The sequence below is a fragment of the Amblyraja radiata genome, chromosome 1 (genome assembly GCF_010909765.2).
Source record: "Amblyraja radiata isolate CabotCenter1 chromosome 1, sAmbRad1.1.pri, whole genome shotgun sequence".
Classification (NCBI taxonomy): domain Eukaryota; kingdom Metazoa; phylum Chordata; class Chondrichthyes; order Rajiformes; family Rajidae; genus Amblyraja; species Amblyraja radiata.
In genome coordinates this window covers 161066373-161138461 of record NC_045956.1, presented here as the reverse complement: position 1 = coordinate 161138461, position 72089 = coordinate 161066373, and the positions used below count along the sequence as shown (strand labels likewise).

General features: G+C 45.3%; 1 long non-coding RNA gene across 1 annotated transcript; it reads left to right on the top strand.

Moving 5' to 3' along the window:
* The first annotated feature begins 36299 nt into the window (after window positions 1-36299).
* On the top strand, window positions 36300-55790 carry LOC116981138. Its single transcript, XR_004414175.1, has 3 exons — window positions 36300-36541; window positions 39249-39254; window positions 55749-55790. It is a non-coding gene; the product is annotated as an uncharacterized LOC116981138 (long non-coding RNA).
* Window positions 55791-72089: the final 16299 nt, after the last annotated feature.

Below are 72089 nucleotides of genomic sequence, written 5' to 3'. Positions count from 1 at the left end.
GGTACTAAAATGGTGGAAACATAACATTAGGCATTGTTCCAATCCAAACATTAACAGCTACCCGTCTATGGAACCACATACTGATGGGCACTTGGATTGGGATGCTACTTATTCCATCTCCAGCTGTGGGGGAGATGGAATGCACAGGAGGCATCATTACAAACGCTGGGCATAAATACCTGGGAAAGTGAGTGCATGCCATGGCTTTAAGTCATATTGTTCTGGGTTATATCACCAGTATGTTAGACTACAAATTGACTACACCACCGTGGTAGCATATGTCAACCATATGGGTGGAAACTTATCGACATCATGTGACTATCTGGCCAACACTATTTGGCAATAGTGTATCCAGATAGGTATTTGGATATCAGCTACCAACTTACCAGGTAAACTGAATTTAGTGACAGACAACAGGTCACGCTAAGTCTAGAAACACTGTATGGATGTTGGATAAAAAATGTATTGCTGGAACAGCACAGTATGGAACACCAGATAACGACCTATTCACATCCATGCTCTTACCAGTTATCGAATTATGTTCTTGGGAACCAGAACCTGGGGCAGTGGTTCAGATGCATCTTCGCTGCTTTGGGGGATCATTTATGCATTCCCTCCTTCTGCCTCATCAGTCGGGTATTTAGGAATAAACAATAGACTCCGCGTCTGGTATTTTGATAGTACCTGATTGGCCTACTCAACCATGGGACCCGGTGATATCGACATGGTTTTAGAACCATGCATCACCATCCATCATAGACCTAACTTACTGGTTCTTCCCGCTACAAGGGGAGTTACCCATGTCATAATTATATATAACCTATTAATTTATAGAGTTGAAAGCACCTCTTCTACACCTGGGACTGACGGACCGAATGTGGAATTATTTCAGTGGGCCACAGACAGTCCACCAAAACATCAGTACTTGGTGTCATCAAGAAATGGGAAGTACTGTCACAACAATAAACATCACCCACAGATCTAAGAACATCCCGTCTGTTCTGGAATTCATGGCAAGCCTCCATTACGATGAGAGGCTCAGTCATAGTGCCATCAACTGCACCAGAAGTGCTCTGTCAACATACCTGTCGCAAGGAACGGAGCGGCATTCTGTTGGGACACACTCTGGTAACCAAATTCATGAGGGGCATTTTAATATTAATTCCCCAAGAACCAGGTACTCCCAAATATGGGATGTGAGCATTGTACTGACCATGTTAAGAAACTGGTCTTCAGCTACAGCTCTGTCCCTACAGAAACTGACTATGAAAACAGTCATGCTGATGGCCTTGGTCACGGCACAAAGGGTCCAGTCACAACAGAAACATAGGTTGGACAACATAATTATTCATCTGGAAATTTAACTTTTCACATCTATGAAATAGTCAAACAGAACAGACGGGTCAGCAGGCCTAAAAACAGAATTCAGGGCCTACCCGACAGATGGTCGTCTCTGTATTGTAACACACTTACTATTATATATGGAGTATACAAAGATCATCAGAGGGAAGATATGTCACTTTAATCAGCTACAAACAGCCACTCAAAACAGTGACAGTCCAGACCATCTCTAGATGGCTTAAACATGTATAAAGGCTGGAGTAGACACTAGCATTTTTTAACTCTCACTCCACCAGGGCTGCTGCTACATCGGCAGCTATGAAGGTGGACGTTCCTATGGACCAAATCCTCAAGACAGCAGGATGGTCAACGGAGGAATCTTTCCAACGACTTTATAACAAACCAGTCATTGAACCTGGAACATTTGCAGAAACAAATTTAAGTTCTGTAATATCATTTACCCCATAAATAGGGGCAATAATTGGTGTTAATATTTTTATCGTTGGGTTCTCAATATCGTATTGATGTCTAATGATGTTAACTCTATTCTCCCCATAATCAAGGCAGATGTGATGCATGGACTCGTTTCCACGGCATGAAATCACAGAGCTTTAAAATCTTCACGTAGTCACTCACGTGACTCCGAAGTAAAATAGTAAGATTAAACGAGAACTTACCAGTTTGAAGTTTGATCGTTATTTTATGAGGAGTAACGTTGAGGGAATACGTGCCCTCCGCTCCCACCCTTGATCATATACTCAACTGGTATCTCTTCTCTAATCTTACTATGTTTAGTCATTACAGTTATCTGTGATTTCACACCGCTGCTTTGAAGAATGACACGCATGCGTCCTGGCGGGGTTCTTCACGTATTCCCTCAACGTTACTCCTCATAAAATAACGATCAAACTTCAAACTGGTAAGTTCTCGTTTAATCTTACTATTTTTTGGTCATTTCAAGAGTTGATCCAATTCCTTTCTGAAAGTTATTAGTAAATAGGTTTCCATCACTTTTCAGAGAGTGCATTCCAGATCACAGGAACTCATTGCATAACAGCGGTTCTGTATGTCATATTTTGGTAACTCAATCAAAAGCCACAAAAGCAGTTTCATTGTATTTACAATTAAAGATTTCGATTTTATGCCAACCGCGTTGCTTTAGTCTCTCTCTTACCATGTTATAGTATTCTTTTCATTGTGGTAAAACACATTGGCTGACTGACACTTGACATGGAAAGGAAAGGATTTGAGCGACATAGGCCAAGCATGGGCAAATGGGACTAGCTTAGATGGGGCATCTTGGTCAGCATGGACGAGTTTCCATGCTGTATGGGTTTATGATTCTTTGATTAAACAGACAATCAAAGTTTGATGTCCTGAATTATCTGCATTACATCCACACGCTTACTCTTCCTCACACCACCTCTCTTAGATTCCCCATCTCAGTTTTACTCTTGTTTTCTGTCTCCATCAACCCACTGCACTGTTGGATTGTTGCAGTACCGAAATGAGGTTAAAAAGGTGAATATGAAATTCTGTACAATGAAGACCTTTGTAATAATGGCGGCAAAATATTGTCTGTTTTGCTGCGGCATCGTGAAATGTAGATGGAGCCATTGGTGGGGCGTCCAGTCTGTGTGATGGACTACATCACAACCACAACACAATTTCTTGCAGTCTTGGTTAGACCTGTTCCCAAACCAAGTTATGATGCAACACATACACCAGACTTTCTACGGTGCATCGAAACATAGAAAATAGGTGCAGGAGGAGGCCATTCGGCCCTTCGAACCAGCACTGCCATTCAATATGATCATGGCTAATCATCCAAAATCAGTACCCTGTTCCTGCTTTCTCCCCCATATCCCTTGATTCCGTTAGCCCTAAGAGCCCCCATCTCCATAAGAACTCCCCGGCCATAGGACAATCCCCCCACCCCCCCCCCCCCCCATCCCCAACGCCCCGGACTGGAGGGAGGGACTGGGGGACATTGCCCGCTTCTGCAACCAACGTGCAAACCCCGGCACACTCCCCGGAATGTTAAACTAAATACATCTGTGAGCAAAACACAAACACGCACATCTTTCACCCCTCTTCTCTCTCCCCCACCTCTCACCGTCTCTCCCTGTCGCCCACTCGCATCTGCCCCCTCTCTCTCGCTGTTACACCCCGCTCTCCCGCTACCTGGCACCCACGTTCACTTTTTTTTTCTCGAATGACCTTTGACAAATCCCATGATTCCTTGCGTTTTTCAGAATACCGAACTCTATTATTGTAAAAACTTGTAATTAATATACCACTTTTCATGAACTTAGAATATCTCATCACAGTCATCATACTACAACAGTGGAGTCACTACCTGAAAACAAATTTGTCAATTGCTCTGCAAAACAGCCTGTTGTCAAAGCAAGGTACTTCGACAGTTCATATTTGTGATTAACATAGAACACAGAACATTAACCAGTACAGCATAGGAACAGGCCCTTCGGTCCACAATGTCTGTGCCAGACTTGGTACAAAGATTAACTCTTTTCTGCCTCCACCACCACCACCTATGTAAACAATTTAAACTTTGACCCTTAAAGCTATGCCCTCTAGTATTTGATATTTCCATACTAGAAAAAGATTTCCATTCTGGAAATCATGTATGAGAGATTGGAAAGGGGATTTATATTCTTAGAAACATAGAAAATAGGTGCAGGAGTAGGCCATTCGGCTCTTCGAGCCTGCACCACCATTCAATATGATCATGGCTGATCATCCAACCCAGTATCCTGTACCTGCCTTCTCTCCATACCCCCTGATCCCTTTAGCCACAAGGGCCACATCTAACTCCCTCTTAAATATAGCCAATGAACTGGCCTCAACTACCTTCTGTACCTTCATCTTATGAGAGACACAAAATGCTGGAATAAATCAGCGGGACAGGCGGCATCTCTGGATTGAAGGAATGGCTGATGTTTCGGGTCAAAACACTTTTTCAGGCAGTTTATGATTGAACCCCCCCACCTCTCCATTAGCATAAACACCCCCCCCCCACAAATTATTCAGATTAAAACTGGAGGTAGACAAAATGCTGGAGAAACTCAGCGGGTGAGGCAGCATCTATGGAGCAAAGGAAATATATGTTGAGGGAAAAATAGATGCTACCTCACCCGCTGAGTTTCTCCAGCATTTTTGCCTACCTTCAATTTTCCAGCGTCTGCAGTTCCTTCTTAAACAGATTTAAAACTGAAATCTTTCTATCCTGAACCTAACGTTGTAAATTTGTGGAATTCTCTGCGTCACAAGGCGGTGGAGGCCGATTCACTGGATGCATTCAAAATAGGGTTAGATAACTCTCTTAGGGCTAGCGGAATCAAGGGGTATGGGGAGACGGCAGGAACGGAGGTACTGATTATGGATGATCAGCCATGATTATTAATACTGACCAAATTAAAGACTCCATGAAATTGAGGATCTCTGCACTTTCCAGAATTGCTTAACCCTTGTCTGCTGAAATTTACAGGCTTTGAATGGCGCCAGTCAGTCTAGGCTTAGATTAATGTGCAGGATGGTAAAGGTCCAGGTGTTCCCCTTGTTTCTTCCAATTTGATAAAATATATAGCAGTTTTGCAAGCGAACCTTAAATGCATCATTTTGATTGGACCGCTGCAAGGGTATTATAAATAGTGTATTATATTGTTGCAAAATGGTTATCTGGTTGACTATTGATTGGTTGAAATGTTGGGCCTTGGAGGAACTGTTTGAATCACTGGGCACATGTTGCAGTGTTTGCTTCCTTCAAGAAGCTTCGTTCAAATACAATGTATTCAAGATTGTATTATTGGATTAGAAAACTGTCAATTATGTACTGTTATAATGAATGTGTTTAATTGGTTTATGGTTCGCCCCCCCCCCACGAGGTTTGGGGATAGAAACATAGAAACATAGAAAATAAATGCAGGAGTAGGCCATTCGGCCCTTCGAGCCTGCACCGCCATTCAATATGATCATGGCTGATCATCCAACTCAGTATCCTGTACCTGCATTCTCTCCATACCCCCTGATCCCTTTAGCCACAAGGGCCACATCTAACTCCCTCTTAAATATAGCCAATGAACTGGCCTCAACTACCTTCTGTGGCAGAGAATTCCAGAGATTCACCACTCTCTGTGTGAAAAATGTTTTCCTCATCTCGATCTTAAAAGATTTCCCCCTTATCCTTAAACTGTGACCCCTTGTTCTGGACTTCCCCAGCATCGGGAACAATCTTCCTGCATCTAGCCTGTCCAACCTATTAAGAATTATGTAAGTTTCTATAAGATCCCTCCTCAATCTTCTAAATTCTAGCGAGTCCAAGCTGAGTCTATCCAGTCTTTCTTCATATGAAAGCCCTGACATCCCAGGAATCAGTCTGGTGAACCTTCTCTGTACTCCCTCAAGAATGTCTTTCCTCAGATTAGGAGACCAAAACTGTACGCAATACTCCAGGTGTGGTCTCACCAAGACCCTGTACAACTGCAGTAGAACCTCCCTGCTCCTATACTCAAATCCTTTTGCTATGAATGCTAACATACCATTCACTTTCTTCACTGCCTGCTGCACCTGCATGCCTACTTTTAATGACTGGTGTACGACACCCAGGTCTCGTTGCATCTCCCCTTTTCGTAATCGGCCACCATTCAGATAATAGTCTACTTTCCTGTTTTTGCCACCAATATAAAAGTTCTATAAAAGTTTACCCCCACGGGGTCCGGTGTCGGTCTTCTGGGAGAGCGCCTGTAACGGCGTGACCTTTTGTAGTGTCTCTGCTTGCACGAGTGCTAGAAGGGCTTGGCCAAGCAGATACAAGGATCGAACCCGCTGTGGGTTAGGTAGTGTACAGGGGAACTGTTCTGGGTTAGGTATTGTACAGGGGAACTGTTCTGTATTTTCCAAAATAAAGTTTGGTTGCTCAAGTGCTTGATTCAGTTTTATTAACTGAAACTAGACTGGGGGGGCATAGAACGAGCTATTTACATTAACACATTGAATGGCGGTGCTGGCACGAAGGGCTGAATGGCCTACTCCTGCAGCTATTGTCTATGTATCCGTGTATCTATGTAACAGTAGATTATGATTTTTGCTCAATTCTCCAGCATGAACCAGCACGCTACCTGCAGTATTTTAAAAGTTGGTGTCAGCGTGGAAACATCCTTCTACTGGGCACTGCCAGCATCACAAAACAGCCAGAGCTCCAGTTGCACTCTACTGCTGAGAACAGTACCCATATGTTCCCACAGTATGATCTTCAGTCAATACAATTTGTTACAACACCTCACATATTGGGTAGCTTACAACCCAACAGTATTAACATTGAATTCTCCAACTTTTGGTAACTGCATAATCCACCCCCTCTCTGTTCTTGCTCCATGTAAGCTCCAAGCACTTCTTACCCCCCTCCCTGTGCAACTGTTTCTCCCCCTTCCTCGACGTACATTCCTTCCTATTGCTCAAATTTCACTGTACCTTAACTGGTACATGTGACAATAAACTAACCTTGAAACCTTGCCCTGGAAACAATTTGCAACTATTTGTGTGCAACCTGGGTGAGGTGGGTATGATTTTACTGGATTGTAGGCGAATAAAGAATTTTCTGTACCCAGGTACATGTGATAATAAAGTATCATTGATTCATTGATTCAATCCCTCTGTCTCACACCTTCTGCCTTTTCATCCCTCGGCTTTGTCAACCCATCAAATAACCCTCCTCATCTGTGTCGGTCTGTAACCTGCCAGGCTTTGTCCAGCCCCTCCTCTCTTCCATCTTTCCCCCACCCACCCTACAATCAGCCTGAAGCAAGGTCTCGACCTGAAACATCATCTACCCATGTTCTCCTGAGATGCTGCCTGACCTGCTGAGTTACTCCAGCACTTTGTATCTTCTTTGGTAAACCAGCATCTGCAGTCCCTTGAAAGTGAAAGTGATTAAACTTAACCATATCATGTTAACGAGAAATAGAAAATAAAAACAAAAATGTGTATTAACAAATAGGGTCTGGGCAAGAAATAAATGGCAATTGGTCCATGGTACAAAATAAAAATGTTAAAGTTCCTAAAAATCTTTAAAATTTCCAACCTGAGAAAAAGATTCTGACTGTCTACCCTATCTAGGCCTCTTCTTCGTTTGCTTGTGTGTCAGACGATGATCTGCCATCGTTTTGCCACAACCAGTGTCACATCTGTGCCTCTGCAGAGATCGTCCGCAGTGCATGCCTCTCCGCCTCTTATAATTGTATATACCTCTATCAGGTCTTCACTCGACCTCCTGCATTCCAGGAAAAACAATTAAAGTTTGTCCAGCCTCTTCCTATAGCTAATAACCCCTAATCCAGACAGCATTCTGGTAAACAGAAACATTCTGGGTGGAGAGAAGATGCGCCAAGGTGTGGAAGTCATTTGTGGAAGGGATCTATGGAACAGTAAACAGTAGTAGCAATGCAAGGGATAGCATTAAACTGGGTATCAAAGATGCATGCAGCAAAGTTGCTGCAGAGATCACGGGTGACTACATGTAGACTAGTCAAAGCAAATCAGCAGTAATATTGTAGAGGAAGAATTCCTGGAGTGGATTTGTAGTGCTGTACATGGCTGACCAGGGAAGCGACTAACTGGGACTCCTGTGGAAAGCAAGGAGTTTGTTAATAATCTTATCAAATGGGCTCAATTGGGGAAGAAAGATAGAATACTTCATTAAGGTGGAAAATTAATTGGATCAATCTGATATCAGGGACCAACATCCAAACAAAGGAAATTATTAAAATTCATGGAGGGAATTGTATATTGTGGATTAGAGATTTACATTAAAAGCATAAAGATGGATAGGGAATGATGAATATTTGAGGAACAAATTCAGGAATTGCAACTGTTGCACATTAGAATACAGAAGTTCATAAGTGATCGGAGCATTCGGTCCATCAAGTCTACTCCACCATTCAATCATGCTTGATCTATCTCTCCCTTCTAACCCCATTCTCCTGCCTTCTCCCCATAACCTCTGACACCGGTACCAATACAGACCAGTGGATGCAGTTTGTTGTGTCATGATGTCTGTGCCAGTGGTGACGTCAATCTAAACTGTATGTCTACCAGATTATATTTGAGAATCTAACTGGGCAGAATGGATAAGGGAATACTTGCAATATCATTATTACATGGATAATTATTACATGCGATATCAAAAAAATGTCACTTCATAAAAAGAGTAACATCATAACAACACTTCTGGAACATCAGCACACTTTTGCCGGGCATAGCCTTGCACACTCAACTCACTAACTCTATTGTAGATTTTGACCAAGCGCCCTTGTAACCTTTTTTTTTAAGGTGAGGGGGGAAAGATTTAATAGAAACCTGAGGGGAAACATTTTTTTACAAAAGATAGGGTATATGGAACAAGCTGCAGCGGGAGGTAGTTGAGGCAGGTACCATTATAACGTTTAAGAGACTATTGGCAGGTACATGGATAGTATTTATTTAGAGGGTTATGGGCGAAGCACAGGCAGGTGGGACTAGTATGTTTGGGGCAGGTTGGTCAGCGTGGGCAACTAGGGCCAAAGGGCCTGTTTCCACACTCTGTGACCATGACCTTTTGCAAACTGGGCTAATTATTCAGCTTCTTGGAGACATAAGACATTGCAGGTGCTGGAATCTTGATCAAAGCACAAAGAGCTGGAGTTACGCAGTGGGTCAGGCGAGTCTAAGGAGGGAATGGACAGGCAACATTGTGGGTCAGGACCCCTCTTTGCGCTGATTGGAGCAGGAGGGTGGAAAACTGGAAAAGGGAAGAGGGGGCAGGACAAAGCCTGGTGAGTGATAAGGGAGAGGTGGATACAGGTAAGGCGTTGGGTTGATTAGCAGATGGGTGGAGTAACTGACAAAGGCTAGAAGTGAAAATGGTGTCAGATAAGGAGAGAAGTTGAGCGATGAAATGTACAGCCAGAGGGAGGGGTACGTCAAAGGGGAGGATAGGAGGTGAATGAGGAGAAGATTGAGGACGAGATGGGAGCTGTGCACACGAAGGAGGGGAAAGGAGCAGGGTGACAGAGATGGGTGTTGCGGGAGAAATGTGTGTGTACCCGGGTGTGGGTACGGGAAAGAGAGAGATTGTATGGGAGGTATTACTTGAAAGTGGAGAGTTCAATGGTCATACCTTAGGCTTCTAAGCAACCAAAGTTGCATATGAGGACCTGTTCCTCCAGTTTGCATGTGACTCCCAATGTGCTCGACTTGAAACGTCACCTATTCCTTCGCTCCATAGATGCTGCCTCACCCGCTGCGTTTCTCCAGCATTTTTGTCTACACCCAATGTGACCTCCGTTACTTTGGTGAGACCAAGCATAGATGAGGCGACCGTTTTGCCAAAATCAGTCTTCGGTCTTTCTGTCAAGGCCTTTCTGCCGAGGCCTCCTGGATCTCCTGTTTATTCACCATTTTAACTCCCCTCCCCATCCCCACATGACCTTTCTGTCTTAGGCCTTCTCTGAGGGCAGGGTGAGACTACACGCAAACTGAAGGAATGACACCTCATATTCAACTTGGGTAACCTACAGCGCTACAGTACAAACATTGAATTCTTCAATTTCATGTAATATCTCTTCTACTCCACCCATGTCTCTCACCATATGACACGATACGATAAAACGTTATTCATCCCTGGATTGAAATTGGTCTGCTGACAGTCGCAACACACAAGGTACACAACAACTTGAAAATTAAAAGTGAACGGGAAAAAGAAAAAAGTCAAGCGACTGTTGGCTGGCTGCCGTGTGCACATCTCCCTGGCCCCTAGTCACACTGCTCATCCCCCTCCTTCCCACACTCATCTCCCTGGCCCCTAGTCACACTGCTCATCCCCCTCCTTCCTACACTCATCTCCCTGGCCCCTAGTCACACTGCTCATCCCCTCCTTCCCACACTCATCTCCCTGGCCCCTAGTCACACTGCTCACCCCCCTCCTTCCCACACTCATCTCCCATCCTTGATCAACCGTTTTCCTTTTATCGCCTCTCTTTTCCCTGCCCTGTCCCCTTTCACCTATAACCCCCGTCTCTGACTTTACATTTCACTCTTCCTCGTTCCCGAAACATCGCCTGCCCATTCCTTCCACAGATGCCGCGTTCCACCAGCACGTTGTGTTTTGCTCATTATTCAGCCTCCCCCACTGTGTCATCATCGCCTCCACTTTCACGCTGCCTCCAGTCCTCACCCTCTGTTGTCATTTCACTCTCCCCCGCTTTCCACCCTCGCTCTTTCCACGCTGTTCTTTCCTCTGGTTTCTCTGTGTCTTTTAAAAACTTGACAACTTTTTTCCCCCTCAGTTCAGATCCAAGGCCAGTGCCCTTCAAAACGTTACCCCCGACTCTCTCACTCTCTCTCTCTCCACAGACAGCTTCTTAAATCCATAGTACTTTCTGCCTTTGTGGCAGGCGGCCTGCATTCGCCATCGGTCATTTGCAGCGGGGTCTGAGAAGTTTTCAGCAAGGAAGCGTTTTTAAGCAACTAATTCCCGGCGTTTGATCAACGAACACAGAAGATTGAGACAGAAGGCAACCACGCCGACCCGCGACTCACTGCCATCAATTACCTCGCCCCCACATCATCATTAAAACATATATATTACTATAACCACAAAGCAACCAGGTCTCACCGATGCATGAACATTCACATAAAAAGTGTTAAAAGTCTTTAAAAAAACGTTCAAACGCCCCGAGTGCCCGCGGACGTGTCGCGGGGTAAGGACATGCCGGGGTGATTTGAGGGCAGAGAGAGCTGTGAATGGGGGCGACTGGACTGGAGACGGCGGGGGTGCCCCGGCTGTGGCGCTCACCTGTGGTCCTGCCCCTTGTGTCCAGGCCGGCGTCTGTTTGTGAACTGAACATACAAGCGTCTGTTTGTGAACTGTCCACCCACCCGATGTATTTTGATGAACCACCGGCCGAGCCCGACTCTTCCTCGCATCTTCCTCGTTTTGCTGTCGCCGTCAACACCTTACCCGGGATATTTACCAGCGAGGTCGCTCTTTTTCTTTCTTGTTTTAAATCTCCCCGCATCGGTTTCACGCCAACTCTCGCACCGTGTGCATTGCAATGTAAAACACACCACACCCGCCCTGGAGCCGGGACCGAGGGCGCTGCCTGCTTCCACAATCTGGTAACACAACACTCTCAGGGGAGCTGGAGGGAGCGATGCAAAGCATCCGAGCCGTGACTCCTGGTTGACCGGCGCAGCGAGCAGAGCAGAGCAGAGACCTCACCATTCCCATCTCACTGGGACCCTTCACCCTGATCTATCTCACTGCCACCCGAGCCCGGTGTAAACGCGCCGGAGCCCACACCGCTCCCACTGGCTCCAACTCTGCTCTCAGTCTTCCTCGCCAGAGCAAGATCAAGATCAAGGAACGTGAATGTGTCCAGACTCGGGCTGAAGGGGCATCCGCTGCAGGAACTCAGCGGGCCAGGCAGCATCTGTGGAGGCTTCTGAAGACCATGTTTCGGGTCTGGGCCTTTCTTCAGATTTCGGGCTGAATGGGATTGAGACTTGGCCAAGAGACTGGGGGGGGGGGGGGGTGTCGGGTACTTAAACATATCAGATCGCACGAGTTACCCTACGAACCCATAAAGGATTAAACAGCGCTGTGCTGTTTAATTATTTATTATGGGGAACAAGGAAATGGCAGATGAGTTGAGCAGGTACTTTGGATCCGTCTTCACTAAGGAGGACACAAACAATCTTCCTGATATAGTAGTGGCCAGAGGATCTGGGGTGACAGAGGAACTGAAGGAAATCCACATTAGGCAGGAAATTGTGTTGGATAGACTGAAGGCTGATAAATCCCCAGGGCCTGATGGTCTGCATCCCAGGGTACTTAAGGAACTGGCTCTAGAAATCGTGGATGCATTGGTGATAATTTTCCAATGTTCTATAGACTCAGGATCAGTTCCTGTGGATTGGAGGGTAGCTAATGTTATCCCACTTTTTAAGAACGGCGGGAGAGAAAAAACGTGGAATTATAGACCATTTAGCCTGACATCGGTGGTGGGGAAGATGCTGGAGTCAATTATAAAAGATGAAATAACCGCACATTTGGATAGCAGTCACAGGATCGGTCTGAGTCAGCATGGATTTACGAAGGGGAAATCATGCTTGACTAATCTTCTGGAATTTTTTGAGGATGTAACTAGGAAAATGGACAAGGGAGAGCCAGTGGATGTAGTGTACCTGGACTTTCAGAAAGCATTTGATAAGGTCCCACATAGGAGATTGGTGGGCAAAATTAGGGCACATGGTATTGGGGGTAGAGTGCTGACATGGATAGAAAATTGGTTGGCAGACAGGAAACAAAGAGTAGGTATTAACGGGTCCCTTTCAGAATGGCAGGCAGTGACTAGTGGGGTACCGCAAGGCTCGGTGCTGGGACCACAGCTATTTACAATATACATCAATGATTTAGAGGAAGGGATTCAAAATAACATTAGCAAATATGCAGATGACACAAAGCTGGGTGGCAGTGTGAACTGTGAGGAGGATGCTATGAGAATGCAGGGTGACTTGAACAGGTTGGGTGAATGGGCAGATGCATGGCAGATGCAATTTAATGTGGATAAATGTGAGGTTATCCTATTTGATAGCAAAAACAGGAAGGCAGATTATTATGTAAATCGTGTCAAGTTGGGAAATGGGGAAGTACAACGGAATCTGGGGTCCTTGTTCATCAGTCAATGAAAGTAAGCATGCAGATACAGCAGGCAGTGAAGAAAGCGAATGGCCTTCATAAAAAGAGGAGTTGAGTATAGGAGCAAAGAGGTCCTTCTGCTGTTGTATAGGGCCCTAGTTAGACCACACCTGGAGTATTGTGTGCAGTTTTGGTCCCCTAATTTGAGGAAGGACATTCTTGCTATTGAGTTAGTGCAGGTTAGGTTTACAAGGTTAATCCCAGTATGGCGAGACTGTCATATGCTGAGAAAATGGAGCGGCTGGGCTTGTAATTTGGAATTTAGAAGGATAAGAGGAAATCTTTTTTGAAACATATAAGATTATTAATGGTTTGGACAAGCAAGAGGCAGGAAACATGTTCCCGATGTTGGGGGAGTCCAGAACCAGGGGCCACAGTTTAAGAATAAGGGGTAAGCCATTTAGAACGGAGATGAGGAAACATTTTTTCGCACAGAGAGTTGTGAGTCTGTGGAATTCTCTGCCTCAGAGGGTGGTGGAGGCCGGTTCTCTGGATACTTTCAAGAGAGTGCTAGATAGGGCTCTTAAAGATAGCGGAGTCAGGGGATATGGGGAGAAGGCAGGAACGGGGTACTGATTGGGGATGATCAGCCATGATCACATTGAATGGCGGTGCTGGCTTGAAGTGCCGAATGGCCTACTCCTGCACCTATTGTCTATTGTCTATTGTCTAATATGCAATTATAATTCTGGAGGAAGGTCCAGACACAAAACATTAGCTATCCATGTTCTCCAGAAATGCTCCCTGACCCACTGAGTTACTTTGTGTGGGTTTTTCTTTTGGTAACCTAGCATCTGTCGTTCCTTGAATCTCCATGAAATATTGTTGGTTATGTTATAGATTGATAAATGGTTTATTTTGCTTATGATTTCAAAACTAAAGTACAATATAGCAATGGGGAAGATTTGGTGTGCAGAATATCCTCAGCATAGTGGTGCATCATTTGGAGCACTTTGTAGAAACACCAATGGTGGTATTTGCCCAGTGCTCTGAAGTGCTGCTGTATGTATTCAAAGGAACGATGCAGAAAGGCAGGAATCACTGTTGTCCAGTAGATGTTTAAGAAAGAACTGCAGATGCTGGAAAAATCGAAGGTAGACAAAAATGCTGGAGAAACACAGCGGGTGAGGCAGCATTTATGGAGAGAAGGAATAGGCGACGTTTTGGGTCGAGACCCGAAACGTCGCCTATTCCTTCTCTCCATAGATGCTGCCTCACCCGCTGAGTTTCTCCAGCGTTGTCCAGTAAATCATCATTGTACCAGGACTGAGATCTTGATCTTCAAACACCCCTTTTCGTCAAATTACAACAAAGTGGCTAACAAACTCGGCAGGTTAGGTTGTATTCTGTGGAGAGAGAAAAATAGCGGTAACATTTCAGGTCAATGACTCTTCACTGGAACTCTTTAGAATCCTTCAGTTCTTGATTAGTGCAGGTGTCACATGTTATGGGGATCAGGCAGGAGAATGGGGTTAGGAGGGAGAGATAGATCAGCCATAATTGAATGGTGGAGTAGACTTGATGGGCCAAATGGCCTAATTCTACTCCTATTCCTTATGACCTTATGACCAATGAAGAATCGTTGACGAGGTTTTTACTCTTCGTTTTGCCACAGATTGATGTCCTTGCTTCTGAGTCTTTCCAGAACTTTGTTTTATTCCAGAATTCCAACTCCAAAAAACTGCTTGCCCTTTTCCTCAGTCAGCCAAGGGTGCTGGTGTAGTGAAGGTGATGATAAATCTCATCACTGTTTTTACTGAGCAGTATATTACGGGTTTGTGAATGGTCTATGTTTTCCATGATCTGGTTCTGAATGTTCATTCATTCATGTTTGTCCCCCAGTCTTTAAAATCTTCACACTGAGAAGAAGGTCTACCTATTATGAAGCAACAGGCTGGAAATCAGAAAAGCAGAAAATGTGATAACATGGCAGGTCAGACTGCATCTATGGAGGTTCATCTACAAATGTTGCATCACCTGCTGAGTATCTCCTGCATTTTTGCATTTTATTTCTTATTAAGTGCTGTGAAAACCTCCATTGGTCATATCCATTTGCAAATCTACCAACCCCATCCTGATGTCTTCCTGTATTTCATTGATGACTATGTTGGGTTGCCCTTGGTCTGATATTGGGAAGTAACTGCGCTTGCAATTCTCAATCATAGTTTTCATTCATGTGGTTTTTGACTTGTATCTTTCCTGTTTGGATTGATGTATCGTAATCTTTATAATGGGCTTCACGCATCCATTAGGCTCACTGACTGCAGAACTAATTGGATTACATTTCGTCCCATTTCCTGTAAATACTTCACTTCTTTCTTTTAGTTTCTGTCACAGTTATTAGGATGAGTTCATTATTCATATCAGACCCTGTATATTTGTTTCTGTCAGGAAGGTTCTCCTTTCATAGTTTTCACTGGGAGCCACTTGGTACCGATTCTAATTGCCTGGAAGTCTGGCTTCTTACCTTGAGCTGCATCAGCCTCTACTAACCCCAATGGTCTGGGTTTTTTTCAGCATCTTGAACATAATTCCTTCAATTCCAACTCCACCTTTTATCTTTGTGGAAAAACAGTCGTCCAGGGTGATCCCTGTCACATTTTTTACTGTATCCTTGTTCGTGCTGCCCTATCCCTATAATGAGTTACACACACCCATTAAGTTCACTGACTGCACAACTACAGTAATTGCTTCCCATTTCCTGTAAACAGTTCACTTCTTTATTTCTTGCACACCGCCAGCTTCAGGAACAGCTCCTACAACTATTAGATTCTTGTCTGAAGAAGGGTCTCGACCCGAAATGTCACTCATTCCTTCTCTTCTGAGATGTTGCCCGTCCCGCTGAGTTACTCCAGCATTTTGTGTCTATCTTCAGTTTAAATCAGCATCTGCAGTTCCTTCACATATTAGGTTCTCGAACCGGCCCAAACAACCCTAATTTTGGACTTTATTTTTCTAATTGAGTTTTGCATTATTGTCTTTTTTTCTTTTTCACCGTCCTGCATTTATGCGCAATTTATGTAAAATTAATATATTTGTGTGTTGTCTGTTAATGTGTCAGTGATGCTTTGTCATTTTGATGCAAGATTTTCTTTGTACTTGTACCTCACTGCACCTGTGCCTATGATTACAAACTCGGCTTGACTCGACTTGACATATTTTGTACAACAGACAGTTGTATCTGTCAAAGATAGACACAAAATGCTGGAGTAACTCAGTGGGACAGGCAGCATCTCTGAAGAGAAGGAATGGGCGACGTTTCGGGTCGAGACCCTTCTTCAGACTGATTTGTATCTGTCAATGACTGGTAGTTTGCTTTTTCCCATGACATTATCCAAGTCCCCAAATAAATCTTTTCTCTTTGGTCATACTGCCTGTGTTGATGTTAAGAAATTCCAAAATGATGAATCACTCTTCATGAAGGAATATGGGAAAATAATTGTGTACCGTATTAATTGTATTCTCATATCGAATATGGGAAAATAACTGTCCTGAGTATGTGGAGATGATATTGTGGTGGGGTTTGAGGTAGTGCATATTTGATGTCATAAGGTCATGTGATAGGAGTAGAAAAAATTATCTGATAAATAAGCTTGCTTTACAATCAACTTGAATATATAATGTTCATAGTTCAGATATCTATAGGGTTGTAAAGAGTGAGTAATAGATGGCATAAGATCATAAGGAATAGGAGTTGAATTAGGCCATTTGGCCCTTCTAGTCTACTCCGCCATTCAATCATGGCTGATCTATCTCTCCATCCTAACCCCATTCTCCTGGCTTCTCCCCATAACCTCTGACACCTGTACTAACCAAGAATCTATCTATCTCTGCCTTCAAAATATCCACTGACTTGGCCTCAACAGCCTTCTGTGGCAAAGAATTCCACAGATTCACCAACATCTGACTAAATAAATGTCTCCTCAATCTTCCTAAAAGAACATCCTTTAATTCTAAGGCTATGACCTCTAGTCCTAGATTCTTCCTCTAGTGGAAACATCCTCTCCACATCCACTCTATCCAAGCCTTTTACTCTTCTGTATGTTTCAATGAGATGCCCCTCATTCTTCTAAACTCCAGCGAGTACAGGCCCAGTGCCGACAAACGCCCATCAAAGGTTAACCTACTCATTCCTGGGATCATTCTTGCAAACCTCCTCTGCACCCTCTCCAGAGCCAGCACATCCTCCCTCAGATATGGTGCCCAAAATTGCTCACAATATTCCAAATGCAGCCTTACCAGCACTTTATAGAGCCTCAGCATTACATCCCTGTTTTTGTATACAAGCCCTCTTGATATAAATGCTAGCATTGAGTTTGCTTTCTTTACCATCGATTCAACTTGCAGATTACCCATTTGGGAATCCTGCACCAGCACTCCCAAGTCCCTTTGCGCCTCTGATTTCTGAATTCTATTCCCATTGTGAAAATAGTCTGCGCCTTTAATCCTACTACCAAAATGCATGACTCCACACTTTGCTACACTATATTCCATCTGCCACTCCTCTGCCTACTCTCCCAACCTGTCCAAGTCCTTCTGCAGAGTCCCTGCTTTCTCTACACTACCTGTTCCTCCACCTATTTTCATATCATCTACAAACTTGGCCACAAAGCCTTCAACCCTCTTGTCCAAATCATGAATATACAAATGATTAATGTTCATAATGTATCATTAACATTCATTCTGTTGACCCTACACTACTGGCTGGTGGAGATAATAGATATCTGATGAAGAACAGGGGAAACTGAGGAAATAGACTCCCGCTAAATCATCGTGACTTTCATAATTTTGTGGAACTTTGTCCATTCTAGAGGAATTCCATCACATTTCTGACTTGAATCTTGTAAATTTGGCTAAATTGGAGATAAATTTGTGTCCTGTACTTGTAGTTATTTTATTGATATGGCACAATTATGTTTCTGGTTGTTGATAGCCTCTAGTGTATTTATGGTGAAATGCTCATCGGTAATGGTCCCATTGTAGATAGTGTGAAGGTAGTGAGGTTGTTCTTTTAAAGAGGTGGTCTCTGTCTGGTAAAAATATTATCTGCAGTATGTTAGCCATTGCACAGAAACTGGCAAGAATATGCCATATTAGTGAGCGAGCTGTAATTGTAGCTAAACACTGCAGAATCATCAATGAATAATCCTGTTCTTGACCTTGAAATGTAACAAAAGGCCATTGATGATCCAACTGAAACCAATCCGGCCAAATATTGTTCCCTGAGGTAACCTTTCAGTGATATCTCGAGACTCTAAACGATAGTCTCAAACAGCCACAGCACCATGTGATTTCATTCTGCAAAGAGCTTTCTTTTTGGAAAGTGAACCTTTCATGTCAAAGAATTACCCGAAACATTAATTCTGTTTCTTTTTCCACAGACACTGCCAGACCTGGAGAGTATTTTTTTTTTAGCATTTTCTGTTTAAATTTCAGACTTCTAGCAACTACAATTTTTCTTTTGATTTTCATGGTTCTTTTCGTCCTTGTCCTCTCGATTTCTTGGGGCCACACTGTCTATGTTGCTTCCCTAATGTTGTGGACAAATTATTTGTTTATATTATGTATTGTCATCTGGATTGAGGCAGTGACAATTGCCCAAGGTATTAGCACTTTGTATTTATTAAGAGGGCATCGTACAAATGCCACATAGAGAGCAAGTTGAGGATTTCCCCCCCCCTTACTCTGAGTGTGATATGCCTGCTTTAATCTATCCCTTTTTTAATAACATTTAGAAACAAAGAGAATGGATGGAGGATGAGAGGTGGCTGGGGAGCAAGTGATTAAAGACAGTGATCCATTTTGGAGCACTTCATAGTTTGCGTGTGACTACTCCTCAGACGACCAGTTAATTTTTGTCCCTGATTCATCAAAAAAATCATATCTATAATCAAAAACCCTCATGTTTTGATGTAATAGTTTAGTACAATTTGGGATCACTTTACAGCCCCTTCTCGGAAGAATAGTGGATAAATTACAGATGATGATGATGAGTCAGAGTGTAGATGTGAGATGATCGACTGACCAAATAATGGTGCCAGCTTGACTCTCAATGTCAGCAGGACCAAGGAACTGAGTGTGGACTTTGGAAGAAGAAGGATAAGGACCCACAAATGTGTCTATATCGATGGGACAATGGAGAGAGTCAAATTCCTGGGCGTGCATATTTCTGAAGATCTGTCCTGGGCCCAGCACACTGAGGCAATCGTAAAGAAAGCCCTTCAACGCCTCCCCTTCCTGAGAAAATTGCGGCGATTCAGTACGTCAGAGACGACTCTCTTGAACCCCTACAGGTGTAGAGTAGAGAGCATATTGACTGGCTGCATCACGGCCTGGTTTGGCAACTCAAGCACCCAGGAGTGAAGAAGACTGCAAAAACTGGTGAACACTGCTCAGTCTATCACAGGTTCCGACCTCCCCACCATCAAGGGGTTTTTCAAGAGTTGCTTTCTCGAAAAGGCAGCCAGCATCATCAGAGACCCACACCATCCTGGTCACACACTCATTTTACGCCTGCCATCGGGAAAAAGATACAGGAGCTTGAAAACTGTAATGTCCAGATTCAGGAGCAGCTTATTCCCTGCGGCCACCAGGCTATTAAACACTACAACCTCCAAATAAGCTGTGAACTAAATAGACTTGAGGGCATTGGTTTTGTCTTTTTACACTATTATTGTTTGTTTGTTTGTTTTTATGTGTATGCATATGTATGTATGTATGTTTGTATGCATATAAACGTTTTTTTTTCTCGTTTAAAATATCGTTTACATATTCTGCTGTGCTGCTGCAAGTAAGAATTTCATTGTTCTGTCTGGAACATATGACAATAAAACACTCTTGACTCTTATGTGAGGTTGGAGGGGGTGGTTGTAACAAACTGACATTTACATAGTCATCATTACTGTTATTTTGTATTACAGATTATTTAAATTTTTGTATTCCCAGTGGATGTGGTGCTGTCCCGGCAAAATTAGTCCAGTACTCTGGGTCGGCAGTCCAATGATGTAACTATAGGACCATTCCCTTGTGCTAGTGAATTATCCAATTTCATCACAAGTTTCCAACACTAAATACCAGGGACAGAGTAAGTTGCTTACTTACTGTTCTATCAAAAGCAGGCCTCGCTCTTTCAAAGTGTTGGCACAGGCACAAATAATCAAAAGACCTACTTCTACTGTGCATTGTTCTGTGATTCCTGGTTCCTAAGAGGCAAACACATCAGAAAGTACAAGGCTATAATTACATGATAGAATAATATTGATTTAGCTTAATGTACCATACAATGTGTGTTTCACGGTAAAGACAAATGTGCATCAGTTATCCTTCTGTGAGCAACCCTGTGATTTATTTATTCATTTCTTGCAGTCTGGGGGTCTCTGCCAAGGCCAGCATTTATTGCCCATCCCTGATTACCCGTGAGAAGGTGAGTTGTTGCCTTAAACTAACGCTGCCCTGCTGGTGAAGGTGCTACGACAGTCCTATTTAGTGGTTGTGGCAGGATTCAGATCCAGCGACGATGAAGAACCAGTGATATATTTGTAAATCAGGATGTTGTGTAACTTGGAGATGAACACGCAGGTGGTGGTGCTCACGTGCCTCCTGTCCTTGCTTTTCCTGGCAGTAGAAATTATGGGTTTGGGAGATATGGGTTAGGGTAGCTTGGGCAATTGGTGTAGCCATCATGAGCCTTGAGGTGGATGTATATGTTTAAGGTAGTGGAATAGGTCCCATCATGCAGACTGTCATAGAGACATACATCTCAGAAACAGAACCTTCAGCCCAGCTTGCCCATGCCGATCGTGATGCCCCATCAAAGGGCGGCGTAGTGGTGTAGCTGTTCAGTTGCTGCCTTATAGCGCCCTATACAAGGAGAGATAGCTGAATGAATAGAAGAAGAATAGAATAGAATATAGAATAGAATTACCTTTATTGTCATTTCGAAATTTCGTGCCTGCAGTCATACATACAATAATACAATAATAAACAACACTAAACACAAATTAACATCCACCACAGTGAGTCCTCCAAGCACCTCCTCACTGTGGTGGAGGCAAAAATCTTAGGGCTGCAGTCTCTTCCCTCCTCTTCTCCCTCTGCGCTGAGGCGATTCCCCACCAGGCGATGGCACAAACAGTCCCGCGGCTCACCGAACCCCGCAAACGGGCCGGCTCAAACACCGCGGCCCCGGATGGTCGAAGCTGCCGCCCTCCAGTCCAGCGTACGCAGCCGCTGGCCCGCGGCTGAACCCCGGACTCAGGTCACCGCCGCCAGAACGCCGTCCAGCCACGGAGCACCGTCAGCCCTAGCGGATCGCCCTCACGATGAGGCGCGGTACCTCCCTCGAGCTGGGCCGCTCCGACGGGAGCGCCATACCACCCTCGAGCTGGGCCGCTCCGACGGGAGCGCCGTACCTCCCTCGAGCTGGGCCGCTCCGACGGGAGCACCATTCCACCCCCGGGCTGGGCCGCCCCGACGGGAGCGCCACAGCCCCTCACGGGAGAGTCTCAGCCCCTCGCCAGGCCGCCCTCACGGGAGCGTCACAGCCCCTCACGGGAGCTCCGTTCCAACCCCGAGCCGGACCGCCCTCACGGGAGCGAGCCCAGGGCAAGTCCTGACTGGCTCTGCCTCCGGAGTCTCGAGGTCGCCAGCTCCGCTATTAGGCCTCAGCGCAGACGGAGGCAGAGAAGGGGGATACGACAAAAAAGTCGCATTCCCCCGAAGGGAGAGACAGCAAGCCCCGTTTCAACCCCCCCCCCCCCCACATAAACACAACCTAAAAACCAAAAACTTAACTAGACAAAACGAAAAAAAACAACACAAAAAAGTAAAAACAAACGGACTGCAGGCGAGCCGCTGCTGCCAGGGCAGCGCCGCCATTTCCGGACAGAAATTTGACTTCATGGAAGGAAGCAGAAGGTGATGGAGGAAGGTTGCTTCTCGGACTGGAGGCCTGTGATTAGTTGTGTGCCACAGGGTTCAGATGATTGTGAAAAATTGCGGCAGGATCTTGATCAATTGGTCAAGTGGGCTGAGGAATGGTTGATGGAATTTAATGCAGAAAAAATGTGAGGTGTTGCATTTTGGGAAGTTTAACATGGGCAGGACCTACACAGGAATGGCAGGATTCTGGGCAGAGTTGTAGACCAGAAGGATCTAGGAGTGCAGGTGCATAGTTCGGTGAAGGTGGAGTCGCAGGTAGATCGGGTGGTCAAAAAGGCTTTTGGCACATTGGCCTTCACTCAGAGTATTGAGTATAGAAGTTGGGAGGTCATGTTGCAGTTGTATAGGACATTGGGGAGACCGCATTTACAGTATTGTGTTCAGTTCTGGGCTCCGTGTTATAGGAATGATGTCCTCAAGCTGGAAAGGGTACAGAGAAGATTTTCAAGGATGTTGTCAGGGCTAGAGGGTCTGAGCTATAGCGAGAGGTTGAGTAGGCTGGGACCCTATTCCTTGGAGTGCAGGAGGATGACCACACCTGGAGTATTGCGTACAGTTTTGGTCTCCAAATCTGAGAAAAAACATTCTTGCCATGGAGGGAGTACAGAGTAGGTTCACCAGACTGATTCCTGGGATGTCAGGACTTTCATATGAAGAAAGACTGGATAGACTCGGATTGTACTCGCTAGAATTTAGAAGATTGAGGGGAGATCTTATAGAAACTTACAACATTCTTAAGGGGTTGGACGGGCTAGATGCAGGAAGATTGTTCCCGATGTTGGGGAAGTCCAGGACAAGGGGTCACAGTTTAAGGATAAAGGGGAAATCCTTTAGGACCGAGATGAGAAAAACATTTTTCACACAGAGAGTGGTGAATCTCTGGAACTCTCTGCCACAGAAGGTAGTTGAGGCCAGTTCATTGGCTATATTTAAGAGGGAGTTAGATGTGGCCCTTGTGGCTAAAGGGATCAGGGGGTATGGAGAGAAGGATACTCAGTTGGATGATCAGCCGTGATCATATTGAATGGCGGTGCAGGCTCGAAGGGCCGAATGGCCTACTCCTGCACCTATTTTCTATGTTTCTATGTTTCTATGAGGGGTGATCTTATTGAGGTGTATAAGATCATGAGAGGAATAGATTGGGTGGATGCACAGATTCACTTGCCCAGAGTAGGTGAATTGAGGACCAGAGGACATAGGTTTAAGGTGAAGGAATGTGAGGGATAGCTTTTTCACACAAAGGATGATGGATGTTTGGAACAAGCTGCCAGAGAAGGTAGTTGAGGCAGGATCTTTCTCAACATTTAAGAAGCAGTTAGACAGGTACATGGATAGGACAGGTTTGGAGGGATATGGACCAAATGCTGGCAGGTGGGACTAGTGTAGCTGGGACATGTTAGCTTGTATGGGCAAGTTGGGCCAAAGGGCCTGTTTCCACATCAGTCTATGACTCTATACCCGGTTTGATCCTAACCGCGTGTGCTGACTACGGAGTTTGTACATTCTCCCCGCGACCTGCATGCGTTTCCTCCCAGAGCTCCCGTTTCCTCCCACACTCCAATGAGGTACAGGTTTGTAAGTTAATCGGTTTGGGTAAAAATTGTAAATTGTCCCTAGTGTGTAGGATGGTGCTAATGTACGGGGATCATTGGTTAGATCGGACTCGGTGGGCTGAAGGGCTTGCCTCCGTGCTGTATCTCTAAACTAAACTACATACTGTATCACTCTAAATCTTTCCTGTCCATGTACCTGTCCAAATATCTTTGTTCCAATGGCAGTGGAGTCACGCAGAAAGGCAACAAACCATTTGGTCCATTAGGTCCAAGCACTAATCCCATTTTAATTCTATGAGTCCTGATGCAGGATCTCGACCTGAAATGTCAACGCCCAATTATAGGAAGGATGTCAACAAAATAGAGAGAGTACAGAGGAGATTTACTAGAATGTTGCCTGGGTTTCAACAACTAAGTTACAGAGATAGGTTGAATAAGTTAGGTCTTTATTCTCTGGAGCGCAGAAGGTTAAGGGGGGACTTGATAGAGGTCTTTAAAATGATGAGAGGGATAGACAGAGTTGATGTGAGCAAGCTTTTCCCTTTGAGAATAGGGAAGATTCAAACAAGAGGACATGACTTCAGAATTAAGGGACAGAAGTTTAGGGGTAACATGAGGGGGAACTTCTTTACTCAGAGAGTGGTAGCGGTGTGGAATGAGCTTCCAGTGGAAGTGGTGGCGGCAGGTTCGTTGGTATCATTTAAGAATAAATTGGATAGGCATATGGATGAGAAGGGAATGGAGGGTTATGGTATGAGTGCAGGCAGGTGGGACTAAGGGAAAAAAAATTGTTCGGCGCGGACTTGTAGGGCCGAGATGGCCTGTTTCCGTGCTGTAATTGTTATATGGTTATATGGTTATATGATTCCTTTTCCCCCACAGATACTGTTCCACCCACTGAGTTCCTCCGGCAGCTTGATTTTTTCTCCTGATTCCAGATCTTCAGTCTCTTGTATCTCAATTAGACAACAAGGCAAAGGACTTCACATTCCTGATCACATACGTTACACCTGCTTACCATTTGACATGACATTACCAGCAAATCATAACCTCAGTGCATTTAAAACCAATCAAGCACATTTTTATTTGAAGAGTTGTAAGAAAAGCAGCAACCGAATCGTACACTACTCCCCTTTGAGAAGATGGCGATGGTATTTCTACTTCAGTTTCTGTGGTGAAGGAGCTCTGTCAAGGCTGCTAGTAGGGCAACAATGAAAGGAACAATGATTTTGTAATTCCTTTCAGCTAAAAATGCTGAGCAGACAATCCCCTTCGCCTTCCTGCTGCGATTAGTTTAGTTTAGATATACAGCGCGGAAACATGGCCTATGGCCCACCGAGTCTGCGTCGACCAGCGGTTCCCATACACAAGCACTATCCTACACAGGAGGGAACCTTACAAATCTAACTGAAGACAATTAACCTCCAAACCTGCACGTCTGTGGGATATGGGAGGAATCCGGAACACCCGGAGAAAACCCACGTGGTCACCGGGAGAACGTACAAACTCCATGCAGACAGTCAGGATCGAACCCGGGTCTTTGATTTCATGAAGGAGGTGCACTGGCAAAATGGTTCTCGAGTCACAGCATGGAGAGCTCCAGCAACCAAGTCACTGCAATCACTTGGATTCCTTGTTCCTACTTTCTTTCTTCATCTCCACAGAACATCTTGAAGCATTAAAGATAAGATGAGGTGCGATATAATTGAAATATGATTTTTATGCTCGCTGTCTCTAGCTTGTTGTCACGTATACCAAGGTGCGGTAAAAAGCCTTTGTTGCATGCTAACCAGTCAATGGAAAGACTATACATGATTACAACTGCGTCATCCACAGTGTACAGATAAAGGGAATAAAGTTTAGTGCAAGATAAACATAGAAACATAGAAAATAGGTGCAGGAGTAGGCCAGTCGACCCTTCGAGCCTGCACCGCCATTCAATATGATTATGGCTGATCATCCAACTCAGTATCCTGTACCTATCTTCTCTCCATACCCCCTGATCCCTTTATCCACAAGGGCCACATCTAACTCCCTCTTAAATATAGCCAATGAACTGGCCTCAACTACCTTCTGTGGCAGAGAATTCCAGAGATTCACCACTCTGTGTGAAAAATGTTTTTCTCATCTCGGTCCTAAAAAACTTCCCCCTTACCCTTAATCTGGACTTCCCCAACATCGGGAAGAATCTTCCTGCATCCAGCATGATGAAAGTCCAATTAAAGATAGACTGATGGTCTTCATTCTTGTATATAGTTGCTCAGGACTGCTCTCTAGTTGTTGATATCTGTTGATATATCAATATCAGATATATTGTTGTCTGTGAATGTACAATTGTGAGTGTGTTACTAACAGAATGTGTTATGGTGGGCAGTGAGCTATCGTAACATTTACGAGTACAAGTCTGGTTATAACTCACTTATGATCTTGCTGTGCACAATGGATACAGTCAGCATCTCTCGCTGAGGTGGTCATTTCAGCTTTTGTGAGTAATTGCCAGCTCTTCTGCATACCCTCTGCATAAAGTCAAAATATACAATTTCTAATGACTCATCTGTGAATACTCTCACTCTAAAAGCCGCATTGATCTAGTGGTGGGGAGGGAAGGGTCATGTGGTCCATGCTTCTCCTGGGGATGCTGTTGCTGTTTTAAGTGCACATTGTAACTACTAGCACTAGCCTCCAAACAGGTTTTAATGGGGCTATTAGTGTAAAAGAACAGGAAACATTCAAAAGCATCCTTAAAATATTCATGAAAATGTTTAATCTGTTGCTTAATCACCATTCTTTGCACATATACTGTGAGAGGATAGCTGACAGCATTTATTTTCTATTACTGACGGACAGGGCACTAATAAACTCTTTTTAAGTCCGTGATTAATGGCAGCCAAATGAACTAACTCTCTTAAAGTAAGTCTCCAAATCAAGATTACCTTACACTTACAAGATGCCAATATTTTGCTTTGAAGTATTTTATTTTCATCCTTCTTTCACATTTTCCAGAAGTTAAGGGTGTTAAAGATTTCAGACATGACTGCAATCTAGTGGAAGAGAAATTTCAGCACTTTTTAATGACATTGATTTATACTTTGGATGTAATTGTCATACTTTCTATATCAATGTTCTCATTAATCCACAGCATATAATCTGTATAGAAATAATACGTATGCTGTTTAACCATGTTGTTAAAACTAATGTGTGGGAAGGAATTGCAGATGCATGTTTACACCGAAGATAGACACAAAATGCTGGAGTAACTCAGCTGGTCAGGCAGCATCTCTGGAGGAAAGGAATAGGTGGCGTTTTGGGTCGAGACCCTTCAGGGGATGAGGATAACCTCCACCTGTCGAGTTTGGGAAGGTATGTCTTTTATTGCGACACAAAGCGATAATTGGATTTGCGCATTTCTCTTGATTGTACAGTCCAAGTGCCCCCCAGGTCTATGTAGTTCTGAGCTTATTTGGAGGTTGTGATGTTTAATAGCCTGATGGTTGTAGTCATTGGGTCATTTTCTGTTATTATTTCAGATCTCCAATATTTGCAATTTGCTTATTCTTTCTTGTTCTTCCTTATTTTGACCTGCACAAGTCTTATCGAATTATACAACACAGAAACAGGCTCCTCAGTTCAACTCGTCCATGCTGACCTACTGTAGATGTTCTATCTAAGCCCAGTCTTTTTTGCCTGTCTTTGGCCAGAATCTCTCTAAACCTTTTCTATCAATGTACCTGTCCAAGCTTCTTTCATGTTTGAACCTGTGCATGAACCTGATCTAGTCATAGTCATAGAGTCATAGAGTGAATCAGTGTGGAAACAGGCCCTTCGGCCCAACTTGCCCACAGTGGCACACATGGTCCAACTACACTAGTCCCACCTGCTTGCACTTTGTCCATACCCCTCCAAACTTGACCTATGCTACCTGTCTAACTGTTTCTTAAATCTCAGGATAGTCCCAACCTCATCTACATACTCTGGCAGCTTGTTCCAAACACCCACCACCCTTTGTGTGAAAAAATTACCCCTTAGATTCCTATTACATTTTCCCCCTTCACCTTGAACAAGTCCTTGATTCCCCTACTCTGGCAAGAGATTCTGTGCATCTATCCAATCTATTCCTCTCATGATTTTATACACACTTTATATAGTCTCCTCATGATTTTATACATTTCTATAAATTCATCCCTCAGCCTACTGCACTTCAAGGAATAATGTCCTAGCCCACCCAACATCCCCCTATAGTTGAGGTCCTTGAATCCTGGTAACATCCTTCTCTCTGCATTCCTTCCAGCTTAATGGCATATTTTCTCTTGATTTATGCTCTTCTGGCACCAGATAATAACTGATTTTCTTGTCACAAAGGAAACTGGGATTGGGAAAAACGACAAGTTTTGCAGTTTTGCCTGAAAGCTACAAATTTGCCATTTTTAGTCCCTTTTAATTTACTGTTGGGCCTCTCATATTCTCTGTCGAAGGTATAAGACCTTCACTGAGTCTATGGCTGCCCCACTATCTGGATGCCCATTATAACTGTTTGTAGCTGGATATAGCTGTAAAAATAAAGCTGGGAACACCCATTGCTCTTAGTTTACAATGGCCTCACTTCCAACTCCCATGAGAACCCTATGAATCAGCTGCCATTGTGTCCGGCAGTGCCGTGTCTGAATGTACATGTACATCCATCAGGTTTGTATTTTCTGGATTAGAAACCACGACAAGTTGTGAGGTTTTACAATTTAAAGAACCTATAGGTTAAATGGAAATATTCCCTCTGATGGAGGCGAAGAGGATAAAGAGGTATAAAATTGATAATACTGGGGTGGGAGATTGCAACCTTCACGTGGTCCATCCTGTTTCGACTAATGCAATCAACCCGGCGTGCACAAACAAAAGATCAAATAGAACAAGTTGTCCTACAACTTTAGGCTGTGCATGCCATACGCAAGAAGAAGAAGATTGAAAATACTGTAGATCATTCAGAAGAGAAGATAGGAAACATCTTTTAAGGCAGTAGTTGATATGAATGTCTTTATCTCGCCCCACAAAAAACAATAGATGCTCACTTTATTAATAATTTTGTATCTATGAACCATGACTATGTCCTTGAGATAGGGTACAGTGGATATGAGTCAAGGGAGTTGGTTGGAGTTAACTTAGTGATCAGTAAGGAACTTAGCGCAGGGTCTACCCCTTCCAATGAATAAGTCCAGGATATCAAAATAATTATTCTTTGTGCAGAAATATTGACACCAGGTGTGAAACATAATGGGTATAACATCGTGTGCAAGAAGGAACTGCAGATGCTGGTTTGCATTGAAGATAGACACAAAATGCTGGAGTAACTCAAAGGGCCAGGCAGCATCTCTGGAGAGAAGGAATAGGTGATGTTTCAGGTCAAGGCCCTTCATCAGACTATGGGTACGGCACCTCTGTTTGGAGATGTAGTCTTCTCAGAAGGTCATTGCCCAGGATGTGTGGGTGATTTGGAAAGCTTTGGGGGCAACGATGTGCTCCAGTTCAGATGCAGAAGGTTGTTAAGCAATCGAGGAAATTTGATGCTAGTAACAGTGAAGGCGCCTACCTATTTCTGGAAGTTTGTTCAGGCACTTCACTTACTTACACCTTGCCCAGTTGCAATCTTACATATAACTTATAATCTCAAGAAGCTCAAACCTTGATCGTACTTTGCTGGCTTAACCTTGCACTAAATGTTATTCCCATATCATGCATCCATACACTGCAAGTGGCTTGATTGTAATGATGTATTGTCTTTCTGCTGACTGAATAGCATGCAACAAAAGCTTTTCACTGTACCTCGGTACATGTGCAAATAAACAAAACTGAAACTGATTTTTTTCCTATCCAAGCCAGATTAGCAACCTTGATTGAGACCATATCTCCACTCAAAATATTCATTCTTTCCATCATAGGTGCACACTGGCTGCATTATGCAAAATGCTTAGAAGTTACTTGACAAAGTCGCTTTGATAGACTCCCCCATCATCCCCCCCAACAAAAAAAAATCCTGCACCATCTGCCAGCAGGAAGTAGAGGATGGCAGGTTGATGAGAGCACCTCTGCACCGCAGTGCTTCGACGGGCGTACGCAGCATTCCGTAAGTGGCGGCGCTGTTAACAGCTGCGGCTCGCCTGCAGTCCGTCTGTCTTTACTTTTTGTTGTTGTTTTTTTTGTCTTGTTTTGTCTAAGTTTTAGTTTGTTGGGTTGTGTTATGGGGGTGGGGGGGGGGGGGTTAAACATGTTTTTTTGTCTCTTCCTTCGGGGGAATGCGACTTTTTCTTGTCGTATCCCCCTTCTCTGCCTCCGTCTGCGCTGAGGCCTAATGGCGGAGCTGGCGGTCTCCAACCTGCGACCGACCTCGAGGCTCCGAAGGCAGAGCCAGCCAGGACTTACCAACGCGAGGCTGGCCGTCTTCGGGGCCGAGGCAGCGGTGGCCCGACTCGCTGATTTCCAGCTTTCGGCAGCGGCCCGGAGCTGAGACTGCGGGACTCGGAGCTGATGCAGCGGGACTTGGAGCTGATGCAGCGGGACTCGGAGCTGATGCAGCTGGACTCGGAGCTGATGCAGCGGGACTCGGTGCTGAGGCTGTGGCGGGCCGACTCGGAGCGGAGCGGTGACGGCGTTCCGGCTTTCGGCAGCGCGACATCACCACGGAGGTCCACTGGACTGAAGAGCGGCATCTCCGGCCTGGATCGATCGCCTCAGCGCAGAGGGAGAACAAGGAGGGAAAAGGGGAGATGCAGCGAGACCTGGGTGTCATGGTACACCAGTCATTGAAAGTGGGCATGCAGGTGCAGCAGGCAGTGAAGAAAGCGAATGGTATGTTAGCTTTCATAGCAAAAGGATTTGAGTATAGGAGCTGGGAGGTTCTACTGCAGTTATACAGGGTCTTGGTGAGACCACACCTGGAGTATTGCGTACAGTTTTGGTCTCCAAATCTGAGGAAGGACATTATTGCCATAGAGGGAGTGCAGAGAAGGTTCACCAGACTGATTCCTGGGATGTCAGGACTGTCTTATGAAGAAAGACTGGATAGACTTGGTTTATACTCTCTAGAATTTAGGAGATTGAGAGGGGATCTTATAGAAACTTATAAAATTCTTAAGGGGTTGGACAGGCTAGATGCAGGAAGATTGCTCCCAATGTTGGGGAAGTCCAGGACAAGGGGTCACAGCTTAAGGATAAGGGGGAAATCCTTTAAAACCGAGATGAGAAGAACTTTTTTCACACAGAGAGTGGTGAATCTCTGGAACTCACTGCCACAGAGGGTAGTCGAGGCCAGTTCATTGGCTATATTTAAGAGGGAGTTAGATGTGGCCCTTGTGGCTAAGGGGATCAGAGGGTATGGAGAGAAGGCAGGTACAGGATACTGAGTTGGATGATCAGCCATGATCATATTGAATGGCGGTGCAGGCTCGAAGGGCCGAATGGCCTCCTCCTGCACCTAATTTCTATGTTTCTATGTTTCTATATTTCTAAGAGACAGAGACTAAGACTTTTGCCTCCATCACAGTGAGGAGGTGAACTCACTGTGGTGGATGTTAATTTGTGTTTATTGTATGTTTTGTTATTTGTTGTTACTGTGTATGACTGCAGGCAACGTAATTTCGTTCAGACCGAAAGGTCTGAATGACAATAAAGGAAACAAATCAAATCAAAATCAAATCAAGCGTCTCGACACCGCAGGCAGCGTCTTGACGGCGTACGCAGCGTCTTGACGGCGTAGCCTAGTGCGTGGCGTTGCGCGATGACGTCACCGCCCGACACCGTGCGACGTTCAAATTCAATCGTCCCGCCTCCTGCCCAGCTGATTGGTGAGTATGATGTCGGGACCAGACCCGCACAACTCCAGACGGCTCCGCAGTTGGAAGTGGGACCGGCCCCGCGAGGCCGTACGCCTCAAGCGACCACGTTTGGTCGTGCTAGATGCATGCAATCGCACGCTGGTGGGACAGGCCCTTTACTCTCAGACTACACACAGTCCTGAGTTGGTGAAATGGAGCTGCTTCTTCATTGTCATCGGGTTTAAACAATGAGATTCCCCATTCAACAGCATTGTGGACATACTTTCACTAGAAGAACTGCAATGGTTCAACAAGGTGTCTCATCAGCTATGCAGAGGCAATTAGGATGATCAATGAATTTTGGCTTTGCCAGAAATATGCAAATCTAAAAAAATGAACCCAAAAACTCTTCACCATTTCCTTAGCAGGGGAGCACCATGTGTTTTGCTGAAAGGGCCAGATTTACAATCCAAACCACTTCCAAGGGACATTTATGAAAAGCACAATTTATTTTAAATGTGCTTAATTAGATCATAATTAGGGGTGGGTTTGAGTACTTAAGTACTCTGATTAATTAGCTTACTTGGGCATTAGCATATTGGAGCACTTCCACATTGTAATACAATTGAATTTTCAATATAGTTTTAAACTATTCACACAGTCAGCCTCAATATGATCTCCATCTTAATGTGCATTCCACCATAATGATAGGAATGGTTTCTGGTTTGCAAACAGTTTTCTATGGCCCTTGCAGAAAGTGAAAATGAGTGATTTTTTGTTGCAGGCATCAAGCCCTTTGGGCTCTAGTTTAAAACCCAGTGAACATAATAAGGAGAAGGCAGGCCAGACTTAGGCATGGAGACACAAGAGACAGTGTATTCACAAGAGGCGGGATGGGAGGAGGTGCAGTCCAGAAAACTGCAGGAGGTGGTGGATTTATAATAGACATCAGTTGACAGTTTGTCAACTGTGATGAAGACAGAGAGATCAAGAAAGGGAATAGAGATGTCAGTTTCTCATTTAGTTTAGTTTAGTTTATTGTCACGTGTACCGAGGTACAGTGTCAAGTTCTTTTTTTGTTGCATGCTAACCAGTCAACAGAAACTATACATGATTACAATTGAGCAGTATAATGTGTATGGGTACATGATAAAAGGAGTAATGTTTAGTGCAAGGTAAAGTCCAGTTAAAGGCAGTCTGAGGGTCTTCAATGAAGTGGGTAGTAGCTCAGGACTGCACTCTGGTTATTGGCAGGATGGTTCAGTTGCCTGATGATCACTGGGAAGAAACCGTCTCTGAATCTGGAGGTTATGCATTTTCACACTTCTCTACCTCTTGCCTGAGGGGAGAGTCAAGAGTCAAGAGAGTTTTATTGTCATGTGTCCCAGATAGGACAATGACATTCTTGCTTGCTGTAACACAACAGAATATGTAAACATAATACAGAACAGGAGATAAAAGTTAGAGGGAGTGACCAGGGTGAGACTTGTCCTTGATTATGCTGGTGGCCATGCCAAGGCAGTGTGAAGTGTAGATGGAATCAATAGAAGGGAGGTTGGTTTGTGTGATGGCCTGGGCTGTGTCCACAATTGTCTGCAATTCTTCATGGTCTTGGATGGAGCTGTTCCCAAACCATGCTGTGATGCATCCTGATAAAACGTTTTCTACGGCGCATCTGTAGAGGCTGGCAAGAGTTGTTGGGGATATGCTGAACTTCCTAAACCTTCTAAGGAAATAGAGGCGTTGATGTGCATTCTTGGCCATTGTTTCAATGTGGGGGGGTCCAGCACAAATTGCTGGTAATATTTACTTTTAAGAACGAGAAGCTTTCAATCAACTCTACTTCGGCACCATTAATGTACCGGTTTGTGTAACACTTCATTTCTGCTTTTTTTCTTACCGCTTCTTTTTAATACTAACACTTTTTCAGAAGGGTCTTTAACCTGAAACACTAACTCTGTTTCTCTCTCCACCGAACTGCTGAGTGCTTCCAGCATTTTTCCTGTTTGCTCCAAAGACACTGAAGAGTTGGTCTTGATTGGCAACGGAATTACCCAAACATCTTCAAGTTTCTGTGAATATTATTACCACTATTTGGTGCCATTCCAAACAGTCCAATATATTACCTATTGATCTTCAAAACCTATTTGCATATGAATGATTTGTTCCATTTGGTTTATCATTTTCACAGGATAACTGGAATGCTCCTCTAACATTACCAAGGTTTTTTTAATAGGTCTATTTTGTTAGAACTAATGTACCTTAGATCACCTAAAATTAGTGCACTAATCTGCCCAAAGGTTTACCTGATGCTCTAAAAAGTGGCACATTGCAATGAATAATGATGGATTTTAACGTAAGCCATGATTGGTGGTGTACTTTATTGCAGGACCGGATTGCCTTGTCATCGCATAAACGTTATGTAAATTATTATACTGGTGGAAGTTAGAATTGTTCAGGATTTGGATGATGCCGGGTTTGGAAGGTGATTTGCTGCTGAATGGTTCTACTGCCCCGATTTTAAAATCAGAGGTAATCTGAGTGAAATGTGTGAGATTTTGAGGGGGCTCATAGAGTGAGTGAGATGAAGGGTGGGTCTAGAGCTGGAGAACATAATCATAGGATAAGGGGCCCATCACTTTATTCTTGGGAGGAATTGTTCTCCCAGAGTGTTGTGAAATTTTGGGATGCTCCACCCAAGGAGCTGTGGGGCGGTTATTCGATGGACGTAAACCTGAGTCAAGGAAATCCATAGATACAAGGATCAAGCAGGAAAATAGGTTTCAAAGGTATTTTATTGTCACATGTACCAATTAAGGTACAGTGATAAGTGAATTACCATACAGCCATACGAAAAAAAAGCAACAAGACACACAACTACATAAAAGTTAACATAAACATCCACCACAGCGGATTCCCCACATTCCCCATCTTCTTCCTCTTTATTCTCCCGCGGTCGGGGCAGTCGAACCATCTGTCGCGGCGATCATGCAAACCAACCTCCCTTCCATGGATTCCATCTACTCTTCATGCACGTACACTAAAATGCTGGAGAAACTCAGCGGGTGCAGCAGCATCTATGGAGCGAAGCATCTCCTTCGCTCCATAGATGCTGCTGCACCCGCTGAGTTTCTCCAGCATTTTTGTCTACCTTCGATTTTCCAGCATCTGCAGTTCCTTCTTAAATACTCTTCATGCAGTCTTGGCAAGACCACCAGCAAAATCTAGGACCAGCTGCATCCTGATCACTCTCTCTTCTCCACTCTCCCACCAGGCAAGTGGTACAGAAGTGTGAAAAATCAATTCGTTGAGATTTAGGGACAGTTTCTTCCCAGCTGTTATCAGGCAACTGAACCATCCTCTCACCAGCTAGAGAGCAGTCCTGACATTCCATCTATTTCGAACCATTTTTTAACAGTCTTTATCGGACTTTATCTTGCACTAACAATTGTACTCTTTATCCTTTATCTGTACACAGTGGACAGCTGATTGTAATCATGTGTCGTCTTTTGTTTGACTGGACAACATGCAACAAAAGCTTTTCACTGTACCTTGGTACACGTGATAATTATAAATTAAAGTTAAATGTGCATTTTTAGGCATTTAAAGATTTTCAACCAACCACAGCTACATTGACACCACAGAACCTCCACAGGGAATGGAACGGCTTCTATGCTGAATAAACTTCTTTGTAAAGTAATCTCATCTACTCAGCATCGATAACATTATGTGTCAGTTTTAAAATTGGTGATGCCTTATTACCAATTCCCCTAGCCAGAAATGAATCTGAATGCCCTATGATACATGTGTTTTAAATATCGGAGGATCTTGGTGGACTTTTCTTGGCTTGTGTTCAGGAATTAAGAGCCTTGCCTCATAGGTGTCAGGACAACAACCTACTGTAACCCTTAATGTCATCAGGACATAGTTGTTCACTTAAGGAAATGAAGGGGTGAACACAACCCTGCCCACATCATCTGAATTGCTGCAGAGATGATCAACACCATCAAGTTCCTAGGGGTTCTTATCACCTGCAACGCAACTGGTCCTTTACACTGCTGCAGAGATCACAAAGGCATGTCAGCATATTTGCTTGACCAGGTGTCTAAGAGGATTTAGCATGTCCACGAGGATTCTCTCAAACTTCTACAGATACGTATGTGGAAAGCTTTCTGACGGGATCCATCTCTGTCTTGTTTGGCAGCTGCTCTGGTCTTGACCACTTGACCACCTGAACGTGCAGAGAGTGATGATCACAGCCCAGTCCATCACAGGTTCGTCACTTCCTTCCATTCAATCCATCTTTATAATGAATTGTAGTCGGAAGGCTGGAAATATCATCAAGGATGCCTTTCCCTTTTCTCTCTTCTCCCATCTGGGAGAATATGGAGGAGATTCAATGCCCAGACTTAAGGCACTGCTGGCAGAGAAACTGCTGCACAACGCTAGAGTCCCACCTCAATCCTGACCTCGGGCGCTGTCTGCATGAAGTTTGCACGTTCTCCATGTGACCACATGTGATTCCTCTGGGTTCATCTGGTTTCTTTCCACATCCCAAAGACATGCAGGATTTCAGGTTAATTGGCCTCAGAAAATTGCCCCCCAGAATGTAGAGATTGGATGAGAAAGTGGATCAATACACTAATCTGGCACAATTCTGCACTTGCCAGATTTATCATTGTATTTGTCTTTACTATATAGTGTCATAGCATGAAAACAGGCACTTCGGCCCAACTTGCCCACTCCGGCCAACATGTCCCATCTGCCCTAGTCCTACCTACCTGCATTTGGCCCATATCCCTCGAAACCTGTCCTATCCACGTAACTGTCTAAATGTTTCTTAAATGTTGTGATAGTACCGACCACAACTACCTCCTCTGGCAGCTCGTTCCATACACCCACCACACTTTGCATGAAAAGATTAGCCCTCAGATTTGATTTGCCCTTAAATCTTCACTCCCTCCCCCCCCTCACCTTAAACCTATTTCTTCTGGTTCTTGATTCCCCTACTCGTGGCAAGATACTATGTGTGTCTACCCGACTTATTTCTCTCATGATTTTGTACACCTCTAAATGATCACCTCTCATCCTCCTGCACTCCAAGGAATAGAGTCCTAGCGTGCTCAAACTCTCTCTATAGCTAAGGCTCTTGAGTCCTGCCAACATCCCCATACAATGTATGCAGTTTTCATGCGAACAAGGAACCTTGATGTGTATGACAATAAGCATTTGAGCCTGAATCTGAATGGTCTCCTCAAAGTTCTTGGAACGCATTCTCTTTTCTCTATTAGCAGCTTTTAGGAATTTTGGCATGGCTACCAAGCACTCTCACTGCCTGACACATGGTACAGGATGTAATTCTCTTTCCTTCATTTACTAATTTATTTTCCATTTACCTCTGCAACCTGCTGACTTTCCCCAACAAACAGTGAGGGACTTTTTCTTACAGTTTTCTGGGTCAGATGGAAAGTTACTGTCCATGCCAGAGGAGAATCCCCTGTGTTTATTGAAGTGCATTAGATTAGTCAGTCACTGGCTCTTTCCCAGAGAAGTCTTTTCAATTGCAATCGACAGGTTTGAGCTAATGGAAATGTAATCTAAGATTATTTTTATTTAATAGTAAGTCCTTCAAGATGAACATCACTCAGTGACTCTCATCTTCTTAATGAACCTCTCTGGACACAATGTACACTGTATATTGACCATCGTGCAAACAAACCTCCCTTGTATTGACTCCATTTATACCTCCCGCTGCCTCGGCAAAGCCAGCAGCATAGTCAAGGACGAGCCGCTCCCTGGCCATTCCTCCTTCTCCCCTCTCCCATCAGGCAAAAGGTATAGAAGTGTGAAAACGAACACCACCAGATTCAGCAACAGATTCTTCCCAGCTGTTATCAGGCAACTGAATCATCCTACCGCAACTAGAGAGCAGTCCTGAACTACTACCGACCTCTTTGGTCACCCTTGGACCACCCTTGATTGGACTTTGCTGGCTTTACCTTGCACTAAGCGTTATTCCATTATCATGTATCTATACATTGTAAATTGCTCGATTGTAATCATGTATTGTCTTTCTGCTGACTGGTCAGCACGCAACAAAAGCTGTTCACTGTACCTCGGTACACGTGACATTAAACTAAACTGAACTGAACTAAATTTTGTACCCCTTCAGACAGATTATACCTAGTGGATATAAGAGTGGACAGGACGTGAATCTCATGCCTACTATGTGCTTTTGTGCTGAAGCAAAGCAAGAATTTCATTGTCCTATCAGGGACACATGACAATAAACTCTCTTGAATCCTGAATCTTGAATTTGTAAAACAACATTGTATTAATGTGGAGCAAAGTGATTTTGTGTTCATGTTTGAATGTCTTTGTGCCAGTGACTAACAGTGGCTCATAGCTGGATGAGTGTTGTATGTTCACCAGCATTGCTTTCATGGCATTCAGTATTCGAAACATAGAAACATAGAAAATAGGTGCAGGAGTAAGTCATTCAATATTATCATGGCTGTTCATCCAGTTCCTGCATTTTCCCCATAACCCTTGATTCCTTTAGCCCTAAGAGCTAAATCTAACTCTCTCGAACAGTCATAATAATAATAATAATATATCTTTTATTGTCATTGCACGTCAGTGCAACGAGATTTAGTTATGCAAGATCCAACAGCAGTCATTAGTGGGACTTTCAACTGCTTTGATCTAAAACGATAGTCATGGGTGACTGAAACTGTTAGATTTTACAATCAATATTATTGTAACTAAAACATACTGGAAACACCCAGCAGGTCAGGCAGCATCTGTGTAGAGAGAATCAGAGTTCGTCATTTTTGATTAAGGCATTTTTGACTGAAATGTTAAGAGTCTTTGACCCGAAGCAATGTTTTGTTTTCATTATATAAAATCAAAGTTGACTTTGTCATAGAAGACAGAGTTTAGTTTAGTTAGGCTAAGAGATACATCGTGGAAAGAGGCCCTTCGGCCCACCGAGTCCACATGGACCAGCGATCCCCACACATAAACACTATCCTACACATGAGGGGCAATTTACATTTATACAAAGCCAATTGTAGATCAGTGACTCATGTTATGAGTCATACTTTGTAGTTACGCCCACAAGTTTAACAGAAAGCTTCTCTGCCCTTTCTCATTTTGGAGTTACGTGCTAACATGTAGATACCTATGCAGTAACGTTAATAAAGTCTGTGGATCTTAATCACTGTGCGTGACTTAAGTTACTCTTGCAGCAGAAGCTCAACGTGGTGCCTGGGATGTCCTGATTCCTGGGATGTCAGGACTTTCATATGAAGAAAGACTGGATAGACTCGGCTTGTACTCGCTAGAATTTAGAAGATTGAGGGGGGATCTTATAGAAACGTACAAAATTCTTAAGGGGTTGGACAGGCTAGATGCAGGAAGATTGTTCCCGATGTTGGGGAAGTCCAGGACAAGGGGTCACAGTTTAAGGATAAGGGGGAAATCTTTTAGGACCGAGATGAGGAAAACTTTTTTCACACAGAGTGGTGAATCTCTGGAATTCTCTCCCGCAGAAGGTAGTTGAGGCCAGTTCATTGGCCATATTTAAGAGGGAGTTAGATGTGGCCCTTGTGGCTAAAGGGATCAGGGGGTATGGAGAGAAGGCAGGTACAGGATACTGAGTTGGATGATCAGCCATGATCATATTGAATGGCGGTGCAGGCTCGAAGGGCCGAATGGCCTACTCCTGCACCTATTTTCTATGTTTCTATGGTGTCAGAGTGTACGGACTCACTCCATGCTTAATTATATTGCATATATGTTAGTTTGTTGTTTTCTCCGGTATATATTGCTATGGCTTCTGCTTTCAGAAAATCAGAGATCCTGGTGTTTGACGAGGACCTCGCAGAACGGTGGTGCGTATTTGAAGAGGATTTCTCAATTTACATTGAAGCAGCTCACCCTACTGTTGTTCCCAGTGTTCGAGTGTCAATTCTTCTTAAGCTGGCAGGCACAGAAGCAGCTCGACATGCCAGAAGATTTCATTATGAACCCGCTAGATTTGACCCGGCTGGTGTCCAGATTGCTCCTGCTGAATCTATCCGAGACCCTGACTGCCTACTACGCAAATTCCGACAGTTATGTGATTACATACTAACTTGGTCATGGAGAGGCATTTGTTCTTTTCCCGAAGCCAGAGACAGGGAGAACCTGTGGAGATGTATGTCAGTGCCTTGAAGCACATTGCTAAACGATACGATTTCAGGGATATATATGACAGCCTAGTCCGTGACCGTTTGGTCTATGGTGTCCGCAATGATAAATTACACGGCAAGTTACTGCGGGATGCTGAGCTTACTCTAGAGACTGCTGAAAACTGCTGTCACATTGCTGAAATGGCTGACGCTCATACAAATGTTTTGGGGCACTCTGCTGAAATTAATGTTGCCGCATGTCTTATCAAATCTCTCGCCGTTCATCTCAAGTGCCCGACAACTCTATCATGAGACTAATAGACAATTGTCTTAACTGTGGGGGTTCGCATGCCGCTGCTCGTGACCATTGCCCTGCGTATGGAAAATTATGTTGATTTTGTAACAAACGGAATCACTTCTTCAGATGCTGTCGTTCGTGTAGCAACAGATTTCAAACAAGGCAATCTGTAAATTCACTTGGCATTGAGAACCTGCTCTCAGAATGCTCTCAACCAGCTCCCACAGATTTGCAGGCTGATAGCGAAGGTTTTGACTTTGATGTGCATTCCTTGTCTGATTTAAAGCAAAAACAACTAGACCCCAAGATCGCTTTGCTTGTTAACGGCAAGAACTTTTATCTGAAAGTTGACACAAGGGCCCGATGTAACGTGATCTGTCTCGCTGTGTTGAAAAAGTTACGAAAAACGGAGACTGTCACTCCTACGGCTGCCTCCCTTCTCCCATTTGCAGGAAGTCAAGTACACCCTAGCGGTCAAGTCGAGCTACGCTGCTGTCCACAACCTGAGTTTCTATGTTGTTCGTGAGGATGTGCCGTCTCTACTGGATGCCAACGCATGTCAACACCTGGGACTTGTCTCTTTCAGCCCTTCTGTTTGTCATCTGACTCCAACCTGTGACTTTAGCCAACAAATCCTGACACAATACAATACATTGTTTGACGACAAGCTGGGTAGGTTGCCTGTTAAGTACACAATTATCATTAACCCTGAGGTAATTCCAGTTGTCCGTCCAGCTCACAAGATTCCCCCATGCTATGTGGGACCGTGTTCAAAGTGAACTCAACAGAATGGTGTCTCTAGGTGTGATTGCTCCCGTCGCTGACCCCTCGGATTGGGTCTCCACCATGGTTGTGGCAATGAAGAAGAATAAGGATGAAATACGGATTTGTATCAATCCTAAGGACATAAACACAGCCATTAAACAACCTCACTATCCCATGCGCACTGTGGACGAGATTGCAGCGCAGATGGCTGAGGCAACTGTATTCACTGTTCTAGATGCCAAGAGTTCATTCTGGCAGATTTTGCTGGAACACAACTCCTCCAAGTTAACCACCTTCAGCACACAGTTCGGGCGTTACAGATTTCTTCACATGCCTTTTGGCATAAGCTCTGCTAGTGAAGCTATGGAGCAGTTGTTTGCAGGTTACCCATGCTCCATTGTAGTGGATGACATCCTCGTTGCTGGACGAACTGTCGAAGAACACGATGCTAATCTGACAAAGGTCCTGGATCGCGCCAAGGCCATTAACATCAAGCTAAACCCTCAAAAATGCAAATTCAGGGTCAGTGAGGTGAAATACATAGGCCATGTGTTCACTAAGGATGGCCTAAAAACGGATCCAGCGAAAACCAGTGCCATCAACGAGCTCCCAGCACCCACAGACATGCTCGGTCTGCAGAGATTCCTTGGCATGGTTAACTACTTGAGCAAATTTATTCCAGACTTTAGTGAAATATCAGTCCCGTTGCACCAGCTTACACACAAATACACTGCTTGGACCTGGCATGAGCAACAGCAGAGGGCGTTCGACACTCTTAAGCAGCAGATGCTCCTACTCTTGTTTACTTTGATCCTAAACGACCCGTCACACTGACTTGTGACGCTTCACAACACGGACTGGGTGCAGCATGTCTTCAAAATGACGGTAGCGGCAATAAGCCTGTTGCCTAAGCCTTGCGCACTATGACTGACACAGAACAACGATATGCCCAAATTGAGAAAGAGCTGCTGGCTGTTGTTTTTGCCTGTAAGAAATTTAACGACTTTATCTTCAGACATACGATAACGATTGAAACTGACCATCAACCTCTGATCAGTGTCTTTAACAAACCGATTTATGCCTCTCCAGGGGGCCTACAGCGGATGTTGCTGCAGCTTCAAAAATATGACATTGTTCTGATCTACAAACGTGGTAAGGATATGCACCTGGTTGACATTCACTCGCGTGCCCCTGCGAGGGTCCGTCCTCGCCGGATGATGACTTTATCGTAATGACTGTGTTTTTTATTCCCTCGTCCAGTGTGGAGGACTTGGTTGCCCACACTGCTGCTGACAATACTCTATGGTCGCTCGCCTCCGTCATGAAGGCCAGACAAGCACTAGAGCGTTCCGCTGCCTGTTCGGCCTTTCTTTGCCATCCGCGATGAGCTAGTGCTGCAGGATGGCATTATTGTAAAATGACATAAGACTGTGGTCCCTGCTTCGCTGCACAGCAAGTATTTTAACGCTGTCCACGCAGGGCACCCAGGCGCTGAAGCCACCGTCCTACGGGCAAGAAACATGTTCTACTGGCCTAGAATGGCCGAATACATCACCGAGAATGTGGCGTCCTGTGCAGTGTGTAACAGCTGGGCACCTCATCAACAAAAACGACGACTTCTTTCACATCCAGCTCCTGCCCTCCCATGGTCTACAGTGGCAACTGACATATTTGAATGGCACACAAGCATTACCTGGTACTTGTCGATTCGTATTCAGGATGGTTTGGCATTGATTTTATTAGGAGCCCCACTTCTCGCGGGGTAGTTTCGAAGCTTGCTCGCCATTTCGCAGTACACGGAGCTCCGGGCATACTGTTATCTGATAACAGCAGTCAATTTACCAGCCAACACTTCAAGGAATTTGCTGCACCCTGCGGTTTTTGCCACATCATCAGCAGCCCTGAATATCCACATTCGAATGGGCTAGCTGAGCGGGCTGTCAAGAGTGCCAAACAGCTCATGGAACATTCCTACAGAGCTAATTCTGACGTGTTCCTGGATCTACTCAACACGCAACATCTCCTGCGACCCCATTTTAGGTTCACCTGCTCAACGTTTATTGTCGAGGCAGACCCGAGCCATGGTGCCTGTGGCAGATCAGGCATTGATCCCACAGGTGGTTCCACCATCGGAAGTCCAGTCCAGGTTACAACAAAAGCATGACATTCAAAAACAGTGGTATGACAGAACAAGTAGGCCGCTTCCACCATTAACCAAGGGGCAGGTGGTTCGTTTGCAAACTGACAAAGGCCTTGACCGTATCGGTGTTATTTCTGGAACTGCTTCTGAGCCACACTCATATCTGGTCAGTGCTGATGGCGGCACCTACAGGCGTAACAGACAACTATCCTGCCTGTGAATGAGCCAGCTCCACCTCTGTATTATCCAGACCGTACAAGTGTACTTCCGTCCGTGCCCAGCGGCATTGATCCGCCTACACCAGCACAACAACCACTTCTGGAGCGGCTGCTTTGCCAGTGGCGACGCCCCCTCCGCCTGTGCCACAGTCCCCTGTTTCATCACCGGGAATGCTGGTTCAGTCTCCGTCACCTGTGAAGCCACCAGCCCTAGGTGGGGAAAAACGGAGATGGTCTTTATGGCACATGTGCTGGTCGTGTTTGCAAGCCCATCGTGAAGTACCCGGGCTATGTTTGACTTTCCTCCAGCTAATTATGAACTGCTATACATGCCTTATTTAGTCAATGGTTTTGTACTGACATTTAATTCTTTACGAGGGAGGATGTAGATCAGTGTCACTCATGTTATGAGTCAACAGGTTAGTACAGGTCTCAGAGGCTATGGGGAGAAGGCAGGAGAATGGGGTTAGGAGGGAGAGGTAGACGATTGAATGGCGGAGTAGACTTGATAGGCCGAATGGCCTAATTCTACTCCTATTCCTTATGACCTTATGATCCGGAGAAAACCCACGCAGATCACAGGGAGAATGTACAAACTCCGTACAGACAGCACCCATAGTCGGGGTCATAATCAGTAATCCCTGGTGCTGTAAGGCAGCAACTCTGTCGCTGCAGCACTGTGCCTCCCACACCAGAGGATAGTGGTGGAGTGATGTTACTCTGACTGGAGGTCTGTGACCAATGGTATCTGCAGAGAATGGTGGGCACCTTGAACATACTGGCTGGGTGGAGTGGAGGGAAGGGAGGGGAGGGGGTTGGGGGGTGGGGGGGTTGGTGAGGCAGCCATGATGGTGAGATTTAAGAGATACTTGGACAGGGACATGAACAAGGAATTATGATAATGGATTAAGTGTAGGCAGCAGAGGTTGGTTTAATTTGGCATCATGGTCAGCAGGGATTGCGGGCCGAAGGGCCATGTACCTGTGCTGTACTTTCCTATGTTCTACATTCTATGCGGATGTTGACCTGATGAGGGTGTCCAGATTTTCAGTTTCAATTTCAGAATCCCAGCAATTGCAGTTTGATTTTTTTTACCCCGTTAATGACACTATTGGTGTTGTTATGTGATCAGATCAAGTGACAGATTTGTTCTGTAGTATTTGAGCGTAGAAAATCATGTTATCAGAAACCACTTAGATGCCTGGCTATTGAAGTTAATAAACCTAGAACTGGCAGCATGGGTTTACAATGCTGAGTTTAGTTTAAAGATACAACATGGAAATGGGCCCTTTGACCCACCTGGTCTGCTCTGACCAGCGATCCCCATACACTAACATTATCCCACACACTAGGGACAATTTACAATTTTACCAAAGACAATTAACCTTGTATTTGGAGAGTGGGAGGAAACCTGAGCTCCCGGAGAAACCCCATGTGGACACAGGGAGAACGTACAAACTCCGTACAGACAGCACCAGTAGTCAGGATCGAACCCGGGTCTCCGGCTCTGTAAGGCAGCAACTCTACCGCTGCGCCACCGTGCCGCCCTGCTCTCACCATGTTTGCCACTGTGCATTCTGCCTCTGTCGAAGCAGGACATGTGGTCTGCTGGGGCTGGGGTGTGGCGGTGGGGTTTGGATGAGGGGGAGGGCATGCGGTGACATCTGCCAACAGGATGCATAGTTGCTGGCTCTATTGATATATTCTTGGACATATATATCATATCCACTAGCTGAGATCTGGCGAACCCGGGGCTGTAAAGCCTTATCACACAACCTTGCATTACAGTATTGAGGGCTTTATGGTTCATCTCTTTTTAAACTTTGTTTAACTTTAGCTGTTAGGATTTTGCATTTAACATTTTTTGACATTAAATTGTAGTTTCCTTTGCATTGTTAGTCAGTGATAAAACAACTTCCCACTGTGGGAGTTACAGTATATAGTTTATTATATGGCTAGCCAAAACTGCTCATCAGGAAATTACAGTCAGCAGGAGCTGATTCAGTTTTAGCCAGTTTAAACAGAGGACTGTTGACCTGAAACATTGACCATTCCTTTGCTTCCACTGTTGGGCGGCACAGTGGTGCAACGGTAGAGCTGTTGCCTTACAGCGGCAGAGACCCAGGTCTGATCCTGACTACGGGTGCTGTCTGTACGGAGTTTGTACGTTATCCCTGTGACTATGTGGGTTTCTCCGGGTGCTCCGATTTCCTCACAAACTCCAAAGATGTACAGGTTTGTAGGTTAATTGGCTTCGGTAAAATTGTAAATTGTCCCTCGTGTGTAGGGTCGGGCTAATGTACGAGGTGATCACTGGTCGGCACAGGCTTGGTGGGCCAAAGGGCCTGTTTCCGTGCTGTATCTCTAAAGTTTAAAGTCTAAAATCTAAAGATGCTGCCCGACATGCTGTGTTCCTCCAGCAGCTAACTTGTTACTCCAGTTTTCTGCAGCTGCAGTCTCTTATGTCTCTGTACATAAAGGAGGATTTTGCGAATACACAGAGCCCAGTTCCATTGGTACAAAAGTCAAGTCAAGTTAAGCCAGGTATGGTGGAGTACAGGCACAATTAAAACCATGCTTGCAGCAGCATTGCAGGCACATAGAATATTACAACACACTGAACATATATTATACAAAACAGTGAAAGATAAAACAAGACATTAGTGCCAAGTCCATGGAAGTGCAAGAGGTTGCCTGCAGTGTACTGTCACTGAGGTAGGAATTGGGTTGTGCGGGAAGGGAAGGGAAGGGCAGGGGGAACGGGAAGGGCGGGGAAGGGAAGGGCGGGGCAGGGGGGGGGAAGGGGGGGGGGGAAGGGGGGGGGGGAAGGGGGGGGAAGGGGGGGGGAAGGGGGGGGGAAGGGGGGGGGGAAGGGGGGGGGGAAGGGGGGGGGGGAAGGGGGGGGGGAAGGGGGGGGGAAGGGGGGAAGGGGGGGAAGGGGGGGGAGGGGGGAGGGGAGGGAGGGAGGGAGGGAGGGAGGGAGGGAGGGAGGGAGGGAGGAAAGGAGGGAGGGAGGGAGGGAGGGAGGGAGGGAGGGAAGGAAGGAAGGGAATCCTTGATGCTGACTTTGTTGGTGCTGTCAACTGTGGAACTTGCCAGGTTGGAGGGTGCTTGGATTTCGAAGTTAGCCGACTACAGCTGGAGCACATGAAGCCTGCACAATTAGCCTGGGCAAGTGGGAGGAAGCAATGGACCAGAGTACCCAGTGCAGGATGCTCCTGGCAGCCTTCAGCCCTGTGGGAGGACATCAGCCCCGTTCACTCCCAGATTCAGACTGTCAGGAGAAGAAAAGAAACAGAATTAAGGCAATTGTTTGAGAACAACAATAGGAGCAAAAGACCATTTTTTTGTTTTGTTTTTTAGCTTTTGCTACAAAAGAGCTCGAGTTATACAACCCAGACTGAACTCAGTGGATCCATCTGATAAAATTAATAAAAAGGTCTGGACAATCCGCTATGTGAATCCATAACAGGAGCAGCAACAATGGCCCTCTCTCACGGTACGAGTCCACCCACGAGTGATCCCGAGTGAAAGAAAAAATCAAACTGTTGTCAACGAGATTCCAAGTTCCAAGTTTATGTTCACTATATGCAGTCTATAGCTCTGCATTCAATACGGTCATCCCCACCAAGCTCACCACCAAACTCCACCAGCTAGGCCTCAGCTCGCCGATATGCGCTTGGATCCTGAACTTTCTCACGGAGCGACCGCAGGCAGTGAGACTGGGCCCGCACCTGTCCTCCACTATCACCCTGAGCACCGGCACACCACAGGGTTGTGTACTAAGCCCCATGCTCTACTCCCTCTTCACTCACGACTGTGTTCCTGCATTCGACACCAACACCATCGTGAAGTTTGCAGACGACACAACAGTGATTGGGCTGATCACCAACGGTGATGAAACAAATACAGGGCGGAGGTGCAGAACCTGGCGGACTGGTGCACACGTAACAACTTGTCACTAAACACCTCCAAGACCAAGGAGCTGATTATTGACTCCAGGAGGTCCCATAATGGAGAATACGCCCCAATCTCCATTTACGGGGAAAGTGTGGAGAGAGTGTCCAGCTTTAAGTTTCTGGGCACTCACATTTCAGAGGACCTCACATGGTCCACCAACACCGCTGCGCTGGTCAAGAAGGCACAGCAACGACTGTTCTTCCTGAGGACATTAAAAAAGACTGGTCTGCCCCAACAGCTGCTGACAACGTTCTACCGCTGCACCACAGAGAGCATATTAACGTATGGCATCTCTGTGTGGTATCTCAGCTGCACGGAGGCGGAGAGGAGAGCTCTTCAGCGCGTCATCCACAGAGCGCAGAGGATCATTGGGACAGAGCTACCAGCCTTGGAGGGCATCTACCACACACGGTGCCTCAGGAAGGCCGTCAGCATCCATAAAGACTCCTCACACCCTTGTAACGGACTGTTCGAGCTACTTCCCTCCGGCAGACGTTACAAGGCCTTCTACGCCCGAACCTCCAGACTCAGAAACAGCTTTATTCCAAGAGCTATAGCGGCTCTGTACCGGCCCTGCTGAGTGCCCCCCATCCCCCCCTGGACTGTCTCCCTCGGATGGTCACGACACACAGCTTATTTATTTATTTTACTTTTCTTTTTCATCGGTTGGAGCTGCATACTAAATCTCGTTGCACTGACGTGCAATGACAATAAAAGATATTATTATTATTATTATTATGAGGTTAAACAAGTTCCCACGTGTATGTCTAAGTTTGCCGTTTACTTCTCATTTCTGCGATGTACCAAGTTCCTCTCCCGGGTTACTCGTGAGCCAACAACGTCTACCGACGTGTGGAAAAATCATCACATGGTAAAAATGTTGTCATGCAGTTTTTCTTTCACTATAAAAAGACCCAGCCTGAAGAACTATCTCGACCCAAAACATCACCTATTACTTTTCTCCAGATATGCTGCCTGACCAGCTGAGTTAGTCTGTCATTTTGTGTCTATCTTTGGTTTAAACTAGTATCTGCAATTCCTTTCTTCAAACTTTTAGAGCAGATTGTTTCAAGAAACAATCCTTACAAAATTGCATTCAAAAGTCCATTTGAACTGCATTTGTTCAAGGTCTGGCATCAATCATTGAAATGCATAGGCTGTTTTGTGTCAGGAGGAACTGCAGATGCTGGTTTACACTGAAGATAGACACAAAATGCTGGAGTAACTCAGTGGGACATGCAGCATTTCTGGAGAGAAGGAATGGGTGACGTTTCTGGTCGAGTCCCTTCTTCAGACTGAAAAAACGTATTGACACTTCTCTCCAGAGATGCTGCCGGCTTGGCTGAGTTACTCCAGCCTTTGTGTCTAGTAAGATTGTTTTATTCCCTTAAATTATCTCTCATCAAAACGTTGGTTAACCTCTAACAAAAAGATTAGGTAAATTGAACATTAACTTTATTTTTCCCCCGACAGCAAGGTCCGTAGAGCAGAGGGATAGCAGTGTGTGTCTCTCTACTCACCCAGTATGTCTGTCAGAGCAGCTGTCCCACCGTTGCGACTTAAACTGTATAAAAATTAGCGACTCAAAACATTGCTGATAGGGGAGATCTGCCCCGAAACCACCTGTTTCACACTCACCCCAGCCCTGGGAAACAAAGTTTTCAGAGTCCTACAGCCACCCCAGCCCGCCCGCGAACCTCTGAATGAAAGATAAAGCTCAGATGTTCTCTTCAGCAGTGGCGTCCCAGGGTTTCCCAGCGCCTGGCCCAAGTTTCAATTTAAACTCGGGTAAAATTAGTTTTTTATTAAAAACCCAAATACAATTGGCCCTTAATTGTAAATATGAGAATGTTTTCCTATATTGCAAGGTAGACTATCATCCGGTGTAGATACCATAATTTATTGGAAATATATGAATACACGAGCATAGGGGTTAATTAAAAATTGGAGTCATATCCCATCTACATCTGGAGCGCAGAAGGTTAAGAGGGGACTTGATAGAGGTCTTTAAAATGATGAGAGGGATAGACAGAGTTGACATGGATAAGCTTTTCCCACTGAGAGTAGGGAAGATTCAAACAAGAGGACATGACTTGAGAATTAAGGGACAGAAATTTAGGGGTAACATGAGGGAGAACCTCTTTACTCAGATAGTGGTGGCTGTGTGGAATGAGCTTCCAGTGGAAGTGGTGGAGGCAGGTTCGATTTTATCATTTAAAAATAAATTGGATAGGAATATGGATGGGAAAAGAATGGAGGGTTATGATCTGAGTGCAGGTAGATGGGACTAGGGGAGAATAAGTGTTCGGCACGGACTAGAAGGGCCGAGATGGCCTGTTTCCGTGCTGTAATTGTTATATGGTTATATGGTTATAAGCTTACATCTCATTCTTTCGCTGTGTTTCTAAGAAATGTCATTAAGGACTTATGTTATGTGTTTTTGCTGGACCGAAAGCAACCTATTTACAACATAAAGTTGTGGGTAACTTTTTAGGAGAATACTTGTGATGTACAGAACCAGAAATTAATTTATTTTACAAAACACACAAAAATAACTCTAGTCTTAATTACCAATGCTGTTTGTGAACTTATTTGCGGTTGCGGCAGCATCTATGGAGCGAAGGAAATAGGCAACGTTTCGTGCCGAAACGTTGCCTATTTCCTTCGCTCCATTGATGCTGCCGCACCCGCTGAGTTTCTCCAGCACTTTTGTCTACCTTCGATTTTCCAGCATCTGCAGTTCCTTCTTGAACTTGTGAACTTATTTTGTGAACTTCCCCACTGAACGCCTCCTATGTTTGGCAAGCAAATAGCACGGGTTAGTACAAATACACTTAAAACTCACCACGAATAGCAACACACCACGAAGGAGCTTCCAACGATTCATTTATCAAGAAGCTAGAGTAACTCAGCGGGACAGATGGCATCTCTGGAGAAACATAGAAACATAGAAAATAGGTGCAGGAGTAGGCCATTCGGCCCTTCAAGCCTGCACCGCAAGTCAATATGATCATGGCTGATCATCCAACTCAGTATCCCGTACCTGCCTTCTCTCCATACCCCCTGATCCCTTTAGCCACAAGGGCCACATCTAACTCCCTCTTAAATATAGCCAATGAATCGGCCTCAACTACCTTCTGTGGCAGAGAATTCCAGAGATTCACCACTCTCTGTGTGAAAAATGTTTTTCTCATCTCGGTCCTAAAAGATTTCCCCCTTATCCTTAAACTGTGACCCCTTGTTCTGGACTTCCCCAACATCGGGAACAATCTTCCTGCATCTAGCCTGTCCAACCTCTTAAGAATTTTGTAAGTTTCTATAAGATCCCCCCTCAATCTTCTAAATTCTAGCGAGTACAAGCCGAGTCTATCCAGTCTTTCTTCATATGAAAGTCCTGACATCCCAGGAATCAGTCTGGTGAACCTTCTCTGTACTCCCGCTACGGCAAGAATGTCTTTCCTCAGATTAGGAGACCAAAACTGTACACAATACTCCAGGTGTGGTCTCACCAAGACCCTGTACAAGGAATAGGTGACGTTTTGGGTCGAGACCCTTCTTCGGATTTAACCTGCAGCTGCAGTTCCTTCCCATTTATAATTTACTAGACCAGGTGCAGACCCGTTGAGTCTGTTCCCCCAACGTGCGGTTGTGGGGGGGAAGGCGGCACGCAGCGTCACACACACTAACTATCCCCCCCCACGCACTCACGCTAATTACCCCCCTTGATATTATATTAATATTATTAATTTACTCCTTTTACCCCGTAACCACCCTATCTACTGACGCATAGCCCCCAACTTGCAGTCACATCTAGAGAGGGGGGGGGGGGGGGGGGGGAGGGGGTAGAGAGTGAGGGCAGAGAGAGAAGGGGCAGAGACAGAGAGAGAGAGACAGAGACACAGAGAGAGGGGCAATGAGGGAGAGGGGGGTGGAGAGGAGGAGAAGAGGGAGGGTGGGTGAGGGGGGAAAGGTGGGGAGGAGGGAGGAGAGAGAGAGGGTGAGAGTGAGGGGGAGAGAGAGGGGGTGCTGAGAGGGGGTGAGGGGGAGAGGTGGGGAGCGGGAAGGGAGGGGGAGGGAAGAGGGTAGGGGGTGTGGAGGGGAGGGTGGGGGAGGGGATGCAGGGGAGGAGGGGAGAGAGAGAGAGGGGGGAGATGGGGGAGAGAGGGGGAGGAGAGAGAGGGAGGAGAGGGGGCGAGGGGGGAGAGAGGGTGTGCTGAGAGGGGGGTGAGGTGAGGTGAGGGGAGGGGGAGAGGTGGGGAGCAGGGAGGGGGAGGGAGGGTGGAGGGAGGGGGTAGGGGTGTGTGGAGGGGAGGGGGATTTAGGGGGGGACGGAGAGAGAGAGAGGGGAGAGAGAGAGGGGGGGAGGGAAGGAGAGGAGAGAGGGGGAGAGGAGAGGGGGGAGGAGGGAGGCAGGAGAGGGGGGGAGGAGGGGGGGGAGAGGAGAGGGGGGAGAGAGGAGGAGGGGGAGGAGGAGGGGGGAGGAGGAGGGGGGAGAGGAGCGAGGAGGAGGGGGGGAGGAGAGGGGGGGGAGGAGGGGGGAGAGAGGAGAGGGGGAGAGAGGAGGAGGGGGGAGGAGGAGGGGGGAGAGGAGGAGGGGGAGAGGAGGGGGGGAGAGGAGGGGAGAGGAAGAGGAGAGAGGGGGGAGAGGAGAGGGGGGAGAGGAGAGAGGGGGGGAGGGAGGAGAGAGGGGGGGTGAGAGGAGAGGGAGGGGAGAGGAGAGGGGGGAGAGGAGAGGGGGAGAGGGAGAGGAGAGGGCAGGGGGGGAGAGGAGAGGGGGGGAGAGGAGAGGGGGGGAGGGGGGAGAGGAGAGAGGGAGAGGAGAGGGGAGAGAGGGGGGGGGGGGGGTGAGGAGAGAGGGGGAGAGGAGAGAGGGGGGGGAGGAGAGGGTGGAAAGAGGAGGGGGGGTGGGGAGAGAGGTGGGGAGAGAGAGGAGGGGAGAGAGAGAGAAAGGGAGAGAGACAGGGGAGAGAGAGAGAAAGAGAGAGGGATAGGGAGAGAGAGAGGTGGGGAGAGGGAGGAGGGGGAGAGAGAGAGAGAGAGAGAGTGCCTTTTTACTTCAACCCAAACCCCCCAAACAACCATTTGCAGGCAGTGCTTTTTTTACTTTAAACTAACCATATTTTCATTTTCAAACCACATTAAGGGTACTAACAGTTGTGTAGACATTTGTTCAGTGTCATTCAGAGCTCAGAGTGACCGCCATCTTGCAGAGACTGATTGAGGCACACCACTTCCTGGATTTATTGTCCCTCCCCTTCCCTCCAGCAGGGGCAGCAGAGAGAATGGTGAATTTTTTTTAAACATTAATTTCTCTCTGATTTTTCATCGATGGGAAAAATACTCTGGTCCAGGAAGGCAGAAGTGGGCTCTGATCGAGGTGGCCAAAAATGACGGCCGTAGGTGGCGGCGTTCTCTCGAAAATCGCAGCACAGTGGGCCAAAAGCGGTCAAGGTTAGTAATATAGATAACATTTATAAAATTCCCATTTGTAAAAATATAAAATAAAACCTCCCATTTACAACATTGTTTTGACCAATTGCTCTCTAACGTGGACAGACTGGGTGGAAAGTGATGCCTTAGAAAATCCCCTGTATAACGCATCAGCCTTCAATAACTGATGTTAATTTGTCAGATATAAATCCTGAGACGGGACACCTGTCCCATATATCTGCTTCTCCATAAAAAGTGCATTAACCTAACAAGGATTCATGGCACCGTTTCAATGTGAAAAGTTAAAGTTCTGAAGGGAACTAATGAACTCTCGCAATGCGGCTTTCCCCACACTGCAATGTTCATTCTTTTTGCCACCGTTTCTCAGTTCCCCGGTGAGTGCTTTTTGCTCCTTAACAGTGAATTGTTAGATCACTGTAAAAATTTCCATTAAGATCTGACTAATCTTCAACATTTCCCTTCTGGCACTCAGGCCAAACCCACGAGTTACTCACGAGTCACTACGGTAAACTCACGGGCTACTACGGTATTACAACGAGTTTAAAAGCTTCAAATGTTTCCTTCAAGAGTGAACTTGGCTCGTGGAAATCTTTCAACATGTTGAAAATTTTTCACGAGTTAACAAGTTTCCCGAGTGCCTGCCGTTAGCGCTACGAGTCGCTAAGTTACGAGTTCCGACGTTCCCGCTACGTTAATTCTACGTGATTACCGCGAGTTTGATTTGTTTTTAACTCGGGATCACCCGTGGGTGGACTCGCACCGTGAGACAGGGGTTTAACTCTGCCAATGTGTGCAAGCAGTCAGTAGAGGGAGACTGCAGTCACAACTCCTGGAGAGCCATGTCAGCGCCTAATTAGAATTGTACTCTAAAAAGCAAACTGATTAAATACACAAAATACCGTTAAGCACCTTACTGGATATTGTAAATTAACTGTTGCTAAACCAAAGAATCTGGCGGTATCATTATTAATATTAATTGTATGAGTGATAGAACATAGAACAGTACTGAGGAATGGACTGAGTCTGAGGAAGGGTCTCGACCCAAAACATCATCCATTCCTTCTCGCCAGAGATGCTGCCTGTCCTGCAGAGTTACTCCAGCATTTTGTGTCTATCTGTAAACCAGCCTCCGCAGTTCATTCCTATGTAGAACTACACAGGAACGTGCCCTTCCGCTCACAGTGTTTGTGCTGAACTTGATGCCAAATTAAACTAGTCTCATCTGCCTGTACATGATCCATATCCCACTATTCCTTGCACTTCCATGTACCTGCATAAAAGCCTCTTAAATGCCTCTACCACCACCCCTAGCAATGTATTTCAGTCCCACCACCCTGTGTAAAAAAACTTGCCCCGCATATCTCCATTAAACTTCCCCTCCCTCCTTGTAGCTATGCCCTTTAGAGTGGGACATTTCCTCTCTGGGCAAAAGGTTCTGACTGCCTACCTTATATGTGCCTCGCATACTTTTATATACTTCTACCAAGTCTCCCCTTAACCTCCCACATTCTAGAAAATGATGCAATGGAATTTACTGTGGTATTGTTGGGTTTAATGTAAAATGCCATGCAATTTTCCAAAGTTCTCCCAGCTCTGTCACAGCTAATGTACCCACACCCTATTCCAGCCCTCCATAGTTCAAATGCTCATTTCAATAGGAACCACTATTTATTGAGTCATAGTTATGCAGCACAGAAACCGGCCCATGCCAACCAAGATGCCCCATTCCCTCAATCCTTGCTATTGCGGGAGTGCGGGTAGGTTCACAAGGTTAATGGCAGGACTGACATACTGTATGATGAAAAAATGGATCGACTGGGCTTACATTCACTGGAATTTGGAAGGATGAGAGGGATTCTTATAGAAACATATTAAAATGCTTAAGGGATTGGACAGGCTAGATGCAGGAAAAATGTTCCCGATGTTGGGGGAGTCCAGAACCAGGGGTCACAGTTTAAGAATAAGGGGTAGGCCATTTAGGACTGAGATGAGGAAACACTTTTTCTCACAAAGAGTTGTGAGTCTGTGGAATTCTCTGCCTCAGAGGGCGGTGGAGGCCGGTTCTCTGGATGCTTTCAAGAGAGAGCTAGATAGGGCTCTTAGGGCTAAAGGAATCAAGGGATATAGGAAGAAAGCAGGAATGGGATACTGATTCTGGATGATCAGCCATGATCATATTGAATCACGGTGCTGGCTCGAAGGTCTGAATGGCCTGCTCCTGCACCTATTATCTATGTTTCAATGTTTTTATTTACTCTTGTCCCACCTGCCTGCGTTTGGCCGGAATATATATTAATAGCTAATACCATTCTTGAGTTAATCCTTATTCTTCTCCCTGCTCCTTACTCGGCTCAATTGACCCACAGTGGCCCAGCAGGTAGAGCTGTGGCTCCCCAGCACGAAAGACCCGGGTTCAATCCTGACCTCAGGTGCTGTCTGTGTGGAGTTTGCGCATTCTCCTATGACTGCATGGGTTTCCTCCCACATCCCAAATACGTGCAAAGGTTAATTGGCCTCTGAAAATTGCCCCTGGTGTAAGGAATGGATGAGAAAGTAGGATAACATAGAACCAGAGTGAACAGGTGATCATTGGTTGGCTGGACTTGGTGGGCTGAAGGGCCTGTTTTCATGCTGTACCTCTAAACCAAACTAAACTAATCTCTTACTGAAGAACACTTTCATTGTTCAACACCTCATCTCTGTCTCCCTACAGCAAAAAGCAGCACATTGTCACACCACAAGTTTCATCCTATTGAAAACATGTGTTCATATGTGTGCATCTCCAACACAGATCCTTACCTAGAATCCGTAGCCCCTCGAATAATGATGAGGTGGAATACAGGAAGAAGATAGAGCTTAATAACGTGGGGTCAAGACAACAAGCCGTCCCTCAATGTCAGCAAAACAAACAATATAGATGTTGACTTCAGAAAATGCAATAATGCACACGTCCGAGTGAATATCAATGGTGCTGAAGTGGAGATACATAGACCATAGAACATAGAACAGTACATTATAGCACAGGCCCTTCAGCAGATTATGTCTGTGCCGAACATGATGCCAAGAACATCTCTTATCTGTCTGCACATAATTGATATCCCTCCATATCCAAAAGTCTCAAATGCCACTATTATATCTGCCTCGATTACACAAAGACCAGTAGTGCATCCCAGGCTCTGCACATCTTAAAGCTATACCCTCTGGAATTTGATGTTTCCATCCTGGGAAAAAGCTTCTGACTGTCTACCCTATCTATGCCTCACATAATGTTTATATTTCTATCAGATCTCTGGATTTCAGAGAAACCAATCCACGTCTGTACCATCTCTCCCTAGCTAATACCCCCTGATCCAGGCATCATTCTGGTAAACCTCCTCTGCACTCTTTCCAAAGCTTCCACATCCTTCCTGTAATGGGGTGACCAGAACTGCGCTCAATACTGGACGGCAACCAAGCATGGAGAAGCTGTTATCAAGCAACTGAACCCCCATCCTACCTCAACCAGAGACGGTCCTGAACTACTATCGGACTATCTTTGATCGGATTTTACTGGCTTTACCTTGCACTAAACATTATTCTCTGCTCTGTACCCTTTCCAGCTTGACAACAAGCGGGCCCGGTGATCACGGTGGCGCAGCGGTAGAGTTGCTGCCTTACAGCGAATACAGCGCCGGAGAACCGGGTTTGATCCCGACTACGGGTGCTGTCTAAGAAGGAACTGCAGATGCTGGAAAATCGAAATACACAAAAATGCTGGAGAAACTCAGCGGGTGCAGCAGCATCTATGGAGCGAAGGATGAGTCTGAAGAAGGGGTTCGGCCCGAAACATTGCCTATTTCCTTCGCTCCATAGATGCTGCTGCACCCGCTGAGTTTCTCCAGCATTTTTGTGTACCTACGGGTGCTGTCTGTTTGTACGTTCTCCCCGTGACCTGCGTAGGTTTTCTCCGAGATCTTCGGTTTCCTCCCACACTTCAAAGACGTACAGGTGTGTAGGTTGATTGGCTTGGTAAATGTAAAAATTGCCCCTAGTGGATGTAGGATGGTGTTAATGTGCGGGGATCGCTGGTCGGAGTGGACCTGGTGGGCTGAAGGGCCTGTTTCCACACTGTATCTCTAAACTAAACTGGAAACTAAACATCTTTCCTATAACATGGTGCCCAGAACAGAACACAATTCTCTAAATGCGATCTCACCAACGCCTTGTCCAACTGCAACATGACCTTCCAACTTCTAAACGCAAAACTCTGAATAATGAAGGCCAATGTGCCAAAAGCCTTTTTGACCACCCTATCTACCTGCGACTCCACCTTCAAGGAACCATGCACCTGCAATCCGAGATCCTGCTGCTCTACAATACTCCCCAGAGCCCTACCATTCACTGTGTGGGTCCTGCCCATGTTAAGGGCCTGTCCCACGAGCATGCGACTCCATGAGGCAAGCGCGACCTAACGTGGTCGCTTGAGCCATACGGCCTCGGGGGGCCGGTCCCACTTCGATCACCGGAGCCGTATGGAGTTGTGCGGGGCTGGTCCCGAAATCGCGCGGGGCTCCGAAAAACTGACCGTGTTCAAAAATTCTGTGCGGCAACGGCCTGCCGGCCCGCAGCCGCCTCGACGCCGTACGCACCACCTCATTGGGCACAAGCAGCGTCTTGACACCGTACACAGCGTCTTGACGCTGTATGTCACGCGCGAACTTCCTGCGTACGTCACTCACTCGACCTCCGCGCGACCCCCGCTTCCGGTTTGGTCGCGCTTGCCGCACGCAGGTCGCATGCTCGTGGGACAGGCCCTTAAGACTTCCCAAAAAGCTAATGAAATTCCATCCCTAACCTGCACCTCCAAATCACTGCTTAAAGCTTACTTAGAGACATAGAGGCATGGAAGCATATAGCATGTAAACAGGCTCTTTGGCCCAAGTCGCCCATGACGACCAAGATGTCCATCTAACCACATCCCTCTAAACACTATATACTTCCTTTGTAATATTTTGGTTATCTTCTTTAGTATCTCCTGATGTGCTTTGACATCACATTTTGTAGGAGCACATGCATGTTTTTGTTTAAAATGTCAAATGGAAGTTGCTATGGTCGCACTGATTCATCATTGGATCACAATTATTAGTATTGTTATTTGTTTATTATGGCCAAGCTGACTGTGGGATACTGTGAAAAGCGTTTGTGTGCATGCTATCCAACCAAATTAGATAATACTGTACGTAAAGACCATCACGTAAAGACCATCACGTCGAAAGTAGGCATGCAGGTGCAGCAGGCAATGAAGAAAGCGAATGGTATGTTAGCTTTCATAGCAAAAGGATTTGAGTATAGGAGCAGGGAGGTTCTACTGCAGTTGTACAGGGTCTTGGTGAGACCACACCTGGAGTATTGCGTACAGTTTTGGTCTCCAAATCTGAGGAAGGACATTATTGCCATAGAGGGAGTGCAGAGAAGGTTCACCAGACTGATTCCTGGGATGTCAGGACTGTCTTATGAAGAAAGACTGGATAGACTTGGTTTATACTCTCTAGAATTTAGGAGATTGAGAGGGGATCTTATAGAAACTTACAAAATTCTTAAGGGGTTGGACAGGCTAGATGCAGGAAGATTGCTCCCGATGTTGGGGAAGTCCAGGACAAGGGGTCACAGCTTAAGGATAAGGGGGAAATCCTTTAAAACCGAGATGAGAATAACTTTTTTCACACAGAGTGGTGAATCTCTGGAACTCTCTGCCACAGAAGGTAGTTGAGGCCAGTTCATTGGCTATATTTACGAGGGAGTTAGATGTGACCCTTGTGGCTAAAGGGATCAGAGGGTATGGAGAGAAGGCAGGTACGGGATACTGAGTTGGATGATCAGCCATGATCTATTGAATGGCGGTGCAGGCTCGAAGGGCCGAATGGCCTACTCCTGCACCTAATTTCTATGTTTCTATGTTTCAAGCCAAACAGAAGTACAACACATAGAGCAAAGAGTAAAATACCAGAATTCTGAATATAGTTCTCAGCATTGTAACGCAAAAGTTCCAGATAAAACAGTCCAATGTTTGCAGTGAGGTAGGATGGAAAATCATGACTCTACCCTATCTTATTGGAGGACCATTCAGTTATCTGATAACAGAAGATAGAAACATAATAACATAGAAAATAGGTGCAGGAGTAGGCCATTCGGCCCTTCGAGCCTGCACCGCCATTCAATGTGGTCATGTCTGATCATCCAACTCAGTATCCTGTACCTGCCTTCTCTCCATACCCCCTGATCCCTTTAGCCACAAGGGCCACATCTAACTCCCTCGTAAATATTGCCAATGAACTGGCCTCAACTGCCTTCTGTGGCAGAGAGTTCCAGAGATTCACCACTCTCTGTGTGATAAGACACTATTCCTGAGTCTGGTGGTATATGCTCTCAATCTTTTATATCTTCTGCCCGACTGGGCAGGGTGGAAAAGAACCTTGGTCACGTGGACTGTTTTTTTGAGGCAGCGTGAAGTGTAGATGGAGTCAATGGGAAGGTGTCTGATCTGTGTGATGGACTGGGCCACATCCACAACAAAACTGTGATGCAACCTGGCAACATGCTTTCTATGGAGAAACAAGGAACAGTAGATGCTGGTTTATATTGAAGATAGACACAAAGTGCTGGACTAGGGCAATTTTTACATTTACCAAACCAATTAACCTACAAACCTGTACGTCTTTGGAGTGTGGGAGGAAACCGAAAATCTCGGAGAAAACCCACGCAGGTCACGGGGAGAACGTACAAACAGACACTTTAAAATGCAGCAGTCTGAAGAAGGGTCCCGATCTGAAACATCACCTATCCATGTTCTGCACAGATGCTGCCTGACCCGCTGAATTACTCCAGTACTTTGTGTCTTAGTATGCTTTCTATGATGCATCTTTATCCTGAGGAGGTAGTGTCATTGGGGTGTTCTATTTTAGCTGTAGCTTCAATGTAGTTGTTCAAGGAGAGATTGTACGTAATATTTACCTCTTGGAATTTGCTGCTCTCAACTATTTCCACTTCGGCATCACTGATGCTGATTGGGACATGAAGTCCACCATGCTTCCTGAAGTCAATAACTAGCTCCTTCATTTGGCAATAAGGGAGAAATGGTTGTCCTGACACCATGTCATTAAGCTTCCTATCTCCTTCCTGTCCTCTGTCTCATTGTTTGCGATCCGGCCTACCAAAACGGTGTTATCTGCAAACGTGTTAGAGCAGAATTTGGCCGTGAGTGTATGGGGTGTATTAAGAATAGAAGTCCTTGGCTGGAGGTATTGAAACTCGTGGTAAAGATCCTACCTGCTGCTCAGGTTGAGATTACCCAACTCACCACCACCAGGGACCTGAACCATAGACCTTCCAGCTCTCAATGGCTCAGAACTCAGTTGATTTACCAGGGAATAGAGCACTGTGGATGGATGGATATATTAACGCAGATGAAAACTTAATCCGCTCAAGACTTTCTTGGCAGATGCACCTGGGAATATTCAGTTGGATTAATATTCACAAGTGGGGCAATGCTTGAAAAAGATTAATTTGGTCATGCATCTTTAAATTGTCAGTGGGATCTTACTATTCGTAGAATGGCTCTACATTTACCAGCATGATTCACTGAGGTCCAAAAATAGTAATTAATTTGAGGAAGTACATTGTGACATTGCGACACATGTTACAGAGCTATATATATGCAAATATTTCTTTCTGTTTAATGCTACATAAATATTAATATACCCCCTGCTGCACACACCTTCACACTCATTGCTACCTGAATAAGGTCCACTGTTTCGATCAGGTGCCCAGGGAGTAACACTGTCTCTTTATAAATTACCCTCATAGCTTTCCCCGATTGCATCTACCTGCATCTTGCATCAGTCGTATTCTGGGAACTGGGTGAGATCAAAGGCCTCTCATTAACAATGCTCCAAACCAGCTTCCAGGATTGCAAGAAATCTTGGAACAATGTGGATGGGTGGGATTTAATAGGATTCTAAGGGGTAACTTTTTCACACAAAGGGCGGTGGGTGTATGGAACAAGCTGCCAGAGAAGGTAGCTGGGGCAGGGACTATTGCAAAGTGTGAGAAACCATTAGGCAGGTACATGGATAGGATAGATTTAGAGGGATATAGGCCAAACGCAGGCAGGTGGGACTAGTGTAGAAGGGACATGTTGGGCGGTGCGGGCAAGCTGGGCCGAAGGGTGTTTCCACACTGTGTCACTTTATAAGTGTAAGAAACATGGGAATGTGCCTAGAGGGACAATAGTTCTTATACTTTCTTTCTCCCTCTGCGTAGAGTTCCCTGTGCTTTTGCACAAGCGGTTCACTCAAAATGCATCCAGTCAAGACACATGGTGACATGGTTCAAAGGTTCAAAGGTTATTTTATTGGTCACATACACCTAGGTGTAGTGAAATGCTTCTTGCCAATGCAGCACATAAAGAAAGAATACAGACATAACAATAATAAAGAAATATAAACATAAAACATCCCCTACAATGGTTCCCATTATGTCCCCATCCCATGTCCACCCATAGTCGGGCCTATTGAGACCTCCACAGTTGCCTTTACGGAGGCCCGATGTTCCAGGCCGTTCTTGCTGGGTGATGGTGCTCCAGCGTCGGGAGAATCCTCTCAGCGGCATGGGAACCCTGGAACGGCCGCTTCCCTTGCCGGAGACCGCGGCTTCCGAAGCCAACAAGGCCGCGTCGGATGGAGCTCCACCACTGGCGATCTCGTCGCGAGATCCCAGACTCCTGATGTAAAGTTCAGCGCCGCCGCCCGCGGCTGGCCGCTCCACAGACCCCCAGCTCCGCGATGTTCAATCAGCGCTGCCAGCTCACCGGAGTTCCAGCGCGGTGACCCGGGCAAGGCATCGCCCTCTCCGCTCCGCGATAGCGCTCCAGCGCTGTGCCGCCGCCGAAGCCGAGGTACTGGGCGGTCCCCGGCAGGAAACGCCGCTCCAGCCCTGCTGGTAGGCCGCGAGGATGGGTCGACGGTGCAGCCCAGAGAAAAGCTGCCTCTCCGACCAGGTAGGAGACCCTAGAAAGCAGTTTCCCCCTCCCCCCCCCCCCACATAAAAAGGCTAGAACTCCTAAAAACAAAACACTCAACTAACTAAAAATAAGAAAAAAGATGAAAAACAGACAGCTGCAGGCTGGGCAGCCATACCACACAGGACGGCGTCCCCTGTCCAGAAAGTGAAGGCCGTCCTTCATGGCAGCTTATAGTGCCGGTATTCACATTCTACCAACCTGTTTTACTGATGACTGGCTCTGCAACATTGCTCCAATTAAAATGGTCAACGGTTTGTATCTGTTTCTGTTTGCAAAGGTTGTGATGGTACCTACCTCTGCAAAGTACCTTCATCTCAGAGCAACCTCAACCCCAGCAAATCGTGCTGTCCTTAAATTTGTTTAATCGCCGGAACGCTTGTTAATTTTGGTGTCATTTTGCTGCAGCTGGAAGCTCAAGGGCATGTGGCAAATCAAAGCTCGCTACTATTATTCGCACACATCGCACATTAGGCCAATTACAAATTATATTTTTCCTGTCACTTAATGTTGCATGCAGGCCTGTCAATCTGGGGTTTCTGAATTCATTTTTTTAATCTGGAATGATGCAATATAAAATAACTCTGAAAGATGCCATGCATTAATTTCTGTTGCTGACTGCACCGTGTAAAAATTAATAACTGTCACACTTAATATTGGAATACTTAGTAACTGAGATTTGGACAGGACCAGGAAAGAGATCTATGATGCTTGGCTGACACAGAAGGTTAAAAATCCAACTCTACAATATTTCCTGCAGTAATCGCTATATTCTTTAAAAAAAGATATCTTGTCTCTTGTATTTGCCTACATTAATGGAATCCCTTGTCCCGAGGACCTCCAGTGCTTTTATTTATTTGTGGGACATGATATTTTATTGTCCATTCCTTGAGAGGTTGTGTTTAAGAAGGAACTGCAGATGCTGGAAAATCGAAGGTAGACAAAAGTGCTGGAGAAACTCAGCGGGTGCAGCAGCGTCTATGGAGCGAAGGAAATAGGCAACGTTTCGGGCCGAATCCCTTCTTCAGACCTTGAGAGCTGCCTTTTTGAACATCGGCAGAGCTTCTGTCGAAGATAATCATGTAGTGTGGTCAGGTAGGAAGCAGGGGAGGTCTGGACTTCCACTGACCTCTCTGCAAAATAGGTCAATCTAAAATGCGGCACGGTGGCGCAGCGGTAGAGTTACTGCCTTACAGCGCCATAGTCCCGGGTTCGATCCCGACTACGGGTGCTGTCTGTACGGAGTTTGTACGTTCTCCCCGTGACCGCATGGGTTTTCTCCGAGATCTCCAGTTTCCTCCCACACTCCAAAGATGTACAGGTGTGTAGGTTAATTGGCTTGGTAAAAACGTATAAATGTAAAATTGTCCCGAGTGTGTGTAGGATAGTGTTAATGTGCGGGGATTGCTAGTCGGTGCGGACTCGATGGGCCGAAGGGCTTGTTTATGCACTGTATCTCTAAACTAACCTAAACTAAAGTGCTTTTTAAATTTTCCAGTGGACACACTGCAGCCTATTGACTCGAATTTAGAAATCCATGGCATGTCCTCACATTTGGAAATACTGCATTTAAAGGGTGAATTGGTTTGCATCTGGTATGAGAGGAAGGTTGTGATATGTGATGGCCTTTGGTCAGACAATGGTTCTGGTCTAGACTAGGGGTAGACAATAGACAATAGACAATAGGTGCAGCAGTAGGCAATTTTGACCTTCGAGCCAGCACCGCCATTCAATGTGATCATGGCTGATCTAGGCAGAATCTCAGCTTCTACAATATTCTATTATCCTTTAAATTTAGATTTCCTCCAATTTCTAAACATTCCCCTGTGGGATTTTCAATGCAAGTTGTTTGTTCAGGTCTCCTGATATCTCTTCTTTGCCTCTTTTCAATGATTTAAATAAAAAACCTACAAAGCTGCTTAGAACCTAGACCTTCTATTTTAGATGTGTTCCTACTCCCATAATTATTGTCTTACCCACCTGGTGTCCAACTTCACGCTTTCCTTATTGGTTTGAACATTTAGACGATATTGGTGGAGAGGATGTTTCCACTAGTGGGAGAGTCTAGGCCTAAAGGGCACAACCTTAGAATAAAAGGACATACCTTTAGGGCAGCATGGTGGCGCAGCGGTAGAGTTGCTGCCTTACAGCTCCAGAGTCCTGGGCTCGATCCTGACTACAGGTGCTGTCTGTACGGAGTTTGTACGTTCTCCCCGTGACCTGCGTAGGTTTTCCCCGGGTGCTCCGTTTTCCTCCCACATTCCAAAGACATGCAGGTTTGTAGGTTAATTGACCTCGGCTAAATTGTAAATTGTCGCTACTGTGTGCAGGATAGTGTTGGTTCGCGGGGATCACTGGTTGGTGTGGATTCGGTGAACCAAAGGGTCTCTAAACTAAACTAAATTAAACTTTAAATGAGAAGGAATTTCTTTAGTCGTGTTGCTTCCTCTCAGCTTAGGCTTGGGAAAGTTGCTGGTCAACATGTAAAACAAAAATGAAGGAAGCAACCTTATTGAAACATTGAAAGGTCAACCTTGTTAGCAGATATTTTGGTTGCCCCTGCTAAAATCAGAAATTGGTGGGTTTGAACATGTTTCACTGCCTGTTGGAGAGATGTTGAATTTTAACTTTTGTCACAAACCCAACCATCACATTTGTGGGAATTAAGATTCAGCAGTAATACCCTGTAGGATTACTTTGTAGTCACAAGGCAATGCTCAAATGACCTGCTCTTGACAAAGTGATTAAAATAAATCAATAACTTTGACACAAAAGAGATGTAATTCTAAAATGGTTAAAGTCTCAGGAACACATGGGCAATGGTTTAAACCTAATCTGCCAGAGATTGGGTAGAATTTTGATTTTACATTTAACATCTTCACAATCAATGAAAAGTCAAAAAAGGAGCAGGGCAAAATCCATCGTTGCAGCTTGTTTCAACTAAACATTGGATGTGGATCTGTGTTTCCCAGCGGTACTGGTAGAAGTGAGTCATTAATGTTCTGAGGGATGTTGGGATCCAAGTTCATAGCACCCTGAAAGTGGCAACAGAGGTTGACAGAGTGGTAAAGAAAGCATAAGGTATGCTCACCTTCATCAGCCGGGGCATTGCCTATAAGAGCCAGACAGTGATGATGCAGCTCTACAGGATGTTAGTTAGGCCACATTTGGAGTATTGCATGCAGTCCTAGTCATTCCATTACAGGAAGGATATGGAGACTCTGGAGAGGGTGCAGAAGAGGTTTAGCAGAATGCTGCCTGGATTAGAGGGTGTGAGTTATAAGGAAAGATTGGACAGAATTGGATTGTTTTCTACGAAATGGCAGAGGTTGAAGGAAGCCTGATAAAACTATAGAAAATTATGAGAGGCATAGATATGGCAGACTGTCACAACCTTTCTCCCAGGGTGTAAAAGTCAAAGACTAGAGGGCATAACGTCAAGGTGAAAGTGGCAAAGTTTAAACGAGATATGCCGAGCATGTTTTTTTACATGGAGGATGGTGGGTGCCTGTAATGTGCTGCAAGGGACGGTGGTGGAAGCAGATATGATAGTGGTGTTTAAGAGGCTTTCAGATAGACACATGGATAAGCTAGGAGTGGTACAATATGGAACATGCAGTGGAGATTAGTTTATTTTGGTATCATGTTCGGCACAGACGTTGTGGACCATAGGGCCTATTCCTGTGCTGTACTGTTCTATGTTCTATATTGAACGAAGCATCAGTTAAGGGCCTGTCCCACTTGGCGAATTTTTCAGCGACTGCTGGCGTCATATCAGGCTCGCCAAAAGATTTTGAACATTTCAAAATCCAGCGGCGACAAAAAAAATGTTGCGAGACTTGAGGAAACACCGTGCTTTAATACGTCATCACGCCAAGTAACGCCCCGTCACGCCGCGACTTTTTCGGTGTCAATGATGCCGGCAGTCACCAAACAAAATCGGCAAGTGGGACAGGCCCTTTACTATGATCTGAGCAGTAAGACATTCAGGATGAGCAACAGAAATGGAAGCGGAAAGGTGATGATCCATGGAGCTTCTATCTATTTGCGTTCTTGGCGCACAGATTTTCTGGATGAATGTACTAACTTACGTGAATCGCCTTGTAATATTATTTGTTTCTAATATTGCAAAGTAATGCGTCCACCATTAGAGTTTCAGTCAGAGAGAGCAGAAGTAAAAGGCTTCAAGAAGTAATAAGCAAGAGAAGGCTTTAAATTCTGAGTCAAAATGCAATTTCTATCTATAGAGGATACATTTAATACTGAAGTATATATTCTTTCTGATAGGGTTGGGCATTACAGCGTTATTGAGGACCACGCATTAACTACTCTCTGACTGATGTACTAAGCATTATGTCTCTTCTTTAAAGGGGGATTAATGAAGATTAGTGGTTCCACTTAAGAGTTTAAATATCATTCCGACCCAGATTGTTTTTCCCTTCACAATGTACAATGCTCAGACACAATTTAAGCCAGTTGAGGAGGTAACATGCTCAACTTTTTCATCTGCTTGCTGCAGTTTGCCGTCCATTACGACAACTAACTGAAAGAGCAATCCATATGTAGTAACTTCATTTCACTTGGGCGTTGAAACATCTATACTATACTCAGAATGTGAAAAAAATATGAAGTCTTACTTCCGTTGAGAAATTGATGGTCCAGTGGGTTTGAAGCTCATGAATGTGGTTAACTTGACAACCCCCAGCAGGGTTGTGCTGGCCCAAGAACTCATCTGTAATTCCATCTCAGTGGGCTTATAAGCGAGTTCGGTATTCTGACTGCTCATGCCCAGGTCATAGATCACAAGCGAAAAACACTCTCGGCAGCCATGCCGTGGCATGGACACACACCTGCGCCTCATCCGCAGCCAGGATCGATCCCGGATCTCCGGCGCCGCAATCGCTGCCGAACCGCCACTGGACCATCCCCGTCCTCTCCCAAGTGCCCCCCTGCCTCCCGTCCGGGGGAGGCCAGAGACGTCGGGAGTCAGACGGGAGCGGCGCCCCCAGGCCCACAGCCAGCGCAGAGAAGCAGCGCTAAATCCAGCTCAACTCTGCCTGTCTCGCCAGGTTAACCTAGAGCCCTGCCTGGACCTACGGGAACGACGGCCCAGGCTTAGAGCCAGCACGGAGAAGCAGCGCTAATTCCATGGCTCCGGGCTGGTGTCCCATCAGTCCAGGCAGGGGTGTAGGTTAACCAGGCGAGACAGGCATAGTTGAGCTGGATTTAGCACTGCTTCAGGTGCTCACAGGGAGAATATCCAAACTCCGTACAAACAGCACCCGTAGTCAGGATTAAACCCAGATCTATGGCGCTGTAAGACAGCAACTCCACTGCTGTGTCACCGTGCCGTGCTAACGTTATTGATGGCTAAACAGAAAGGCAGCGATTGGAAAATATTGGAAGAGATGAGACTCCTCCTAGCAGGCAAAGCAGACCACTTCCAAAAGATGTGGTCTGCATTTATGAACTTATTACAAGCATAAGGTGCAATAGTAATTTAAAAAATAAATGGTGCCAGATCTGGTGATGGGGGGTGAAAAATATGGTTGGTATATCCCTTTTTGCAGAGTTTTTTAAATATATAATAGAGTGATTGTTACTCTTTCTATCTTTCTTTCTTTCTTTCTTTTCTAGGGTCTATTTCTTAACTTTCTTCTCCTTTTCTAATGGGCTCTCTTTTCCCAACTCTTTCCTGCACCTTCACGACTCTTTCTCACTTTCCTTACTTCTTTTATTTCTATCTTTTTTAAAGTTCAAAAATGAAGGGGTACAACAAATGTAATGAGATATATGTGGTTTGTATTACTGCAACTTAATGTACTTCTAATAAAAATAAAATTCAAAAAAATATATATATATTGGTGCACTAAAGATTGTGATAAATTTTGTGCACCAGTCATAGCTAGCAAACACGTAGTTGAAACAAGCAACAGGGAGTCTTACTGCAAGTATCCAGGGCATTGCCATGACCACACCCATGTAGTGCTGCAGTCTTGGTTTCTTGAACTATAATAGGATATATTTACCATTGAGAGCACCATGAAGCCTCACCAGACTGATTCCTGGGATAGTATATTGCTTTTTGCCAAAACACACAAAAACCCCCAGCTTTTTGTGTCTATCTTCGGTTTAAACCAGCATCTGCAGTTCTTTCCTCCACATCCCGTGGAGTTACTCCAGCTTTTTGCGTCTATCATGGTATATTGGAGAACATGTTATTTGCTTTGTACGTTGTTTCTTCCCAATTTTCAACTTTTCCAGCCAGCTTTTCCCAGTACTTCAGGGCTGTTTCTACTTCTCTGCCACCACAGACAGGATCCAACCACCAAACCAACGACTTGAACTTAATTCTGTCCAATAACTGTCTACCCACAAGAGGCATGTTGGGTTTAATTTAGTTTAGTTTCATTTATTACTGTGCCAAGGTACAGTGAAAAAGTGTTTTAGTTGCGTGCTGCCCCGTCAGCGAACAAACTATGGATGGTTACAATACAGCCGCCCATAATGTACAGATAAAGGGTATAATATTTAGTGCAAGATAAAGTCCGATTAAAGATAATTCAAAGGCCTCCAGTGAGGTAGATGGGAGGGCAGGACGGCTCTCTAGTTGGTGAGAGGACAGTTCAGTTGCCTTGCATGTCATAGGCTTCTCCTTTTATCTGGGCTCGAGCACTAGTGACACGAATGACACGGTGTCCAGCTGAATGTTTAGTGTAGGGGTCGGCAACCCAGTTCTGTCTAGGGGCCGGGTCACGTGTCTGTGAGCGGTTGGAGGGCCACATCTATCGCCATAGTTAATAAACTTTGACACATAATATATATATATATTTTTTTTTAAATGTCTACTGAACATAGGAGTTAGTTTGAGACACTTGTATTGAAACAACCCTCACGAATCTTAAGATCAACTTCGCGTTTATTGTGAAAAAACAACGGTTTAATTTAACACTACCATATAACACAAATTAACATAAGTATCGACTACAGTGGAACAACATTGCAAAAACAACGATTTAACAACCAACGCAATTTAACATTAACATTCACTACAGTGGAATCAACATTCCTCACTGTGACGACGGCCCGATGTTCAGACCCTCTCGTTGGGTGTCTTGGAAGACTCGGCACTCAGCATCCACCTTCCTGCGTTTTGTAGCCATTGGAGAGAGAGAGTCGCTTACCGCCACTGCCAATCGAAGTTTTGCCGTGCTCACTGTGTGCTGTTTTGCCGTCTCACTGTGTGTTGTTTTGCCGTACTCACTGTGTGCTGTTTTGCCGTACTCACTGTGTGCTGTTTTGCCGTACTCACTGTCTGCTGTTTTTCCACGCTCACTGTTTTAGGTCCATCTTTTGCTCTGTTCGTGGGAATACAACAATTCCGATTTCCTTCTGTCAGCAAACAGGATTGCTAGGAATGGAAAAGAAAATGCTTGCGGGCCGGAATGGTTCCGGGGCGTGCTGAGCAAAAAAAATACGACAGAGGGCCGAATTATTTTGAGTTATGGGTAACCCTTTTGGCCCATGGGCTGTAGGTTGCCAACCCCTGCTTTAAACCTTAGAGATACAGCACGGAAACAGGCCCTTTGGCCCACCGTCTCCGCACCAACCAGTGATCACCCCGTACACAAGCACTATCCTACACACTAGGTACAATTTACAATTTTGACCAAAGCCAATTAACCTACAAACCTGTACGTCTTTGGAGTGTGGGAGGAAACTGGAGCACCAGAAGAAAACCCACATGATCACAGGGAGAACTTGCAAACTCAGTATAGACCGCATCCGTAGTCAGGATTGAATTAGGGTCTCTGGCACTGTAAGGCAGTAACTCTACCACGGCAACACTGTGCTGCCCCTATACTTCTCCTGCCTCTCCTGGCGGCTTGTCCTTGTGGTCGGATCCTCTTTTCCTTATCAGACGAGAGGGATGGCAACCAAAGCCTCAGTTTTGTGAGCGGAAGATGGTATTGCTGTGGCCTAGACCTATGTGTGGACACAGGGTCTATCTCCTGAAGCCATTCACTCAGTGCAGACCTCTCCAATATCCCGAAGTTATACCCAGCCTCCAACAATCCTACAAATGTCTAAGAGCTCCCTCACACAGTTCAGGCAAGGAAGAGTCTTCCTGAAACTAAACCAATGTTATTAAAATACAAGTAGTAAAAACAAGGAACTGCAAATGCTGGTTTATGAAAAAAACACACAAAATGCTGAAGTAACTCAACAGGTCAGGCAGCATCCCTGGAGAATAGGCATTTTGGGGTGTGACCCTTCTTTAGACTCAGCCGAAGTGTCACCTGTCCATGTTCTGCAGAGATGCTGCCTGACCTGCTGAGTTACTTGTGCTGGCGAGAGCAGGAACAGGGAGATACGGGACCTGAACGTGTGGCTGAGGAACTGGTGCACGGGGCAGGGATTTAGATTCTTAGATCACTGGGATCTGTTTTGGGGTAAGGGGGAACTGTACAAATGGGACGGATTGCATCTTAACAGGTGTGGGACCAGCATTCTGGCAGGCAGGTTTGCCACTGCTACACGGGTGGTTTTAAACTGAATAAGGGGGGTGGGGTGTCGAATGGGCTAGTGGAGGATGGAGTTAAAGGGAAAGGGTTTCTTAAATGTGTGAGCGTAGAGACAGAGGGGTGTAAAATGAGGGTAGAAGCAATAGGTAGCAAGGTGAAAAGTAAAAGTGGCAGGCCGGAAAATCCAGGGCAAAAATCAAAAAGGGCCACTTTTCAACAAAATTGTATAAGGGGTAAGAGTGTTGTAAAAACAAGCCTGAAGGCTTTGTGTCTCAATGCAAGGAGCATTCGTAATAAGGTGGATGAGTTGAATGTGCAGATAGCTATTAATGACTATGATATAGTTGGGATCACGGACACATGGCTCCAGGGTGACCAAGGCTGGGAGCTGAACATCCAGGGATATTCAATATTCAGGAGGGATAGAGAGAAAGGAAAAGGAGGTGGGGTAGCGTTGCTGATTAGAGAGGAGATTAACGCAATGGAAAGGAAGGACATTAGTATGCAGGATGTGGAATCGGTATGGGTAGAGCTGCGAAACACTAAGGGGCAGAAAACGCTGGTGGGTGTTGTGTACAGGCCACCTAACAGTAGTAGTGAAGTTGGAGATGGTATCAAACAGGAAATTAGAAATGCGTGCGACAAAGGCAAAACCGTTATAATGGGTGACTTCAATCTACATATAGATTGGGTGAATCAAATTGGCAGGGGTGCTGAGGAAGAGGATTTTTTGGAATGTATGCGGGATAGTTATCTAAATCAACATGTAGAGGAACCAACGAGAGAGCAGGCTATTTTAGACTGGGTATTGAGTAATGAGGAAGGGTTAGTTAGCAGTCTTGTTGTACGTGCCCCCTTGGGCAAGAGTGACCATAATATGGTTGAGTTCTTCATTAGGATGGAGAGTGACATTGTTAATTCAGAAACAATGGTTCTGAACTTAAAGAAAGGTAACTTTGAGGGTATGAGACGTGAATTGGCCAAGATTGACTGGCAATTAATTCTAAAAGGGTTGACGGTGGATATGCAATGGAAGACATTTAAAGACTGCATGGATGAACTACAAAAATTGTTCATCCCAGTTTGGCAAAAGAATAAATCAGGGAAGGTAGTGCATCCGTGGATAACAAGGGAAATCAGGGATAGTATCAAAGCGAAGGATGATGCGTACAAATTAGCCAGAAAAAGCAGCATACCGGAGGACTGGGAGAAATTCAGAGACCAGCAGAGGAGGACAAAGGGCTTAATTAGGAAAGGAAAAATAGATTATGAAAGAAAACTGGCTGGGAACATAAAAACTGACTGCAAAAGTTTTTATAGATATGTGAAAAGAAAGAGATTAGTTAAAACAAATGTAGGTCCCTTGCAGTCAGAAACGGGTGAGTTGATCATGGGGAACAAGGATATGGCGGACCAATTGAATAACTACTTTGGTTCCGTCTTCACTAAGGAAGACATAAATAATCTGCCGGAAATAGCAGGGGACCGCGGGTCAAAGGAGTTGGAGGAATTGAGTGAAATCCAGGTTAGCCGGGAAGTGGTGTTGGGTAAATTAAATGGATTAAAGGCCGATAAATCCCCAGGGCCAGATAGGCTGCATCCCAGAGTACTTAAGGAAGTAGCTCCAGAAATAGTGGATGCATTAGTAATAATCTTTCAAAACTCTTTAGATTCTGGAGTAGTTCCTGAGGATTGGCGGGTAGCAAACGTAACCCCACTTTTTAAGAAGGGAGGGAGAGAGAAAACGGGGAATTGCAGACCAGTTAGTCTAACATCGGTAGTGGGGAAACTGCTAGAGTCAGTTATTAAAGATGGGATAGCAGCACATTTGGAAAGTGGTGAAATCATTGGACAAAGTCAGCATGGATTTACAAAAGGTAAATCATGTCTGACGAATCTGATAGAATTTTTCGAGGATGTAACTAGTAGCGTGGATAGGGGAGAACCAGTGGATGTGGTGTATCTGGACTTCCAGAAGGCTTTCGACAAGGTCCCACATAAGAGATTAGTTTACAAACTTAAAGCACACGGCATTGGGGGTTCAGTATTGATGTGGATAGAGAACTGGCTGGCAAACAGGAAGCAAAGAGTAGGAGTAAACGGGTCCTTTTCACA